Below are 68,124 nucleotides of genomic sequence, written 5' to 3' on the forward strand. Positions count from 1 at the left end.
TAAATCCCACGTACCTACCTCTAAAGTATCCCAATTCTGCATTTCTCCGACTACCGCATGACCTCACGCTTATTCTCCAGACGTCCCAAATTCATTATGAAACCAATGTTCTACAGAAATTAAGAGACGCAGAAAGGACAATCTTCAAATCTACAAATGCTTACAGAATTATTCTAACAATTCCACTAGTCAAATAATTTATTAGAAAATCCGCCCTCTTTCGACACCCTGTAATTTTTCTATATGTAATGAATCGGTTTCTTGCATGTGGGTTCCTCGTATAACTACAGGTATTTGGCACATAAGTTAACTAATTTTTTTATGATATTTAATAGAATAAATCTTCAAAGTCATGTATAATTGGTTAAGGGCTTTATTAGATTGTGGGGAAATTTAAGAAGTAGGGCCTCAAGGATTTCATTACTTTTCCATTATTATGGCGATTAAAACAAGACGACGAAATTAAAGAAAACTGGTGAAGGAAAAGTAATACAAAATATTCTTGTAATAGCAATAGTAATACAATAGGAGGGGGGTGTACGAATAAGCGCAGATTTGGTTGATTTTATTTGAATTTGAATTTCCGTATTTGTTGTTGCTTTTAGAATTGTTTGTAATTTATTCAATTTAGATAAGATACTAATGTAAGGCATTTGTGGTCGAATTTGCGAATTTATAAAATGTGTTTACGATAAGAACTTTGAGACGAAAGTTAATTAATTTTAAAGAAAATGCACTTTTGGCGCTGACAACAAGGTCGCAGGTGATTTGAAGTTTTTTTAAAGCTGGTGTTATCAAGTGTAATTGAGATTAGGAGCTTTATTTGAAAATCCTGAAGGAGATCTTTTTATTGTGAAAGTGGTGTTTCGTTAAAAACTATAATCAACGAGAAAACGACGGTTGGCAAGCGTGTACATTGCTCTACGCTATCTTTATTTGCGCAGTCCGTCCGATTTGATTATTTGAAGACATAGTTGGTCATTATTAAAATAATTTTGTGCAGAAGCAAGTTAACTAAAACTGTGTGAGAAGTTTAATGCAGTTTATCCGCTTTATAGAAACAGTCTGTTAGTTGTTAAGGTTCTCTTCTTTGTACGAACAGATTATTAGTTACTAAAAGAGAAAAAATCTGTAAGTAATTTTAAGGTTTCTTGTTTTCACTATCGACTGTCTGCGTGCGGGGTAATTTTTCCAAACAAGCTTTGTAAACTTGCTCAAAAGCGGGATCGATTCAAATTTAAAATTGCCAGATGCTGTACCATCACAAGTCATTCTATTACTTACATAATTATTTCTAAAGCAGGAATTTTATCGTATTATTAAATTACCTGTACTCAAAAGCAAGGCTTGAGACATTCAGAAAACTTTATGTTTGCTAAGGTTGCAAATTTGTGTCTGCAGGTTGCTCCCATGGACCTTTATAGGGAAGGTACCCAGTCAAATTGCACTGAACGTGTAGATAGATAGAGGTCAACTGTTACGACGGGCACAGCGTCCTCGTGATTTTCCCTTTATTGCCGTTCATTTGAAAGAGGTCAAAACTAATAATCCTAATTTCCAGCCGATTCCCATTGTCACATCCAAAAGCAGATCTGAAGTCAATTATACAACGAAAGTCTTTCACCTATATCAATAGGCATTCCGCGCAAACTAGAATTGTAACATTTGAAAAGTTAATGATGTCAATTTACGTAAAAAAAAATGGTGCACATATTGGTCCATGGGCTATAGGGTATCAAGCCTTCCTCCATCGGTACTCTAAGTTCTATAATTTGAATCAGTAGTAGGTACTTAATCGTGATATGAATTGAGTAGGAGAGGTGATGGGTTAAGGTAACAAAACATGGCACAGTAAATCTCCCTCGACAAAGTTTAGTTCGATGGTAAGATTAACACTAGCAGGTAACATCCACGGCGTAAAGAAGAAAGTGTCTGTCTGTCACCACGTAACAACTTACTCTAAGTACATTTTTCAGAGAACGTTGAATGCAATAAGGTATGTCGAAACAAACCAGAAAGCGCAGAAATAGTAAACATTGTGACACATAGCAACATACGTAAGTATACAAAAAAAATGCATGGTACTCCGTTGGTACTGTTTTACTTCTCATAAAATGTTAGGGAGTTATTGAAACTTCGACACACACATCTTAATATGGAGATGAAATCGAAAAAGAAACAGCAGTACTAAGTTAGCGTCTAGCTAAACATTTTTTTCATTGATGGTGTAACCTTCCCACACTTGCGATTACCATACGAGATCTATGTATACGACTAAAACCACGGAAAGTGTTAAGTCCATGTAACCTTATTCAAGGTATGGACATTTAAAGTGTCAGATTGTGCGATTATAATACGTACTACATGTGTTCTAACGACGTAAAATATTACAAGTTCAGTTTTACATTTCATTCCAAAGTTATAAATGTATAAATAAATAGCCGATGTGTTAATTAAGCCATGTTAAACGATAATTTATGGAAGCTTCTTATTTACAACCGATATCCTTAGAATGCGACCGGTAAAATTACTCAGAAGCGCCACATCGTCCAGTAACATGCAAAATTAGAATAGTTTCTTCCAATATTTTATCCCATTTTTTAGTACAAACGCGTATAACATTGCAACATCGCAAATTTTTAAATGTAAGGTTTGCTAATATGCCGCTTACTACAAAATTTAAAAATAACCCAGGTCACTGGGAAACGTAAGTGACCCTAGGAAGCAGAAAGTATCCGTATTTCAGGTCTACGAACGACTTCGCCTACTGTCAATGATAAGGCCATAAAACAACCACCAAGCACCCAAAATGGATTCCACACCCTTGAACCTAGTCCCCATACAGTACTCCCTATCAATTTGTACTAATAAACTCAGATAAATTACACCACGAGTCGAGCCACTCGTCTTCGACTCGTGGTGCAAATCTTATCCTCGTGAATAATTGCCCACTTTCTCACTCGTTGAATAATATACTATTTGTAATTACTCGAACCCCAGGTATATTTTCCTAATCAAAAACAAATTTACACGCCTCTGGATGCGACATAAAATTCTAACACACACAAAAGAATTGTATCACTTAACTTATCAACTTCACAATATTTAATGAGAAAAATCACCCAATCACAAAATCCTATTTAACAGCTATCAAAAGCCCGAATTAATTGTCTTTAAACTTGTTTACCGGTTGTCGTTTAATACAAAATCTATGAACACCATGTATACACAAGAGACGTACACGGTTTTGATAAACCGACTCGTCTATTCTCTCCAAATATAGACACAATGAACGTTCTGCATCTTGGACCACAACGCTTTCATGGTAAAGGCGAGTACACTAATCCAATAATGCAATAACACGCAGATATTCACGCACGGATTAAGCAAGTAACATTCGCAATGTATTTACGGTTGACCGTTTTTCCCATACAATTTCAGTAAATAACTTCCATTTAATTTAATAAAATATCTAAACGCCTTCGCGGCTCACAAATCTTACTTAAACTTCAAAAATACGGCCCCGGTTCGAACACAGCTTCGCCTTGATGGCCTGGCAAAGAATTCTATACGCGATCGAAAAATGCCGCGCTAAAGTTACGTAGTTTTGCATCGATAGTTTGACTAAGAATCAATCTCTCCCACCCGATTTTTACTTTTGCACTCGCCGAATCCTACATTTGAAACGGACCCAACGCATAAACGACTTCAGCTATGTTTTTAGGCGTGTGAAGGTATATCAGAAACGCCGTCCTTCGTTCTCCGCTACGACCGTTTTTAGAACCGGGAAAACCGTAGCGTTTCGTTGCACACTCGATTCTTATCTTAAGGAGCTTGATTTTCTCGCGTATTGGTTCTGTTCTCTTACCTTATGAAGCGCTGTACGTATAAAACTTCCTATACCGGCAATTTTGTAAAATCAAAACCATGTTCTATACTCAGTTGTTAAAATAAAACTGTTTATACTATTTTTTTGTAAATATGAATAAACTATGTGCACTAGCAGTTTATTTATCTGCGTTTTCGAACTGTTCAAATTATGGGCAATGGAAACAATTGATAGATGCACATAAAACTTCGAACGGACGGATGGAATTTATTCAGGTGTTAGCATTACCTTTTATCTGCTAAAAATACGCATTTGCCAATATTGGATTTGCAAATGGAAAAGTAGGTAGCGGTTATTTTGAATGTGATTTTTTGAAATTCCCGCAGTAGGTAATACGTAAAATGGGTATTTTATTGCGCGTGATTTATCAATGCGTCTTTGTTTTTTACATGGTCAGAGTGTTAGGTCAAATTACATCCGTTTTAATAGGGATATAGTATTACAGTTCTTAGCTGATTATGAGCCAAAGCTTTCGTTTATCGCTTTGTTTCTTAACATGCGTATGGGATCGGTGGTGCAAGGAACGTGCTAGGCAATACAAAATCTAGAAATCACCAGTTTTAAGTTAATTGCGGATGTGAACAATTTACTCTGTGATTAAAAGAGGGGATCTTTCAGAGTTGAATTAATAGATACATGAAGTTGATGCTCAGCCATAAAGCAGATATCGCAAGTACTTCATTTAAAAAAAAAGGGGGGGGGCTAATCAAAATTTTCGGTGTAAAGAATTGTGATGTTGAATTATATTTTTCGAACAAAAAACAAAGGCAGCTTAAGAAAAGAAAAGTTGTCGTATAAAATCTTCCACCTTTTTATTAACCGGAAAATGGTACAATTGCAAACGTAAATAAAGCCTTGTTTTGAAGGCGAAAATAAATGTACTGGCTGGAAAAAATACCTCATTACGCGTTAACGAAAAAACTTCGTGGCGAATTAAGTAAGTCGCGGGATACATATATTTAAATCGTCTAAAGTGGCGAAATTGTAACTAAAACTTTCAATTTTTTAAGTTTCGACAATAAACCCATAATAAAATGGTCTCACTGTGGTAGACGTCCTGAAATCATCTTTTTGTGTAGGTATGTTCATTAGACGGAATATACGCAGATAAACGCCTCTAGGGCCTTGAACTATACTTGGAAGGTCTTTAATACATTTAAAGGTTCTCGATTCTTCATGCTAAGTTCTAATTTAAAAGTGTTTATTGATCTCTAAAGACTTCTCGGATCTAGTTGACTACTCCGGTACGGCCAGTTTCTTTTCAGATACTTCCGGAGGGGAAGGGGGTTTAGTATTGGGAAGTTTTACTGAATTAATTTAACATTCATGATCGTAATTCGTACCAACAATGTTATAGCCCTGTTGTCGCACTAATAGTGAATACGTGAAGCGCAGCGCAGTGGTAAAATATCAAGTTCTTGCACTAGAAGGTCTCAAAAAACTATAGTCAAGGGAAATACAAGTTTATTTCGAAGCAAATAACGATTTTTCGAAATTTTCTCATGAAGCTGTAGTAGTAGTCGTAGTAGTAGTAGACGTCTGAAGTGACTCGCAACATACGGACTCGGCACAAATGTATCCAGTTGGACACTTACGGGTACCATCGCATACTGCGGTTAACTGCCACCCCTCGTCTAACAAAGGAGTTTCCATACAGGGATTCCACCGACCTAAAAAAACGCAAGTTAATCACTATAACACAACCCCATCTAAGCTCACATTCCCCCATGACTGCATATTGATCCATCGGAAAGCTTTCATTATAAAGAAAGCAGAAAGATTGCGGATCATCACATCCGAGCGAGTGACAAGTGTCATAGATTACACATGACCAGCACGGATCACCCATATCAACCCATATTCCGCCCGAACAATCTTGTCCCGGACAAGGTCCCGTACTTGTCGTAATTGGCCAAACGGTAGTCCTGATGGAATAGTTTATACCCATGAAACCCATTTGGTGTGATAGAGATACTTACATTTCGCTGGAGTACTTAGCACAAATGATCACCTAGAGAAAAAATAGTCATTTGTTAAAAAAAAGATCTAACTCACGATCAGTAAAAACTTCATGATGCTCGACGCTCCTAGTTCTGGTGTCGTGGTATCGAGTTTTTCACTTTTATCTTCTTTATATTAGCGTAGTAAACAGTAGCAAAATAAAAAGATAAACGCTCCATGTCAACCTCTTAAACTTACGGATATTATTTTTTACGTATTTATTCTATCACTGAGCACGCTTGGTAACCACATAAAAAATGCACAACAAGTTTATATTTACCACCAGACACTATTGCCACAGACTGTAATTCTAAAATACAGCGACACCAAACCATCGCCTTCTTGACGGACATGTTTGCTTGGGTTGACTGATATATTATTCCTACATCGCATAGTGTGAAAACTGAAGGTCCTTTCAGTATCATTCAAAGGTCGCCTTTTATATGTACATATATCGACCTGTATCTCGACAACGGAACGTTATAGTTCATTGCAGTGTAGGGTTTTCAGCAATAGATTCGTACTATCAAGTTATTCTTGCATTCCTCATTCTGAAAGCTATTTAAAAAAAGATCTAATTCGCGATCAGTAAAAACTTCATGATGCTCGACGGTCCTAGTTCTGCTGTCGTGGTACCGTGTTTTCCACTTCTATTTACTTTATATTAGCGTAGTGTAGTAAACAGTTGCAAAATAAAGATATAATTGCGCCATGTCAACCTCTTAAAATTACCGTGTTATTTATTTAGGTATTTATTCCTGCATCGCTTCTTGTCTAAACTGAAGATCATTTCAGTATCGTTCAAAGGTCGCCTTTTATATATCGACCTGTATCTCGACAAAGGCACGTTGTAGTACATTGCAGTGTAGGGTTTTCAGCAATAGATTCGTACGTACTATCAACTTATTCCTGCATTACTCATTCTAAAGCAATTAGTCTGTTAGATACACACTGATGTAGTGGAGGTGAGAATAATAATGCTCTTAGGCCTTTATAGTACCTACTCTAGTAATGAAAGTTAGCGACGAAAACAGCTTCCATCCCCCCTCAGGCCTTTGTAAGCGACAGCCATGCGACCATTCGCTGGGAAGCTCTCGATGCTGCATCGAATTGCGTCGTCCCGATCCCCTTCGGTCCCCTTTGTTTCATAGAATAACTGAGATTTTTTGACGGATTTGGTTTTTCGTTATGAAATTGTTGTAGAGACGCTTGTGCCTCTAGGACCTTGAACTATAGTTGAAAGCTCTTTAAAACATTTAAAGGTTCTTGATTCTTCATGCTAGATTATAAATTAAAAGTGTTTATTGATTTCTAAAGTCTTCTACACTCTTCTCGAATATAGTTAAAACTACTCGGGGACGACCAGTTTTTTTTTAGATGATTCTGAGGGGGGGGGGGCTTAGTATTGGGAAGTTTTAGTGAATTAATTAAACATTCATGATAGTGATTCGTACCAACAATGTCATAACCCTGTCGCAATAGCAATGGATACGTAAAGAGCAGCACAGTTGTAAAATACGAAGTTGTTATAAAACTTGCACTAGGAGGTCTTCAAAAACCATAGTCAAGGGAGATACAACTTTATTTCAAAGCAAACAACGATTTTTCGAAATTTCTCATGAAGCTGTAGTAGTAGTAGTACTAGTAGACGTCTGAAGTGACTCGCAACATACGGACTCGGCACAAATGTATCCAGTTGGACACTTACGGATACCATCGCATACTGCGGTTAACTGCCACCCCTTGTCTAACAAAGGTTTTTCCACACAGGGATTCCACCGGCCTAAAAAAACGCAAGTTAATCTCTATAACACAACCCCATCTAATCTCACATTCCCCCTGGACTGCATATTGATCCATCGGGAAGCTTTCATTGTAAAGAAAGCAGAAAGATTGCGGATCGTCACATCCGAGCGAATGACAAGTGTCAGGGTATACACATGACCAGCAAGGTTCATCATTATACGTATCATCAATCCATATTCCGCCGTCACAATATTGACCCGGACAAGGGCCCATACTTGTCGTCATTGGCAAGTAGGTAGTCCTGAAATAGTTTAAACCCATGAAACCCATTTGGTGCGATCGAGATACTTACATTTCGCTGGAGTACTTAGCCCAAATAATCACCTAGAAAAAAATTATGATTTCTTAAAAAAAAAATACCTAACTCACGATCAGTAAAGACTTCATGATGCTGGACGCTTCTGGTTCTGCTGTGTTTTTCGCTTCTATCTTCTTTATATTAACGTAGTAAACAGTTGCAAAATAAAAAGATAAACACGCCATTTCAATCTCTTAAAATCACGAGGATTATTTATTTAGGTATTTATTATATTATATATTATTCCTGCATCGCTTAATATGAAAACTGAAGGTCATTTCAGTATCATTCAAAGGTCGCCTTTTATATATCGACCTGTATCTCGACAACGGAACGTTGTAGTTCATTGCAGTGTAGGGTTTTCAGCAATAGATTCATACTATTAAGTTATTCTTGCATTCCTCATTCTGAAAACTATTTAAAAAAAGATCTAATTCGCGATCAGTAAAAACTTCATGATGCTCGACGCTCCTAGTTCTGCTGTCGTGGTACCGTGTTTTCCACTTTAATCTTCTTTATATTAACGTAGTAAACAGTTGCAAAATAAAAAGATAAACGCTCCATGTCAATCTCTTAAAATTACGGATATTATTTTTTACGTATTTATTCTATTACTGAAACCGCTTGGTAACCACCTAGGGAGCGTTCCCAACGTAGGTAAATAAGGCATTATTAGGTAAATCGATATGTTCCAAAATATGCAACAAACAAGTAAAGTAAACACTATGTACATTTCACCTGTAATATAAATTAATTTTCCTTCATAGTTTTGGTTTTAAGCGTTCCGCTTCTAGAATTACGTATAGGGGCAAGTAATTGAATTGATAACCTTAGATTAATTGAATTTTTTACCTCTACCACTTTCTCCGTCCCTTAAGGGTTGGTGTGGGACTTAAAAACCTTAAACCTTCACGTTAGTAAACTACGTTCGAGGATGACGCCCAAATGTCGCCAACCCCACATCATGTAGCCCTGTCCCTAAAGTTGACAAATTACACGACCTTGTAGATACACGTACACCTGTTGCCTTTCTACAAGAGTTCTTATACGCACCCACATTTGCTGGCATCCAGCCAGCCATCCAGACAGTCAGCCAGCCGGGCAGCCAACCAGCCAGCCAGCCAAAGTGAGATTAAAAGCTACTTTCTCCAAATAAATTTGCAAAAATGCGCTAAAAAGATCTAACTCACGATAAGTAAAAGCTTCATGATGCTCGACGGTCCTAGTTCTGCTGTCGTGGTACCGTGTTTTCCACTTTTATTTACTTTATATTAGCGTAGTAATCAGTTGCAAAATAAAGAGATCATGTCAACCTCTTAAAATTACCGTGTTATTTATTTATGTATTTATTATATTATTATTCCTGCATCGGAGTAGTATAGAACAACTGAAGATCATTTCAGTATCATTCAAAGGTCGCCTTTTATATATCGACCTGTATCTCGACAAAGGAACGTTGTAGTACATTGGGGTGTAGGGTTTTCAGCAATAGATTCGTAAGTACTATCAACCGGCTTTATGGCTCAATGGTAGAGCGTTGGGGTATAAATCCGGAGGTCGGGTGTTCGAACCTGGGTTGAGGCGAATTTTTCATCTGTGGCAGAGATGGAAATTACCTTAGACCAGTTTCGAGCATTCTGCCGGCTATTCCGAATTAGGTTTTCCTGTAGTTTTCCTAATTCGTAAGGTAAATACCGGAGTAGTATAGAACAACTAAAGACCTTCTGCAGAGGCACCTCTAAATAGCATTATGCGGGTCACTCTGTAATTGGGCGCAAGCCTGTTGAGAGCCCAGCGCAAGAGAGAGATGTTAACTTATTCCTGCATTACTCATTCTAAAGCAATTAGTCTGTTAAGTCACGCACCGATGTGGTGGAGGTGAGAATAATAATGCTCTTAGGCCTTTATAGTACCTACTCTAGTAATGAAAGTTAGCGACGAATACAGCTCCCATCCCCCCTCGAGTCTCTGTAAGCGACATGCCATGCGACCATTCGCTGGAAAGCTCTCAATGCTGCATCGAATTGCGTCGTCCCGATCCCCTTCGGTCCCCTTTGTTTGCTAGAATAACTGAAAGATTTTTTGACGGATTTAATTAAACATTCATGCTCGTAATTCGTACCAACAATGTCATAACCCGGTCGCAATAACTATGGATACCTACGTAAAGAGCAGCACAGTTGTAAAATACGAAGTTGTTATAAAACTTGCACTAAGAGGTCTTCAAAAACCATAGTCAAGGGAGACACAACTTTATTTCAAAGCAAACAATGATTTTTCGAAATTTCTCATGAAGCTGTAGTAGTAGTAGTACTAGTACTAGTAGACGTCTGAAGTGACTCGCAACATACGGACTCGGCACAAATGTATCCAGTTGGACACTTACGGGTACCATCGCATACTGCGGTTAACTGCCACCCCTCGTCTAACAAAGGTGTTTCCCCACAGGGATTCCACCGACCTAAAAAAACGCAAGTTAATCTCTATAACACAATCACATCTAAGCTCACATTCCCCTATGACTGCATATTGATCCATCGGAAAACTTTCATTGTAAAGAAAGCAGAAAGATCGCGGATCATCACATCCGAACGAAAGACAAGTGTCATAGTATACACATGACCAGCAAGGTTCATCATTATACGTATCATCAATCCATATTCCGCCGTCACAATATTGACCCGGACAAGGACCCATACTTGTCGTCATTGGCAAGTAGGTAGTCCTGAAATAGTTTAAACCCATGAAACCCATTTGGTGCGATCGAGATACTTACATTTCGCTGGAGTACTTAGCCCAAATAATCACCTAGAAAAAAATTATCATTTCTTTAAAAAAAATAAAAAAAACTCACGATCAGTAAAGACTTCATGACGCTCGACGCTTGTGGTTCTGCTGTGTTTGTCGCTTTTATCTTCTTTATATTGGCGTAGTAAACAGTCAGTTGCAAAATAAAGAGATAAACACACCATTTTAATCCCTTAAAATCACGAGTATTATTTATTTAGGTATTTATTATATTATCCCTGCATCGCTTAACGTGAAAGCTGAAGGTCATTTCAGTATCATTCAAAGCTCGGCTTTTATATATCGACCTGTATCTCGACAACGGAACGTTGTAATTCATTGCAGTGTAGGGTTTTCAGCAATAGACTCGTATTGTCACGTTATTCCTGCATTCCTCATTCTGAAAGCTATTTAAAAGAAGATCTAACTCGCGATCAGTAAAAACTTCATGATGCTGGACGCTCCTAGTTCTGCTGTCGTGGTATTATACCGTGTTTTCCACTTTAATCTTCTTTATATTAACGTAGTAAACAGTTGCAAAATAAAAAGATAAACGCTCCATGTCAATCTCTTAAAATTACGGATATTATTTTTGACTATTTATTCTATTACTGAAACCGCTTGGTAACCACCTAGGGAGCGTTCCCAACGTAGGTAAATAAGAGATTATTAGGTCAATCGATATGTTCCAAAATATGCAACAAACAAGATGTACATTTCGCCTGTATTATAAGTTAATTTTCCCTCATAATTTTGGTTTTATGCGTTGCGCCTCTAGAATTACTTATAGGGGCGAGTAATTGAATCGATAACCTTAGATGAATTGAATTTTTCACCCTTACCACTTTCTCCGCCCCTTAAGGTTTGGTGTGGGACTTAAAAATTGAGAGGAGAAGGTTCAAATGCTGACATCATAAGCTTTCGTTTGGTACCTATAGAACCTATATATTGTTGTGTGGAAAGAGACGTTTTTAGTTTCGACACTTTCCGTGAGATAATTTCAAGAAGGTTAGTTACGAATCAGCACAGGTTTGGTTCGTTTTGCTTGAATTTGTGTTTTTTTTCAAAATCTGTGTAGTTGTGTAAGTTTTGTTAAAATTGTATCGCTTATGTAAATTGTTTAATTTTAGATATGATTCTAGAAGTAAGGTTTGTGATAAGAAATATTTTTATCATGCCAAATTTAATTACTTATTTATTATCCCTGCCTTGTTCTGGGTCCTCAATAGGCTTGCGCCCAATTACAGAGTGACCCGCATATGCTTTTTAGAGGTGACTCTGCAGAAAGTCTTAAGTTGTTCTATACTACTCCAATATTTACCTTACGAATTAGGAAAACTGCAGGAAAACCTAACTCGGAGTAGCCGGCAGAATGCTCGAAACTGGTCTAAGGTAATTTCCATCTCAGCCACAGATGAAAAATTCACCTCAACCCAGGTTCGAACACCCGATTTATAGCCCAACGCTCTACCATTGAACCATAGAATCGCTTGACTGGGCACGTGTTGATTCGAGTTTTATTTGAAAATTCATGAGGAAGGAGTATATTTAATCGTGGAAGTGGTATTTCGTTTAATACTGAAAATAACCACAAGACGGGATTTTTTTGCGAGCATGAGAGCATGTAGTTGGCAAAATTGTTACGACCAGGTTAATGGATTATAAAAAAAACTGTGTCGTTAAGATTTCTTTTTTAATTGTCCATCGAACGCTTGGATGTGTGGTATGTGTAAAAACGAGCTCTGAATGCGTCTTTTTTTCCAGCGTCATTATTTAAGTTTCTGGTTGCCAAATAAATTAACTGTGTGTTTAATCGAACCCTAAGTGCGACCCAGATAAAATTTTCATATCAGATGTTTTTATTCGAGCCCAAGAATAATATCTTGTGTCTTTCAATTTAACAATATTCAAGTCAGTAGTGGGACTTTTCATTGTAGTGAATGCCGGGCGTGTACAAGGTTTCAACTTGAGCTAGCTGTACGAGGTACTTTTCAAATGTATTGCGCACTATTATTTTTACGACTGCCATGTGATGACATTCTAATTTGTAGGGGAAGCTTAAAAGAAACTTGTCAAGTACTAGAGGGGATCTTTGAGAAATTGATTGGGAATTTGGGTGAGGCTAGAGAAAAGAATTCGATCCAAATTATTCTCAATTACCCGCGACCACTTTTGTACCTACTTTTCTTCGTTACTTACATTTTCTAAATGAAGAACGTGTTCCGGTCTTCATTGGGGGTAACTAAAACCGCAATTTCTTGCATCATGTGCGTATGTTATGTGCATAATGAACGATTTAATTATGATTAATGACGAAGGATATAATTATTATAAAATATTGTGTCAAAATAACATATTATATAAACCTACCCATGTGTACCTATGCTGTATACACTTTACGCTAATGACAATTTACAACGATATAAAAATATTTACTTGTAAAATGCATGACACTTATAAATGCATCAAAAAGGCCGCTTTATGTAGTACACCACAAGCGTTTGAAATGTGACAATGAATTATATTACTATTCACAAGTACGGTGTAATTACCTCGGGCACATCACATTACGTCAAAATAATTTTATGCGTTCATGATTTATTGAATTTATTTGGGTTTTTCTTATCTTTGATAATTTATCGTTGAGTATCTGCACACTGACATAACCATTGCATGATTAATTACTTTTAAATCAAATTGAATTAATTTAATTTACTGTTAACTGTTCATTATGGCATACTACTACTACAATACTTTAAAGCGAATATTTCACAAGTATTTTCATGAAATCTACATCTAAGGCCTACCTAAATTTCATCCACCCGCCCATCTGGGTTCACGAAATCACAATCGGTAGCAAGTAAATGTGATCTTAAATGATTGACAAAATTAATTGTTTATTGTCGGAAAGCAGGCCAGACGAAGATGTCAGACCCAGTAAGAATCATTACGAGGAACGGATGGAAGAGGTATCCAAAATATCTGCCTGACTGGCGTATTCAAATTTAATAAGTTGAATAAGTCCAACGCTGGGCATTCGGTTTTGAACCACGAGACCGTCATGTAAGCGGAACAACCTAAATGAGTGAGTGAGCTATTAATGGATTGCATGCCGAAAGAGAGTTACTTGACGCCATGAAGTAAATGTAAACGGTTCAATGTCCGATAAGTTACACCAGTTGCGGCAATCCCCAAAAGAATATTGAAAACGTACCAATACACCCGGACATCCAGGTTACGTTATCTATTGTCCATTTTGAAGGTCTTTCCGAAAAGAGCCGTACCGGTTTGTACTATAGGAAAACTATCGGTTACAACCAAATGTTATATAGGGTACTGTAATTTTTTTTATTTGTATAAAAATAACGATCGGTCCTCTTTAAGGAAGGGTACAACAGAAATATTTTATTGAAAAGCGGTTGATTAAATTACCTACGTGTGAACCGTTTGACTTTCTTTTCAGGTTAAAGTTGCTTTAGTCAGATTAAACAAGAGCAGTTGAAAGTTCGTTTTAATTAGCACGATTAAGATTGTGCCAAGCGCGTCAAAGAAAAATACAGTCTTCCGTATTCAAATTTAATGAAATTTCGTGCGCATATAGAGTTTGTACAGTGTAAAATATATGCTCTTGTAGAGGAGTTCATATTTCTCTAAACGAAAGGTACTTTCGAACTATAATTCTATTAAAAAAAATTACTTCTACTCCTTTCAAACCCAAACTTAATCAACAGGTCGGTCACTAACGCACACAAGCCTTGTAGGAAAAGGATCAAAATTGACACTGTTCTATACCCAAACTCATATTTCTACCAAAAAAATGTCTTCTGAAGTTTAATTTAGAAGACTTATACAGAGCAGGTAAAATTGACACTTTTTTATGTAAGTTATGGTGACAGTGCATGAAGAAGCCCTAACTGACGAAAGTATCAAGAAAGTTATCTTAATTAGGTTTACATAACAAAAACTGCTGACTGGGAATTGCGGGACAAGGTTTCACTGAAGGTTTTGAGAAAAGCAAGATTACACATTTAAACTAGCGCGTGATTTAATTAAAAATAACAGCTTTATTTAATAAAAAAAATATAGGTAGGGATTAATCCGGAGGAGATTTTTAAAATCATTTCGTTTTGAGCAAGTATATCGCTCAGTGAGAATAATCAAGCGTAATGCATTCGGGTTTTTGCTGTGGTAGAACTCAAGTCTAATTGGGTTTTTCTTGCCCCTAGCGCATTTGGTAAGAGAAGTAAAGTTGGGAAGCATGGGGATGTTATTAGACAACGTAAGCAAAGTCAAAGAAACAAATTTGTTGCGTTAGAAGGATAATAGGCGGTTTACCTTTTTATTCAGTGATATGGTATAGATCTGTATAAATTTGTATCTACTTATTAGATTTGGGTTTCTTTTTGACTTGTGCTGCCGGTGGTATATCGTCTTCCATTGTAGCTATTTCGACAATTTGCTTACTTTTCGCCTTAATATCATTGTAAGTTGGAACCGACGCGTCTTCAATTACGATGTCGGAGAGAAGCGCTGCAAAATAAAGTTAATTAAACTGTTGTTAACATCGCAAAGACCCACATTCTTCAACTTCCTCATCTTCAAGCGTGACAGACGTACAGGTCGATGATTGCAGTGCCTGGAAGAACTTGTAGGCTTGATCCTTCTTTTCTCCTTCGAGCGGACCCATGGCGTTATTTACCAGGATAGTTAATTTTGGTATGAGTTGGTCGATAATTTTGATGCCTAGAGAGAGGATTTACGAAAGGTTTAAGTAAGAGACTTTGACTTGCCGTCTTCTTCAAAGTAGGGCGGAGGAAGGACGGCTCCGGCACTCGTCGGCGCTTTTCTAGGAGATTTAGCTCCTTTCGTGTCGGCTTTTGTGTCTTTTCCCTTAATAATCGCGCACTTTTGATTAAGCTGTTGTAACGCAGCACGCACTCTTGCCAATAACGCGCCCTGCTGCAACATCAGTTCTTTCAAATCGTCCTTTCTATTTATCTGTGCTTGAATGTCATTGAGTAACTTTTGCTTCTCAGCTTTGTACCTGGAAAATCGCGTTCATTGTGAAGTCTAACTTAGTCAACTTACTCAAAAGTAGTACTGTTCATCGTATACAACAACGTCGTGTACATTTTATCCGCGTGGTCCTTTTTCTTCAACAGTATATCTCGATCGTTTTTGCTCTTTTTCAGTAGTTCTTGTAACCTTTTAGACTGCTTTTGCTGTTCCTGCAAGCTATACATAAATAATAATATAATAAAGTACATGTGCTGTAGACCGTTGCACCCTACCATGGACATATATCTTCGAAACTTGATACGTAAGTAGTTTCCTGTAGAGTTTTCAATATCTTTTGGATGTTTTCCAATTCTTGCTCTAACGCCACGTCATCACTAGACCGCGGAACCACAACTTTTCCCAAATTTATGTCGCTCTACAATTAGAAACGCTGAAATCCCACAGCCGCCAATAAAACCTACATACATCCCTTCGAATCAACGTCCCCATATTAGTCGTCAAATCTGCCACCTCCTTGCGTACTATTTTCAGAGATTGTTCTCTGGCTTTCATGTCTCGTTTAACAATTCGCTCCAGCTCCTTAAACTCCTGTTTCCGATCGTCGAGGTATTCCGTCGCCAACTGCCCTAACTCGGTTGTGCGAATCATACATTTACTTTGAACAAAGCTATCATATTTTAATGTCCCCAGTACCACATCAAAGTAAATGGAGTCCTAAGGTATAGATACAATATTGTCGCATTTCTAAGGTATCATGCGAACCTTTTTCAGGATGTTTAGTATATTTTTGTAAGTTGCTCGCACTGCAATTGCAGCCTCCTTCTTCAGAATGGCGTCCTGTACCTTTCCCGTTACTGTTTGTGCCTGCTCTTCTATCGGTAGAGGCTCCACGCCTTCATAAATCAATCTGTCCTCTAACTCTGCTAACTCAAGCTGAAATGTTGCTGAGTAGCACGTATAACTAATGGTTAACAAGCTACCTTCAAAGAGATGAGCGTTTGAGTCTTCTGTTTCATACGGTAATTCATTCGGTCAAGAAGTTTCCTTTGATTAAAATTTCCTTGGTGAAGATGATCAATGACTCTCTGCAATGACATGGAGAATTGGAATTAGCTTCTTGTTAAACGTACGATAGGAGGGAGGTTCTGGAATCCCAACTGCAAGTCTCGGTGTTCCGCAAGTGCATTTCGCAGTTTTTGGCGATCACCCTGAATCGCATTGTCCAACTCGGCGCGATTATCTTTAATATCTTTCCGTAACTGCTTGATCTCCTTCAGTTGCTTCTTTCTCGCTATAGCCGAATCGCACGACAATATCTTTCTATCTCTGGCTGAAACAACCTTTTATCGCATTTGGTACCGGAAAATTTCATTTACTGTAGAGGTTTATTAAGCCTTTGTATTGCGTTAATTTATCTTTTGTGGTCCATCGGGTGCTTTGCATCCCGTGCAGTCGTATTTTTTTTGCTGATAACATATTCATCTTGGAAGATGTTTTCAATAGCAATTAAATGTATAGGAACTGCATAAATATTGACACTGATGACAGGAGGTTCGACAGTCTTTTTAAATAAATTTGACAATTTTACACACAATAATCAATCGTTGGAATATTTGGTCTTCTGCCCGTCTGTCCTAAAAACCACAACGCCTTTGGGTAGAGATGCCAATGTGGAGTGCTTTGTCGTGCTTGTAGGTTGTTCGCGAGTTCTCATATAGGTACACAGGCAGACGGACAAAAAGTACAAATTTTAATCAGCTATGACCGTTTGCACCGACAAATTTAAGTGGAGCTTAGCTTAAGCGTATATACTTAGCTTAAAATCCATGGCAACGATTATTGAGACAATGGTTGCCATAGATTTTACGCTACGCTTAAACTAAGCTCCGCTTAAATTTGTCGGTGCAAACGGCCATTAGGCCCTTGACCATTAAGCTGGATTCACATGCATACGAAATCCAACGATACGATCATCCGAAATGCTTATGATTGGTCAATAATTTGAAATGTGCTTGACATTTCAAACTATTGACCAATCATAAGCTTTTCGGATGACCGTATCGTCGGATTTCGTATTCATGTGAATGTTTGGGAAAAACTGACGAAGGCAGTAATTAATTTCCATTGGTTAAGGTTTTTAGATCTACCAATTCATTAAAAAAAACGCGGTCAGCCTTTTCCATGGTTGCTTTTAGTGAATGCAATACCGTGATCGCGGAATCCCGAAATACCGGGATCCTGCAGCCTTTTTGCGGGATTAATCCCGTACGTAAATGGAGCGGGATTGCAGAATTTATCGACCACGATTACCACCATACATTAGCAACTCTGCGAATTTGATTATTTCGCATATTTTTATTGTTGCAATTCATGCAATAATTACGCGCAAACCTGTATCTGTTATTAACTTTGTTAAACAGCGAGTGAGTGCAAATCAAACTTATTTTGCTACTGTTTTAAAAAGCAGGAACCGTTATTCTTGTAGAAAAGTCGTCACGTCGATTGTTTATAAAAGACTATAGTAGTAAAGTGGCTGTATGGAAATATTTCAGCGAATATATTCTAGAAATTCAGATAAACATGAAGGGGCCATAAAAGATTGCTCACCGACGACAAGAAAAGACGACGGATGTGATTAGTGAATGCAATACCGGGATCGCGGAATCCCGAAATACCGGGATCCCGCAGCATTTTTGCGGGATGAATCCCGCACATAAATGGAGCGGGATCCCGCGGGATTTGCGGGACTGAGGAATTTGGCGACCAAGGAGACGACTCTGTGTACTTTGTTAATGAAACGCATAACTGAGATGTTAATGTTTAAATAATTGTTAAACTTTTTTCGTTAAAAATGTACTATGATTTTTGAGGCACTTTAGAAGTTCACCTTTTTTTTGAGTTCTAAGTTAGGCTGAAGGTACTTTTTTGTTAAATATTGTGATAATTAGCGATTTATTTTAATACAGAAGTTATAACCGCACAGAATTGCTTAGGTACCTATTTGCAAATTTATTTAAACTTTTGCGGGATCCCGCAAATACCGGGATCCCACGGGATTAACATCTAACAATCCTCAAAATACCGGGATTGAGATTTTGCTGCGGGATTGCATTCCCTAGATGTGATGCATTCTTTCCGCGAAATACAATGTGTTTTCTTGAGAATATTTTGTTAACTGAACAACATTGCTTATTTTAGAATGTTTTTAAAATTTTGCGGGATCCCGCAAATACCGGGATCCCGCGGGATTAGGTACTATCTAATGATCCCGCAAATACCGGGATCGAAATTTTGCTGCGGGATTGCATTCCCTAGTTGCTTTGCATTACGCTGATCTAAACAATGTAAGTAAGGTTATACCCATATATTAAAAAGAAGACTGGATCCTATCCTTACGTCCCATCGGAAGGCGACATAGAACAACAAAATTTCGTTGATTCCAATCATCCCGATCAAATTTCTTTATTTTTCATTTGCCCATTATATGTACCTACCTATCAATTATATCTGTCATATGAGATATATAAAGCAGTCTATGACGCCCGAGGGCATAATGGATTGTCATTTCATTATGCCGTCAAACCAAGGATGATATATAGTTATAAGGATTGCTCGATCCCTATACTTGTAATGTTGCCCGCGTTTAAGTCATAGGTAACGTCACCAACGGACCTGGCTGTCAGAATTGACAGTTATAATCCCAGAACAGATGGATAAAGTTTAAATAAACTGATTTAGCTGAAATTTCCATGGATGATGAAGAGCAAAAAAACCAAAAACGCAAGATGAAATGGGTTCACGACATTTTGAGTATGCGAAAAACCGAAAATTGGTGATTGGTGATTGTTGATTGTGTAGCGAACTTTCCAGATATCTCGATATATATATCGAGTTGCTTGGTATCAGCTATAGTTAAAGCACAGATTACCCTCCACTTTAATCTGTGGTTAAAGATAAAACCTTTGACAAAACGTTGCCTAAAATGCTCATAAAAAAATCGTTAAAAGATGCGCACAATAATTGCATTGTAACACAAACTGATCAATTATAAACAGGTATAAGTCGATTAATAAAAATCATATTTATTCATTACTCATTCAGTAGGTAATTCTAATTCGTTCAATTTCCTTCGGTCAGGTACAAGGGAAACGTACCGTGCGAGTTTAGTTGCCTATACATCCCCAGTTTAAAACTACCCAAGATTAATAAACATTCCTCTTCACATTTCCTTTTACCTCAGTGCTTGATTATTTATATCTTATATATCTGAAATAAAAGTGTATTTTCACGCATTATTGTTTACAGCACATTTTTAATGTAGATCAATTTTTTTATCCTAGTACTATTTAGAGACAAGTGATAGGGATTTTGTAAAACTATTCATACAATTAAAAAGAGCATAAGTAGACCTATGTGAAGCCCTTAGTTTCACCTGTAAACAATTAGGACTACCATGAATAAACAAAACGCAGATAATGTCCATAATAATGGTTTATTTGGAAAAAAAAGTGTTTTGGTCTCTTCTGCAGCCCTTTTCTTTACTTATCTATGTGTTAGCTCTTGCATGAAAGGACTAACCAACTTCTGGGATTTTAAGAACTTGTGGAAATACAAGGTCATAAACTGGAAACTTATTAACTTATTTTGTAATGTAATACTAGAAATATGAAAAATTACAGATTCAATTATGGACAAAGCACTTTAAATAGTATATACAATCTTACTATACAAGTTAAGCAAACAGACAAGAAACAAATCACAGCAATTTCTTGCAAGATGCACCCGCCTCGTCATCACAATCAGCTTTGTTCTCCATTTCTATTTGGCTCATTTCCATTTCAGTCTTTTGAATTCGTTGTAATTTCTTCTTCTTGATGAAATCTCCTCCTAAATAACCCAAAATTCCACAACCAAGCGCAGTAACTGCTCCAATTTTAAATCCTGCAACCGATCCAATGGGGCCGCCAACCATTGTCCCTATACAAGTACCTGCAACAACATACGAAGCGCCCTTTAATCTAAAAGAATAAATTGTAAAATAATATCGCACAATATCACAATATAGTACTTTGCCGCTTTGATTAGGTTTACCAAGCCCTCTTTTACATTCACCCCAGCAGACTCTATATTCCTTTCCACCTCCGTGACGGACTCCTTCTGCTCTACAACGAGTTCTTGAAGGTTTTCAAAAATGGTGTGAACATCTTGAATATCTCTATTCAAATCTTCAATTCTCCGTAACTGCCTTTCTTCGTCATTTAAATCGATAAAGTCGTCTTCTAACTCTAGCTGACAATTTTGTAAAGTCAGATTTTCAGTGTCATCCTCTAAGCTATGATCGGTGTAATACTTTAACTTACTTCTAGCTACAAGTTCCAGATCTGAAAGCGCCCCAATGATTACTTCAACCACCTGCACCTACTACTTGCCTAAGTAATCTTTAAGTAAGTTTTCAATTTGATTTCTTAATGGTGTGGCATGTTTGTTAAATTGGTCAATTTGGGAATCTTGCACTTGATTTTTTAAAGCATCCAACTCGTAAATTAGACCTTTTAGTTGATTGTTTACGTTACTTTTTTGCCGTAGCTCTTTTTGAATCTCCGCAGAATTTTGCTCGCTGATATACTAAAAAGCGCGAACATTAAAATTGTTAGAGGTAATTAAATCGAATTACCTTTTCAATAGAAGCCTTATAGTTATGGAAAGTCTGTCTGTGATGAGGTATAACTTCGTCTTTAAATTTGGTTAAAGGTATTTCGATTATTTTAAATGGCTGCTTCTCAACATTACTAGCTGATGATATCATTTTGTTATCTGTTACTTTTGCAACATTTTTTAATAATATAAAAATAAACAAGAATTTTGACAAAAACACAAAGGAAAACAAATCCTTTGATCTTTTGAACTATCCTGTGTAAAATTAAACTACGTAGTGACTCACTGGAACTACCTTTAAGCAATATACAGGGTGGCACACTCGTAAGTTGGTGTACGGACGTATAATGGGATGATGATTCTGTTCATCCACACTACACCCTGAAATTCGCGTTGTCGGTCAGGCTCTTCTTTAGCCATGGACTTCTACTGCTGGAGGGTTGTGGCTGTATTTTGATTTCGCTACACTGATGATGGTCGCGAGTTCAAGCACATTTTCTTTCTTCCGTGCACGCAGTGCGGTTGCAACGGACACACCTCGGAACATATCTGAATTTGAGGCTAGGGTGCTCCAATCGCTGGCAGATGAAACACTGAGGCACCGGTCGGTTAATTTAGAGCAAAGATACCTTCCACTTTGATATTGTGTCATTGCATCTGCTCATGGTGGTGGCTCCAGCTTCAGCCGGTCCAGGAAAGTATGGTTTTGTCATAGGTTATACCTTATATTTAGGTAACTTAGGTGGCTGTAACCGAGGTCTTACAGCTCTTTTTGAAGTTCTTCGGGCGTCGTTCTCTCTCTGAAGTAATTAGGTGTAAGTGAGAAAGCTTCTGATTCTGTAAGCACTCGCTTGGATGAATTTGCATCTATTCGCCGTTTGTGCTAATGACGCGTGCGTCAGTGCCGATGGCCCTGGAAGCCGGTTGAGAGTTGCAAGAAGTTGCGTTATACTGGGACGATTGCTAATGACACGGTCACCATCTTGAGGCACCTCCAGAGGCAAAATCGTGGTTTCAGTACGAGCCTATGGAGGACGTTCTTCTGCAGGGAGGAGCCTGGTAGGGCCTTCCTCGCTTTTTGGTGTCTATGAGGTATCCTATCAGGCACTCCAGCGGCAGTACTTTCAAGCGCACGTCACATTTGTGACAAAACCGAATTCTCCGATTGGGCCAGGTAAGGGAGAGCACCGAAGCAGAGGGACCCAGTTCCGTTGAGACGGAGGGGGCTCAATCCCTCGCTATTGACCTCCAGGGGGCGTCGAGATTATTTTACTGATGCCCTTCGAGCCTTAGAAGTCGAGGAAGTTGTGGACAAGCTTTTGGCTCGTGTGGCGGTTCTTTGTTCTGATCAGGAGGTCGGTACAGTCGTCACCAGGGGATGGGGGAACTTAGTATATCAGTCATGGACGAGCTAACCTTCTTATAAAGCAATTTGCTGCACATTAAGGGGACGACCTGTTTAATAGGCCGGCAATTTACTGTACAGAAGACAAGCGTACCTATGCTTCATACAAGAACTTTGGGTTTACAGAAGACGCGTAAGTGGTCCAGCAAGTAGAGAAGTCTCTTTGGACAGCCGGCTGAACCCTAGGACTTGCATTTATGTCGATAGACAGATCGAGTGAAGCAACTGAGACTATAGCAGGGTGTCCTATCCTTTATTGAGAAGAACAGGCTCTGAACCATATTGGAACGCTTGCATTTTGAAGGCGGGAATACGTCTTCCAGACGACACATTTAAAATTGATCATAGGTTACGTATATGCTAATAATAGTTATTTACATAAAAATCAGGAAAATGACACATTACTGGCAAGGACATATTAAATTAGAGTACTGTAATTTCCGAGTCAAGTAATGTCATTTTACTGACGAATTTTGTATTAAATTTTACCAGAAATCGTATTTTAATCATAGACATATGAGAATAAGTTTTAATATAAAATTTTAATTTTCATATAGAACACCCCGTGTGGCGCAGTTCAGTTAAAGCTGATGAACTGTGGTGCTAAGGGTCCCTGGTTCGGACATGGATATCTGTAAATGTATAGTGGGTTGGGTTGGTAGAGCAGCGTTGACTGTAACCCCGCCCACTCAAAAATAAAGAAAATAAAATAAAATAAAAAATAAACATTTGTTTAATGGCAATCTATCAATGATGGCAGGAGTGATTATAAGCATTTAACAATGTGACAGGTGCGGCAGTCATAGCAGGTTCGGTCGGTTAAAGTGACAGGCGGCAGCAAAAGTAGACTCCTCTGCCTCCGTCATGGAAACATTTTCCTGACATAAAGTAGGCATGAAAATGAAGGTTTTATGACGATTTTGGGTAAAAAGGGTAAAAATTTAGTTTTTGCAGTAGATTTTTGGATTTTTTTTAGTATGTATGCATACGTATATTAAGGGTGGTTCTTATATTGGAAATCTTGGAAGTTTATCGATCTACACCTTTGAAATCAATCAGCAGTGTATTGAAAAAATGAGTGTGGGGCGTAAGCCATTTTACATTACGTGAAGACTTCGCGATGTGAATCACGCCCAATGTATAAACACCTAGGGTTTAGGAATTCAAACGCTAGACACTAGTTATAGCGAGCGACGTTAAATAAAATGCTGCTGCGTTTTATGGAATATATTTACAATATGTACAACAGTACAAAATGGTAGCCGAATTACACGCGGCGAGCGCTGCCGTCGAAGTGAGCGTGTGGATGCTGGCAAGGCGAACTGTTTTAGATGATAATTCAGTAAACTGGCTTGCAGTTCATGTTCATAATCAGATATTCGCTTATTTTTTAGGCGTCCGCTTATCCTTACCGCAACACTTCTTACCCATTCCTTAACAAAGGGCCTTTGTGAAACGTAAAAAACGAGATTCTGTTTACACCCGGACCAGGAATTTTGGAGATGCTTTTACATGTAGCTATACTACAAATGTTATCGCCACTCATCTAAAAAATACTTAATTATAACATACAAAAATGCATATAATTGGCAAACTTACCTCTTAAATCACAGCTATGAAAACACACAATTCACAAACTAAATGTCCTTCTATTGCACCAAACAAGCATCTCTAGCTAATAATGTCCTCACACAGTCACCAAATAAACTATAACCCAAGGAAATTTCACAAAACACCCATGCAACTACAAACAACAGTGAATGTCAATGTCTGTCCTCCCGGTGATGTACACATCCCGTTCCTCCCGCTTCCGCCCACATAGTTACCAGGCAACCTATACACTTTACCGATCTTGGCCACAATGAACAGAACACAATTGCTTCAAGGATGGAGTGAGCTTGCGAAGAGCCAAGGACTGCTCTAGCAAAGGAAAACAAAGGGAATTGAGGCAAGTTTCTAAGAATCTACTTCTTTATCGCTTTCAGTTGAAGGTGAGTGCTCGGTACAACACAAAGTTAATCTGGGAGCGACTTCATTGAACAATACGAAGACCCATTTTAAAACAAGCAAACAAAACCACCCAATTTATAAATCAAAGACAAGCTTAGTAATGTATTCAGTTTTTCATTTCACATACGTGAAGTTAATACATTCATAATTTCACAAAATATTTTTTACATCAACTACTGCAGTATTTAATATCGAATCGTGTGGCGGTCTTGAAAATCTGCAACTTGAAATTCCCCTAACTTCTTCTATTTATAAATATATATTATATAAATGAACTTTGCATACAGAAGGAATGTGAAACTTAAAACTAACCACATGAAGAATGGTACTTTGAAGAATATAATACAGATACACACAACCAGTCTCACAAATCCTCCAAAAGGAGGTAAGATCAAAAATTTCCTCTTAGCAGAGGTCGGAAGCATAATGCACATGTATATTAAAAAAAATTAATTCCAAAAAAAATCACTTGAGTTATGAAAATATATGTAAATTTTAAAAAAACCAAAAAAAAACAGATCTACAACTATAAAAATTACAACTCGTCTTTCTTTGGACTATCATCATCTTCACTATCCTCTTCAAATGGTTCCTCAACGTTTGCTCCATCCAAGCCACCACTTTCGACAAATTTGGTAATTCCCTCGAATGTCCTGGGACCGCTGTATTCGATCACTTTGTTTTCTCCTTTAGCATACAGCTTAATGGTAGGGAAGCTAGTGACACGAGTGTGCTCCAATTCGTTAGCAGTCGAATCCATCTTGGCGATGACAATGTCATCGTTGTCCTTGAAGTGTTCGCCGATCTTTTCATAAATTGGCGCCAATTGTTTGCAGTGGGTGCACCAGGGGGCGTAAAATTCGACCAGGACGTCCTTTGTGGGATCGAGCGCGATGCTATCGAAGTTACTGGCGACGAGCGTATAAACGCCACTCTTGTTCCAATCGTCGGGAAGGTCTTGGCTGAGCAAGTGTGGTTTGATTTTGCCGTCCAAGAAGTCTTGCACGAATTTCTTAATACTGTCCGCAGTGAGTTCATTAGTTTCGGGCTTGAATTTCGACATGTCCTCTTCGAGTTTGATCAAACGCGCGGCGGCGGCTTCCTTCTTCATTCCAAAGAATTCCAAGATTCTCTGGTGGTCTTCTTCGTCGGTGTCGATGGTGACGAAGAGTACCTTTTCCCTGAAGGGTTTCGCGACCGATCGCGCTGCTTCCTCGATCTTGGCAGTTTCTTCATTGGATTTGCTTAAGAAGAGTAGGAGATGGCTCTTAATTTCGCCTCCGAAGATCTTCTGGGCGGTTTCGTGGTTAAATTCAACAAGTAAAGGCAACGATTCGGTAGACAAAAATTTCTTGAGATTCTTTACGTTAAGTTCACCTTCGTATTGTACCTTGCCATCGTCAAACTGCAATTGACCCTAGTGAGTATAAACAGGAAAATGTAAGTGAGCACACTTACCTTCTTAAATAATACAATATCACCACACTTGCAAGAGTGTTCTTGGAAAATGCTTTCATCTGACGTAATTCCGAATGGAAAATCATCAAAAGAGCTTGCAACATCCAAGAACACCTTGGCTGCTTCGGAAGATTGGTCTTTGAAGAAACCGATCACGACCACATTATTATCATCAATCAGAGATTTGGCTTCCTTGACATCCTTAAGTTCCTTCGCCGGAGGGCCAGTCTTTTTGTTCAACCAGTTGACAATTTCATCGGCGGATCGACCACCTAAACATACAAGTGGAGATTAACTATTACGTCCGAATTATTTGCACTCGCAAATTACCGCTATATTCTACTGGGGTTCCCTTTTTGAAGAACTTCAGTGTCGGGTAGCCCCTCACTTCGTGATCCTCTGCCAGCGATGTTTCTTCGGTCGCATCTACTTTGGCTAGTTTGATTTGTGATCCCGAATCGGCTAGAGACTTAGCTGCCTTGGCGTATTCGGGTGCTAGGGCTTTACAGTGGCCGCACCATGGCGCATCTAGAATTAAATGATGCTGTTGTTAGTACTAGAAAAACACAATCTTGTGAAGATTGATGATTCTCTCCGAAGATTCTGTTTAAAAAAAAATTACTTTAAATATTGAAAACACCATGTATATTTTTATTATGTTTGCTCTTCTATTGTTAGTACTACAGAATTTTCCACAGTTTTCAAACTTTACAAACAACCTTTTATTACAATAAGTGTAATTCCCACAGATGTACATTAAGGAAAATTTGCATTGGAGATGAGCAATAATTTTTTTTTCCCATTGGACTTTTAAATAACATGATAAAAAAATTAAAATGCCTTTTTTAATATTAAAATGACAATTTTTTAAAATTGTAGAAGTACAGAATGACAAATTCCCGCCAACAAAATTTTAAGATTTTTGATTTATAAACTGCTTCAAATATTTATGGAATGTTGAGTATGACCCTTTGGAGCTATTTAAAATTCAATTTCTATAAGTACATATACTTAAATGCCTTCTTGGAATATTGTTCATTTAGTGCTCAATTGTATCAACACGTTCCAATCTCTTTGGACAAGCACATCAAATTTTTAGGGCATTTTTTAATTAAAAAAAGTTCGTCTGTCCATTTGGATCTACTTCCTCCCTTTTGGGCTACTTTTAGGAGAACAATGACACACGGAGGGTGTTAAAAAATATGATTTCAATAAAATTTTGAATACAAATTTCATGTTCAATTATTCCTGCTTCTACAAGGTAGGTAGGAAAGGTAGAATTCTAAACAGACGTTGTTAGGTGATAAACCCTTTTTAAATATTACCAAAAAACAGTTGGCACAAAGTAAAAGTATTGAATTTCATAATTACGGATGTTAGAGTGTTTCTTGGAAGTGATAAATATAAATAAATATACTGGATAGAAATTTTCCTAAAAATCACTTTAAAGTGGAAAAAGACAATTTTCTCCTTCCATGCTTTTTCAGGAAACGTAAAAAATTTGCCGCTAAATATACAGGGTGTCCCAGGACGAATGCAGACTATCTACATCTCGAAAAGAAGATTTTGACAGTATACTAATGTCAATAAGAATTTGTCAAAAAAATCGTCTGGTTATACTGGGAGTTGCTGTCATCTTTCTTATTTTAAATGGAATACCCTATATATTATTTCATTTTTAGATTCTACATAAAATTATATAAGTACATATACACTTCATGTATAATGTACTTAGCAGTTTTTGACATTTTTTAATTTTTATGTCAAAGATGAAATTTGCAGCACAAATCATAGTCGCCAGTTTGTTCCTTATCAGACTTGTTATTATTTAACTTCTCTTGAATTTTCTAGGATTTTTCCCAACGCACATGCACACACTATTATTTTATACAATTTTTAGAAATTTCTAAAATTTTTTTGAGTTTTAGTATACACAAAATTTGAAATGATTTAGCCCTAGGTAAAAGTGGTACATTTCTCTGGTGCTCGATTGTTTTTTTGTTGCCAAATAGCCAACTAACAAAAATTCTTAAAACCATACTTAATAAGCATTTTTACAATAGAAAAAATATTAAATAGCCAATAATTCGAAATTTTACAATTTTTAGAATAGACCACCTTTATTTTTGTACTTTCCATTAAAAAAATTAGTTTTAACGATGTTTTCAATTCGATTTTTAATGTTAGTTTTTAAACTCGCTGTATTTATTTATAATGAAAATATCAACAAAGTGCACTAAACAGAACCCTTTTTTAAAATGAAACCGGCCTCCATTAAATAAAAAAAAGGTCTCATATAGACATATTGGCAAATTTGAGCTGCGACCGTCTTTTTCACATAAAAATATAATATGTGAGAAACGACTAAATTTAGGTATAGAATGTTATTAAAAGAATATGCTTCATGTAGAATCCAAAAATCAAGTAATATGCAGGGTGTTCCTAAATATGATGTAAATATGGAAGGGGCTAATTCATTGGCTTATTTGTATAAACATTTATTTATTTTGCCTTTATTTGGGAACACCCTCTATACCTATACCGTGGTCCAAATAAGGATGTTTATCATGGGAATCTCCCTACCCATAGAAGAAATGACGATGGTCAAATTAGAGAAAAGATGCGCAATTAATGTGAAGATATGCCAGAAAAAGCGAAATTTGCAGATTTCGATTTTTTTATTTATTATGTTTTTTAAACAGATACAAAAAAAATTAAAAAACTATGATCATCAACTTTATTTTTTTATATGGGCGGTGAAATAAGTACACACTGTATTGAGTAGCATTTTTTTTATTAAGAATACAGTGCTATACAGCGCACAAAGAAAAAACAAAAGTTGGAAACTGTTGGTTTCAACAGGATGATCCACCCAGCCCAACGCCCTAATCGTACCAGAATATCTATTCGCCCAGTTTTCTATTTTCTATGAAATGTTTCGGCATATCTTCTATGGAGATCCTCATGATAGAGAACATTATCTTGGACAGTGTGTATTTAGTTCCTAGTACGAGTTAGGTGGCTATTGCAATTACCGTTTTTTAGACAGTCAAAATTGTATTACATGTCGACATTTTAGATCATTTTAAGAAACTTTTAAAAAACAACATTTTTTTCTGTCTGTATCAATGCTGTGCGATACTTGAGTACAAGTACAATAGCTTGTACTCAAGTACTCAGTCCACAAATACTTTTTTTATAATGTACTTTTACTCGTACCCAACACTGTATTCATGTACAGGGTGGTCCAAAATCAACACTTCCTTATGGAAACACTTTATTTTAAGAGAGAAAAAAATTAACCTAGGTGTCTGGAGCTCAATTTTACAGAGAAAATCACAGACACAAACGGAATTCAGCTATACCTAATCGTTTGGCCTCTAGGGGGCGTTTCCCGAATTTAGTCGATTTCTTTAATGCCGCATAACTTTCTTATTATTAAAAATGTATATTTTGGCAAAATCTTTCTTAGACCACTTTTTTATGTAGAATCCATCGCGATAAACATTTTTTATACAGGGTGTTTGGTTTTTCTTATACGACCCTAAACTAATTTTTTTCATACGTTTTTGTTTTTGAAGGCGGGTAAAATTTCCTAAATTTTGATATACCAAGTATCACTTGTTAATTATTTTATGCATTTTATACATTAAAATATTTCACTGGCGAACAATAGTGGTAGGATTTTTTAAAATGACAATTTCTTGGTTATCTGTATTGCTTATTTATATATTGTATGATATTTGTTTTATTCAGATGAGTTTTTACATTCTTTGTGTTGTGTGTGTTATTTGAAATGAAAAATATTTGGAACTAATAAATATTTCCAGATAACCAAGAAATTGTCATTTTAAACAATCCTGCTATCTCTTGTTCGCCATGAAAATATTTTGATGTATATAAAATGCAATATTGCAAATAATATTTAATATTATTAATATAATAAGTGTACCATCAAAATTTAGGAAATTTTCTCTTTTCAAAAACTTCATACTATATAGGGTGGTTCGTATGAAAAAATGTAGCTTAGGATCGTACAAGAAAAACCAAACACCCTGTATAAAAGCTGTATCGTGATGGATTCTACAGAAAAAAAATGCTCTAAGATTTTGCCTAAACCCTTTAATAATAAGAAAATTATGGGGTATTAAAAAACTCGACTAAAATCGAGAAACGCCCCCTAGCGGCCAAACTGAAATCTGTTTGCGCCAGTGATTTTGTGCAGTTCTGAAAAAAAAGTTGAATATAGAATAGAATAATCTAGTCTAGCATGGATATCTACACATAGTAATATTTTTCAGTTGATTTATAGTGTTTTTTCCCTGCTTTTTTCATTACAAAAAAAAGCGATGAAAAAAATGTCAAAGTTAAAAAACGAATTTTTTTCCGCCAAAACGGTTATTTTAATTTCGTTAAAATGTCGGGCGTGTCCATGAAGCATAAAGAATGTAAGAGATAAGTTTTTTAAAACCCGGTTTGAGCTAAAAAGCTGTTTTGGTAAAAATTTTGCACCCGATTTTTTATATTTTGTCTTTATTTTTGAGTGGGCGGGATTTCAGACTGCTCTACCACTATACATTTACAAATATCCATGTCCAAACCCGGATTCGAAGTCAAGTCAAGTCCACCGTAGGCGGGCATTCGTCGTGAGACACCCTGTATACTTAAAAACAAATGAATCTATTTTATAATACTTCTAATTCTCACACATTATTTGTTTAAATAGGTATACAAACATTCCACAAACACCGTTAAATCTACGCCCGATGAAGTTTTTCAGTATGTGCCACATCTACAAATTCTGAAAAAAAATTCAATATTTTTAACCTTACAACTGCCATACTGGCACTATGCTCAGGTGCTCTATTCTATGGTATAGGACAGAAGAGATTACAGTCGATAAGTTGACTGCAATGCAACACGATAAAATTCGAAACGAATGAACATATAAGTACCTCTTTATTGTTTTGGGAAATGGTTCAATGAACACTCGGTATATATGCATTTTACAAAATTATGCCGATCCGGTAACCTTCCGAATTTGTACATCAACCCACAATCATGTTCTCACGGCTGTGGCCACAACGTACGGTTTGATATCGTTCAATTTTCTGACAATTAAACGTAGACATTGATTCCTTATCAAGTATTACATCCGTAGTGATAAGTGGTAGGTTTCGTGCGCTTTGAAAATCGTACAGAAGTGATAAGAAGGTCGAAACACAACGGGGATTCAATTAAAATAATAGACCTTTGCAAGTAAAAGATAAATCAATCGTAATGGCTTTATCGAGGCAATTTCGACATGCCTTAATCAAGCTGTGGGTTGATAGGTTTTATTACATCATTTCTTCAAGGATTTCCCTGTCTGAGGTCTGAGGATGTGTGATTGACTACTGGGAGCTGGAGACTGGAGAGGCATGTCTGGTGAATTGACACGCGGCATTATGAGGTTATCGACCTTAAAAATTAAAGTAAGAAGGAATTAACACGTTGGAAAATGCCGCATATGCAATTTTTACTCAAAGACACCCTTTCAAATTTTCGGTGCCGACCCTGGCGCCTAATTACCACGCTCGCCCTGTGTCTTGCCAAATTTGTTAGAAATAGTAAAAGGGTAATACTTACAAAATTCTACAAGAACGAAGTCGTTACTGCTAATTACACTCTTGAAATTCTTCTGAGTTAATACTAACACGCCGTCATCAACTTTAACCTCTTCGTCGTTACTAAACGCGGGTATAATTGAGACAAAAATTAAACAAAATGTAAAAATTAAATTCATTTTGTCTAAAGTTCAGCAACCGCCACTAAAACCCGCAAAGATCACAATTAAAGTGATTTAATTCGAGTGACAACCAACAAAGTGACCAAACGAAGGCGAATCTTACCACAACGTGGCAGAAAATCGTGTGGCGCTTTGATTGGTTCGCGCATCTGACATAAATGACGTATGAAATTTAAAAATAAACCTTATTCTCGTGCATTTAACTTTCCAAAAATAAATTACACACGCCGTCTTTTCTTCTCAGGAAGGAAGTCCGACGAGATGAGCTTTAAGGTTGACTAACCAAGAAGTTAACCTAAATTCGATGGAGGTGTCATCGGAGTTGTACTCAGAATTTGAGTACGAAACCGATTCAAAGCCGACAGTGGATCCTTGCAGTAAGACGTCGTGTGTTCTTCTCAATTGACTCTAATTATTTCGTTTAGATGTCGTTTCCAAATTTTCTTTCATCTATCCCATATCACCCACCGTAACCGATTCCGATGGTGATTTAGTTGTTAGAAGGAAATCTGAAGAGAAGAGAGGAATAATCGAAATCGGTAGGTGTGCCCAATGGTCAAAGTTTTCAAATTAAGCCCCCACAATTATTGGTGCTCCATTCTATTTTCAGTGCGAGTACAAATATGAGTGTAAACATCGAGGTAAACATACACCCAGCTCTGTATCTGTATCCATCTTGAGGGAGTGTACATATTTCTACATGATGTTATACTGATGTATTCAACAAAATCTCTTGTGCCTCGCAGTACTCTAAAGATTTCTAGGCCCTTTTCAATGGTGGGAGAACCTATATATCCTGTGCCATATGAGCTGCAAGCTCAGGAAAGAATCCCGAATGCTTTGGAAAAGGCCTAAAACTCTGCAAACAGCATAGTCCAGGGAATAGAGGGTTTTAACTTGCAAAATGAGAAAGTAGTTCCAATTTCTTTTGCATGTCATAGACAGTCATCTGGTGGTTAAGAATCTAAGTTTTCGACCTCCCAACTCTTGTGCTTCCCCCGTACCACCCCCAAAACCCCTGAAATTTATTGGTTTCTTAGTTTTTCAATCACGTCTTTTTAATGGTTCACTTTAGAAAAAAATATTGTTATCAGAAATTGTAGACCATAAAATTCTAGAGAACTTTGATATACACTACTTTTTTGTGAAATGTTTATTATAAAAGATATGGAGCTTGAGAGTTGGTTATATTTTGAAGAATTCTGAAATTTCTATGTAGGTAGATGTTTTAACCAAATTTCTTACTTTATAATTCAGAGTTTTATGAGATATCTTGAACTTATCCTGGTATAAACCCCCCTACTCTGCCCCCTACAGCAGCGCTACAATCTCAGTGATTCAAATATCCTTTGGTAAGGGTGCAGCGTAGGGGATTTATACCACGATAAGTTCAAGATATTTTCTCATAAAACTCTTAATTTTAGAGATAAAGTATAAAATTTGGTTAAAACATCTACATAGAAATTTCAGAATTCTTCAAAATATAAGCAACTCTGAAGCTCTATACCGTTTTTAATAAACATTTCAAAAAAAACTAGTGTATATCAAAGTTGTGTAGAATTTTATAGTCTACAATTTCTGATAACAATATTTTTTTGTAAAATGAATCTATAAAAAGATATGATTGAAAAACTAAAAAACCAACCAAATTTCTTTGGTGCTACGGGGGAAGCACAGGGGGTGGGAGGTCGAAAACTTGGATTCTTAACCACCAGATATTCTTTCATGACATGCAAAAAAAAGTGGAACTACTTCTCGTTTTGCAGGAAATGGTCCACTTTCAGTCTCTATTTCCTGGACTAGCAACTGTCCAAAGGAAAATACCCCTGCGCCCCACCACTTTAAAATTACAATATCCCCCCCCCCCTCCTGCCTTGAGAGAGAGAGAGAGAGATCATTTTAAAAACCATAAAATTCTGTTTACCTGCCAAGCTACCCTCAAAATTAAGTTAGGATGGTCTGGTACTGACTTAATTTTGCAAAACTAAATGAATTTTACACGTTTCAGTTTTGATTTTATTAAATTGGTCATAATGGTCTCCACTATAGCGCGTTATTCGCACCTCCAGATGCAGCGCTGCTTTATGGACATGCAATATACATGTTTGCCAATCTTATTCACAAATGTGACAATAACAGCACAGGGAGATTATGTTGTTTTAGGTACATCAATTCAATCATAATGTCAGTTTGGCATCATATGACGCGAGTTATGATAGGTATTTATTAGTCCATAAGACCCCATACCTGCATCTGGAGGTTTTTTACAATTTGTGGCCTGATAACTATTCGTTCCTTCGCATGGTTTACTCAGATTTTCAAAAAAATGAAAAGTTTATTGCTGAAAAACAATTTGTTTAGTCTTATTTGTTTAATAAAAAATTTTCCGCAACTTTTACAACATTGAACTTTTAGGCGTTTCTTTTAAGAAGCTTCTAGAAGTTCAATAAAAAAGTCCACTCAAATGGGAATTTTGCCCTAATCAATTCCTAACCATGCCTGCTATAATACTTACCATTTCCGACATATTTTTTGAAGAATTTTCAATGCCATGAAAACATAGGTATATTAGTATAGTCCATTAAAGTCTCCTGTTTAGATAACTTAATTACCTATTTAGATATTTGTAATGTATTAACCTAAACAAGTGTTTAATTGTTGATAAAACTGGAGATAAGTTGGTTAAAAATTGTTCACCTTGAACAATGTATGAGAATCGTGCCTCGCATTTAGATTTCCCGCTCGGAAACCGGTATTAAAATTAACAGTAAATGACCAAGTGTTACACCTTGGGCCACCCCATAAAACAAATGGTTACAATTACGATATACAGTATCGATATTATTACTTAGCATTGGAGTGCTATCCTGTTTCCCTCATTTAATTCTCTTTACTATAATAACAACTCGATCAGCTATATGGAATTACCTACCACCACATTTCCACCAATTCATCACATATGCAGTAAATAGGTCCCAATTAAAATCAGCAGTTAAGCTTATGGTTATCGAGATATTTTTAATGGACCGTCCTATTATTTTTACAAACTAAAAAAAAAATGAAATTCTATACAGGGTGGTGACTTCCGTAACGCATCATAGGGATTTCAATGTAAAATTCATAACATGCGGTTATTGGCTCCCCAAATTATTTTAGAGCAAAAATGTATTAAGGTTTTTGTAGAAAAATTTTTTTTACGTCAATCAACCGTATTAGTCTTCAATTTTTTGCATAATAAAGACGGAAAATTGGAAAAATAAAACCCGCATCTTTTTCAGTAATCTGGGATGCCATGGAATTTTCTAAAACAAAAATATATCCAGTTATCAATTAGCCAGCAGTTCGAAATGGATTTTATGATCGACTTGGTTATTGCAGTTAATGGTGACTTATTCGAACATTTATTGTAAATTGTTATATTAGGAAACCGTTTTTAGTAATTTGGTCTTTCTTTATGTTAAATTCGCTGTTTTAAATATAATACTTTTTGATAGAATTTGATTTGTTTTATAGCAAACATTCCATGGCACGATGGATATTGGCGTAGTTTTTGCATATTATAAAATTCCATAGCAACACAGATTATTGAAAAAGATGGGGGTTTTATTTTTCCAATTTTCCGTCTTTATTATGCAAAAAATTGAAAACTAATACGGTTGATTGACGTAAAAAAATTTTTCTACAAAAACCTTAATACATTTTTGCTCTAAAATAATTTGGGGAGCCAATAATCGCATGTTATGAATTTTACATTGAAATCGCTATGATGCGTTACGCAAGTCACCACCCTATATATAAGTATAATTGATTTTAAACAATCATACAATCTTGATAATCCAACATAGTTGCGGACCACGCAACCGCCAGATTATCGCAAAGAATCCGAATGATCGAGAGTAATAAATTGGCACACCCCCAATAATTTTACTCTTTCTTTTTATGTAACCACAGTCGACAATTTATTTTTTGTTTTAGAACATAGTAAACGAACAGAGTTATCATTGGTGGGTCTTCAGGTATGGCGAGGCGCTTTACTATTGGCCGATTGGATACTTTACATCAGAGAGGAGTTGATAAAACGAAATTTGAAAATTTTGGAACTCGGTTCTGGCACCGGATTGACTAGTATTGTAGCTTCTATGTTTTCCGATGTGATTTGTACAGGTGCGTATATGGTTTCAGTATGATGGTCGCCATTTTAATACTGATGTCAGTTTACATATATGAGCAAAACCGCAACTTGAGCTTTCAATTTTAAAATTGTTTATGTGGAAATAAACTTTTTCCACTCAGGAATGACGTGGTGGCAAACATATATCTGTTTAGAGGAACTGGTACAAATATACAGCTCTTTTACATTGTTACTTTTTACAGCAACGACAGCATGGGTGTCCAATTATAACTTACCCTGACTCTTTTAGCTTAGGTACATTCGTTAAGGGTGAAAAATTGTACGAGGAGATCATTTTAAAATGATAAAAATTCCCAGCATGTTTTCCGAATGCATTCAAGAGCAAATTCAAAATTTACAAGGTTTTTAATATCATCACAGTATATACTTTACTTTTAACCTTGTTCGTTCGTCTGTCTTGCAAGATTACGTATTCAAATTTGCAATGTTTAAAAAGTCATGTAGACCGGCCGATGACCAAAAATTATTTCTTTAACGGCTACGAACTATTTCCCATATTTACAATATCCATTCATAGGAAAAAACAGTACAATAGAAAGTTTGTCCTTCCACTAAACCATATTGAAATGATGTTTGGTTGTAAATTGTGACAAGAACAAGTTCGATATTTGCGACCAGTTCCTCCATGAGATGTTCTAATTTTTAGCATAGACTTAATAATTTAATTTGTAGATGTTAATAAAGGTAATATATTAAAATTACTTGAATCGAATATTAATCGCAATAATCTAAGTAATAGATACACGGCTCTTGTAACAGAAATTGACTTCACACAGCGAGACCTTAACAATGAAGTCATCTCCGCACTACCACATGTTAAAACAATTATTGCAGCTGATGGTAAGTCAATCCCATCCACTTGCATATAATTTGTATAATTGTTGCAGTGATCTATGACGACCAGCTAACTCAAGACTTTGTAAAAATGCTGGACGTACTTCTTGCATACAAGCACATTGAAACGGTATACATCGCTTTAGAAAAGAGATATGTCTTTACAATAGCAGACTGTGACGTTTGTGCACCATGCTACGACTTTTTCATGGACTGCTTAGGGAAGCTAAAGGGAATATCAGTTGAAGAATTACCGATAAACTTTCCACAATATTTTCAATACGAGCGTGTTAAGGAATTGGTACTTTTGAAAATAAAAAATACAAAATAATGGTCGATTTATTTTTTCGTGATCACTTTCGGAACCAAGCCGACATATAATTTTCGCTCGCCGACTGTCTCTTTCCGAATAAAGTGCAAGGAACGTGACCTTTTCTCATTTCTTTATTACGAATTTGTTGGTCCGATTCTTTTTTCAGCGGCTCGGACACTTTCCTTAAAATTTCGTCGTTCGCAAAATAGATTACGTCGACATGGTTTACGAAAGTCACGCATTTTGGAGGATTATTGTGGGGATGGTACACGTAAGTGTCTTCGCACGCTCTGCCATCAATTCTTTTCATATCAAAGCTGGGTATGTGCAATTCGTCACCGGCTATGCATCCTTTGGGTTTCTTTATTTTCAAGTTGTCCACCGTCCTTTCTCGCGATGTGTGTGGCGATTTTTCTTTGCGTCTCTAAAATGAACGTAAAATCAGACATTCATAGGTGAAGGGAACGAATTAATATTTAAGTAGCTACAGACCATTTCTTCCTCTGAACACAGGCAGTAGTTGATAGTGAACACTATACGAATCTGACAGGTCTTAAGCGATCAGTAACGCATTATTACATACTCAGATATGGTAGAAAATATTGTCGTGGCCCCACGTTAGGCGCCAAAATAAATAACGCTGTGCGCAATGGGGTGTGGTCAACCACTAGTAGGTAATAGTAAATTCAAGAACATGCTAATTAAATTGACAGAAAAGTAGGTAAGTACTTACTTACTGTACACATGTATACGTATGCTCGAGCGGTACTTTATCTGTCTGCCAGATTGTTATAACCGATGAAAATGTCTGCCATGATAAATGTAAGCTAGAAATACTGTTAAGAATAACATATTTCAATTTCAGATTTACTGAAATATTTTTTAAATTAATTTTTTTTTCAACTTTGAGTCTGCCGTGACTTCACAACCGCCATAACTATCTGCCATCGTGATTTTCCAATAAAAGAAATGATATAATTTAAAATATGTCAATGGCAGCTTTACTGAAATACTTTCGAATATGGTGTAATTTTTATAGCTGTTTCACCCGAGCGCCACTCAACCTACTTCGATCTGGCTAAGCTAGTCCCCCACTCATGAACAGTAAGTATAAGAGAGTCTTTGGACAAAATTGAGGGTTTACTGAAATATGTTGGGTCTGTTTTTCACTGGCTCTTAGACAGCAATACTAACAAAATATGTAGCATGCAGGTTTCCATCAGGGGTGACATATAGGTTAAAAACAAGTTTTGTTTTTACTAAGATTCTGAGAAAGAGTGAAATACACACGATGTGACTCATCTTTGGTACAATAACAGCCTTCTGTTCAGAGCAAGATGGAAAATTAAATGGCCTTGTAGATCAAATTCAACATTACAGCAAAATATGTGGAAATTTGTGAATCGCAACTCATATAACACACTTACATTCTAAACCGAAGAGTTTTTATTAGCACAATCTCGTCCCCGAGATAGATAGCTCGCCCCTCGTCAGCGTTTCGAACCTACCAGTTGATTGTCGAGATCAGTCCAGGTATTGAGTGTCGTAACTCATTGACAAAAAAGAAAGCTAAATATGCTAACATTACAAATTTCGATTAAATAAATCAATTCCATGCTTATTCGTCATAAAATCCTCCAGATTTAAACTAAATTGCAACGTCCACACGTACAGGATGGCCCGTCCTTATCTTCGACATTATTCCAAACTAAAGAACGTCCATCTGACGTTGATTAACAACAATAGTAAGCATGACACCTTGACGAATATACTATCAACGCAAAGAAACAACAGAAGTCTCAGCTGAAAACCAAAGTCACCTCTATTGGTGATGCTGTAGTCGATGCAACAAGAGCTTTTTTTTTGAAAGGAACAAATTGTTTCATCACATCAGTTCTGACTGGGCTTGCAGAATTTAATGCTTTTTAATTTGTCTCTTGGTAAGGTTTTCGTTACTATGCTTTGTTTAGGAGTAAAAGCAAAAGTCATGCCACTGGAGGAGTACACACTCAGATAACTCGTTTGCAAGGTTTTAGAATTATTTGCCAGCTTTCCCCAGGTGACTGAGGAACTCCCCCCCCCCCTTCAAATCTAATTTTACTGGACTATTTTTGGTAATTCATATTGTAAAGTTTTGAAGGCATTTCCACAGACATGTCATTATTCCGTGTCTTGCTTTTGAGTATTACAAGATTACACTTAGATACAAAGACCAAATAGTTAGGGACGTAGGCAAGGGTAGTTATGTAGATTAGCGCAGGATAGGGAAGGGTGGAGAACTGCGTCCCACTAATCCTAGGACTCCAAGAAGAGAAAATACTTTGATATACATAGTAGGAAGAGAAATGTGTACCTACCTTATTTTCTCGTCCTCTCTTATTCCAGGGATCCCAAGTGAGCTTAGCTGAATCTGTTTTCGTCTTACTAGTATTGAAAGTACATTCTGAAAGCGCCACGTCTATCTCCTTTGTTAAAGATAATTTCGAGTCATCATTTACACTAAACTACACAGAATTTTAACATATCCGACGTGGTACATACAAACCTTTGATTTACTTATCGATATACTCTCCAAACTGTCCCTAGCGTGGAATATTTTTGTTTGAAACATTTTCTCCTCCGAGTTGTTACGACTTAACTGTAAATTTTCGAGCCTAGACGATAGCGTTGTTACATCCGGATCGGCCTGAAATTGATCTTGTTAGTACAAACGGATAGTGTGGCACCGCAAACCTTCAAGGAGCTTGTTGCGCTTTCATTTCGGATCAATTTATCTTTACTACTCCAAGATTTGACTTTATTGACAAATTTTTGTTTTAAACCGAGTTCTTGATGCTTTATGTTACCATCCGATTTTGCTGCCGATATCGACGCTTCATTATTCAAAACTGCCGGTGTGCAACAGAATGCGCCTTCTAATGCTTTCGCTAGAACCCTATTATAAAATTGTGGCAAGTACACTAGAAGACGGTTTTACATACCCGAGGGTTTACAGCATTTACGTTTGCTCTTCTTATTCTGATTACTAGACATTTTTAATTTGCTTATCAAAGTTGTAAGATTAAAATTAATATTTAATTTCGTATTGAAAAGAGTGTCATATGAAAGAGAACTGTTCGACACATGTCATTGCAAAAGGGAACAGCATACTAGTTTTTCAATAAATATAAAAATGTTTATTTACACACAATAGTCGGTGTATCAATACATTTCAGAAAAATGAACACAAATTACATAGTCGCTAATTAATGACATCTATACAGTATAAATAAAAAATTATAAAATCAAAAACCAGAGAATAAAATTGGACATTATACTATGCCTCTCCCGTTTTTCTAATAAAATTAGAGTTCGCAATATCCTTTCTTATCAGTTCTTCATTTGCCGTGTTAGTGTTACCACCACAACTTCACATGATACCTACATTCAGGCAGTACAACTTTTCAAAAATGACAAAAATGAAAATGAGACTAGTAAGGCACGAACACTAACTGAAGCAAAATATGTAATTATCGATTTCACACATGATCCGCCATTTAATCATGACTAGACTAACGTGTATCAATTTTTATGCTAATCATTCATACAAAAAGTTTGGCAGTGATGTATAATAGGTAGGTAGTAAAATTACGCTATCGGGACCCACCTAAACCTACTTGTCACAATGTTTCACCTAATTATCGGCAGTCAATAAATATCATTAACATACTTTAAGATTGGCTTTCCTATAATCACAATTCACATTACATTTCAATGTGTCAATGTATGGAATGTCTAGGTATAGATAAACCATAACATAAAAGATCTCTTTGGAGCCTTTATACTAGTGTTAACTTGATCCTGCTCTGGTAGCTGTTGGCATATTTTTCCGTGAATCACTAAATAAGGGATCGGCTCTTAGCGTCCGAGTGGTTATCTGTACAAACTAAAATTGCTAAAACAAACATGTCAAATATAAATGAATTATATACAAGTAAAATGAGCTAACCCCCTCCCCCCCCCCCCCTCCCATGACACAATAGTGTTTTCAAACTACTCTAAAGAATCAAGGAAAATAAATGCAATAAACAAAGCAATCACATTTAATATCATGCAAAGTTTTTTTTCTTTCCCGGTCGTAGTATCGAGATGAAAACTTCCACAAACACACACATGTGTATATGCAAACGATTTTTCAGATGAAAATACTTTTTCATTCTTAGTTGATTGTCTGTTTTGGCTCATAAAAAGTTTAATTTTGACTGGTTCGTGTATCCAGAACTATTGTGTATTCTTCAAAGCATTGCATTTTTGCATTCTTTAAAACATCCATGGATTTCGAAAACTGTAGAACAGATAAATCTCATTTAAGATTGACAACTTCAATATAATAATATTCAAATTTGCCAACACCAAACAATTCTCCATTTCAGCAGATTCAAAAATTTAAAAAAATTAACTTCAGGTGAAATTTCAAAAAAGAGAGGTAAAGAGAGTTAAAGTTTCAAAAATTGTACTCGCGATTTGCACCTTACAATTATTTAGATTTCAATTTCACAAGATTCTCAAATGTAAGTATTGCATAATTTGCTTATTCCAAAATTAAAAAATTGCAATTTTTGAGACTTCTACATCCAAGATATCTCGGTCACATTTTAGTTGTGTAAGAGATTGAAGTTTTGTTGAATAAAGTATTGAATTTTTCATTTTTGCTGTTAAGCTAGTATGTTTTTTCGATAATGTGTGTACTTTTTTGACACTATTCCTGTTGAAATTTAGATATTTCATTCGACCAAAAGGACTTTCAACCTCGAAAGATGTGAGAAATACAAGTTCTCAACTGCTTTGAGAATGTGTATCCAGCAATTAGTATGTGGCAATACTAACATTTCAAAAATATACAGGATGTTCAATTGATAAATTGAAAGTAATTTGGATGAACTAAAATCATAAGGCTGCATTCTGAAAATTAAATGGAATTACGTAACATTGTGGGGCTACAGTTAAATTAGCATTTTTTAAAATTCATTTTGAATACAAGTCTTTGAACTACATACCAAAAGTATTAACAGCTGCATTTCTTTAGAGGAATCTACAAAAAATTTTGAGACCCTCGAAAATGTTGCCGCACGAAGCGCCATTTGAACTAAAAACTTATACACATTTTTTAATATTCTATTTTGGACTTTATTTTTTAAGCGGGCGGGGTTTCAGCCATGGGCTGCTCTACCAACCCAACCCACTATATATGTATGGAGAAAAATACTACCTACTATGGAAATTTTGGAAATACCAATGCTATATAGAATGTTGATTTGTGTAAGGAAATTTTCATCACAATACCACAAAAAAACAATATCTCCAACTACAAAGCACTAACTTCACTGTTGTAAGAAACAGTCAGTAGATTGTGTTCGGGTCAAATGTACGCTGGCGTTTTTCAAAGCTAATAAATACAAAAGGTAAAGGTTCACTTTTGTTACTTTAATACTCACATCACCGTGTGTATCTGAAGAATATGAATGAAGCAACTGCTTTGTCTATAGCTCTTCCAGCAGGAAAATTGAGCCGTAAGTCACCCTACCTTTCGCCCCCTAAATAGGTTTAGCATACTTCAGACAAATTTTGGAGTGAGTTGGCAAGGTAAGGTAACTGACGAGAAAATTTTTGTACCGTCCAAGCTCCACAACCCAACCCAGGCAGACTTAACCTCACATGATATTACGAATAATTAAAACTAGCTAACAGATTTATGCTCGGATTTATTTAAAGATAACGAGAGCCGTTTCCTACTGCTTTCACCGCCAGTCGACTTGCGGCGAAGCGGTCCCTCGGCCGGCGTCGGCGTGCCCTTCCTTCGTATTCCAACCGCGGTCGTTTTACGCAATCCGATCGGCGTCTTGTTGACGTTCTCCAACTTTTCCGCCGGTGGATTCGCCAAGTTCTTCGTCCAATTGTCTATCTGCGCCTCCCGCGATTCCCTCAGCACGTTTCGTATTGCACAAGTTTTGCTGACCATCTCCTGCAACTTCTGGATCGTCTGGTACAGACATACGGCGCTGACTAGACCGAAATCGAACAGGCTGCACATGTGCACGACGAAATTCCGATACAGATTTTTCAGCAGCAGCTCTTTGCCCTTGTGCTGCACGAACATGGCGCACGCGAGCGGAATTTGGCAATCGCCGACGAATCCGTATTTCATCACGTGCAGATTCCACATCTTCATCAGCTCCTTTTCTCCCTTAGTATGGTAACTTTATGTAAAAATTTGTGAGTTGAAGGAAAAAACTGATAGTAAACTAATTTCTTTTTTGAAAATGTTTCCTTTTTAAAATCGCGTGGGGTCCCAATGAAAACTTACGTGGCAGATGTGACAAATGGTTTTTCACTTTTTTTGTCTTATCATCATTTCAAAATACAGTTGTGAAGAATAGAATAGCGACCTTTCTTATATCCTTAAGAACATGTGTACCATTTTTCAAAGCGATCGGACGTTTCTACACAAAGTTATCGTGCACACGGACAGACAAACAGAAAAACAAAATTATAAATAACGATCTCGAGGAGTATTAATAATTTCAAGATGGCGCTGATTCCGTAAATACCGGAAGTTGGTGCCATTTTGCTTTTTTTAAATAGCAACACACAATTTTCTACTTTTTCTAAATGCGCCATTTTATTCTGAATATATAACGCATTTGTGTACCTATCTGTCATAGTTTTGACATATGTCAATTTTTCTCAAAAAATTTGAAGATGAACGGGTCCATTCAATAGTTATTTGTTTCATTAGTACAAAAAATGTCAGTTTTCGGGACGAGGAAGATAGTTGCTGGACGACGCGTCAGCGGAGTCCAGCAACCTTCCGAGTCCCGAAAACGCATTTTTTGTACGAATAAAACATAAAATTTTTTCTCCAACCGCCTTTACTTCAAATTATATTCGAATTTAGATTCAGTCACAGTTTCACTACTAGTATAAGAACATCTGCTTTCTTGTTCTCACGTGTCATGCCACTCTAGTTTTTAGGTTAACTTATAACCTATTCGTTCTTACTTCTTACTTCTCACCTCTCGTGACTTTGTAGGGAGCAAATCTTGAGGTAGCATGTTCTGCCGTTTCTATAATCTCTGGCGGAGTGCAATCCATGTCGCTATCAGTTTCAGTCATTTCTAATGCATACACAATTAATATTGTTATATTTTGTATTGAAATAAAAAACTTACCATACAGTTTTTTAATTAAAATTAATTGCAATTAACTTTTTCAAATTTTGAATTCAAAATGACAGATAATAGTGCAATGTGTCTTAAGTAGATGGCGTTACGCGCGACGGCGGGTTGTATACGTATTAAAATTACGTTCACCGAATATGTAAATTACGTTACACATGATTTAAATAAAAATAGCGAGCGTAAATCATTTTCAATACATGTACATACGTATAATAGGTAACAGCATTATTTGCATTGAATATGCAAAAATATTTGATTTGTATGTATAGAAATATCTTACAACCTGCAATGTAAACCGATGTCAATGTGACATATCTCCGTGATTGTAATTTTTTAATTGGTCAACTTTCAAGGTCAATTTCTTTTTGGTACTAGGACCAAAAGTATCCACTTTTTGTACAGTTGCCATGGTGAAAGCGATTAATCCGCAAAACGTCAATTTTACGTACCGAACACCGTCACAAAATAGCGTCTTATTCAGGTGGTTGGAGAAAAAATTCATATCTATTAAACCGTTCAGAATGTTAATCACAGAATTCGGAATGGGCCCTAACAATCAAATCTATATTCATTTCTGGCATCAGAAATCTAAAGTTTTTTACATTTTTTATTGCTAATTTTGAAAAATAGCAGCAGCCCTGGAAACTTTTTCGAGACTTTCAATGGTTACTCAAAAAATTCCTTAGACTTTAAGGATATATGATATAGTTGTGATATTCAACTTCAATTCTCTGGCGTACATTTTACGTTTAGTACAAACACATTGTAATGAATAGTATTATTTAGTAACCTAGGAGTAACGGTATACTAATTTTGTTTATCGCTAGGTTTGTTTTTTTGTCATATTATATTTATATGTTAGGAATTAACTTGTAGTCTTAGTTGCTTCACTTCTCACTTATCACGTTTAAAACAAGTATTACTTTTTTTTATTATAGTCATTATTCTGTTTTTGTCAGTGTATTTATTTCTTAGATTAACAAATGTAGCTTAACCACTAAGTGAATTTGTAATTGAATATTGTTCAATTATGGACCCGAGTGTCTGTTGAACAATAAATTCCATTATTATTATTATTCGACTATAAAAATCTGCACTCGATTATCTTGAACGGTTTCAGAAATATGAATTTTTGAATGGGCCCTTTCATCTCCAAATTTTACTATCGATTTTTCCGCTCATGAGCGTTTTTATCCGTTCGCGAGCGCTTTTTCCGCTCCTGAGCACTGTTAACCGCCCTCAAGTGCTGAAGGGTTAAGCACCGCTCGCGAGCGTTTTTTTCCGCTCACGAGTTCTTTTCCCGAGCGCTCGCAATAAACCGCTCGAGCACTTTTGGGAGTGCTCAGAAAAACAACTCGATGATCGCGAGCATTTTTGAGAAAATTTGAGCGCTCCTCGCTCGAGCAGTTTTTTAGAACGCTCGACCCAGCTCTGGGGGCAACGCACCGCTTGGGCACCCACGAAAAATTTCATGTCTTGGTCATGCGAGGGTTAACACTCAGGTTAACAGCAATCCTTCCATTAGAGTCTTTAGAACCAGTTAAAGAATAACATGCAGTCTCCAGAAACGTCAAATTGTGACCAGGATTAGGGTGAGATCCCATTTCTGAAGCTTGCTAAAGAAGAAATAAAGGATTTAGAAAGTTCTGTCAAGGCAATGTTCATGGTTTCTATTTGCGATTTTCCAAAACACATTCACATACCTTCAACTATTTTCTTTACGTATTTCTGGCCATAAAAACAAAGGTGTATAGGGTGGACACTCTCTTATAGAAACACCCTTTATTTTATTTTTAAACTTTATTTTTAAGTGGGCGGGGTTTCAGCCAAGTCCGCTTTACCTACCCAAACCACTATACATTTACAAACAGCCAGGCCTGAACTCGGATTGGAACCAGGGACCCTTAGTACCGCAGAAGCGCTTCCACGCCACTGTGCCACACAGACCGACATCCGTTATTTTAAGAGAAGAGAGAAAAAAATGGAGTGTCGAGTTCAATTTTTGAAGAGAATATCACTGGCGCAAACAGAATTCAGATGCATATCTCTAATAATTTGGCCGCTAGGGGGAATTTCTCTAATGTAGTCGATTTCTGCCCCATAACTTTCTTATTATTAAATATAATTGATTTTGCCAAAATCATTCAAGGGCTGTATGATACTATGCAGTGGCGTATACAAGGGAGGGGTTTGGGGGTTCAACCCCCCCCCCCCCTTTGGGGGGTGCGCTCTCGCCTCGGCCCTTGCATATTGCGGGGCACCCACAAAAACAGCAATGATACTACGCGAAAAGTCGGGGATATCTTGGATATCGATGAGGTAGCAGCAGTTGGTGAAATGTAACCAGGAATGAAACTTTGGTGGCAATATATTTCTTCTTCGCACAGTTCTCCAAAAAATGCTCTGGACGCACTGAAAATGTGCAATCCAGAAATATTCCCAACAGTGAATTTCTTATTAAGAATATTAGTTACCTTACCTGTGACAACTGCCACCAGTGAAAGATAATTTTCTACCCTGAGACGGCTCAAAACTTATTTGAGAAATACCATCAGCGAAAATCGCCTCAATGGTCTAGCTTTGTTGAATATTCACAGGCATATTGCTGTAATCATTGAGGAAGTGCTGGATGAACTTGCTCTCAAAAAAAGGAAACTTCCACTCCGTCTGTCTAACTCATATTTACTTCTTTATACATTTATTACTTTATTATTACTTCATATCTAATATGAATCGAAAATGTTTTGTTTGAGTTTGAAATTATATTTATACTTATTCTATTCAAAATAAATTCTTTGATAATACTTCTGAAAATAATCGTTTGTTTAACATTCATTCACAAACTGGAGATATCCTTTCGTTCTAAACTGAGTTCCTATGCATATTCCTCCTTCCAGATTAGTTTAGAACATGAAATCGTAAGACAAATCAAGCAAATTCCCAGAAGCACTAAAATTGATGATTCAAATAACCTGCTCGGCGCGAATATCTTACCCCCCCCCCCCCCTCGACAACATTCTGGATACGCTAATGATACTATGCATTTTCTTACATCATTTCTAATATATGAAATGACTTCTATTTTCTTGCATGCACATTTGGAACCTGTATGAACACTATGCAAGTGTTTGTCCAAGAAACTGTATCAAACTCGGCATGTGCAGGGCCGTAACTAAATATGACCACGCCCTTGGCGGCACTTCAAGTTTGCGCCCCCCCCCCACCTGCGCGTGGGGGTATGAAATATCCCCCAACAAAAACCTCCGAAAATTTTCTCAAGTTCAAGGTTTCGAATCTTTTTGATCCGAGAATTTCGCTTCTTTAAAACATGGAGAAAAGATTACAAAATACAGTGTGTCCAAGATAAGAATGAACATCATGGACACATCGGAAACCATAAGAAGTACACAGTCGGTTAAATTGGAAAGAGTTGCGCATTTTAGGACTTAATAAAACGATGTTTTAAAAATGCGGAAATTCCGATCAGTTTCGAAGATATAAAAAAAAACCTCGAAAAAAACCGAAAGTAACTTTTTAAGCTCACCATTTTAATAGATTTTCGCTGCGACGTTTCGTCTTTGAGAAACCATCATCAACTTCATATTTTTATATGGACCGGAAAAAAGTACATAATGTATTGAGTAGCATTTTTGATTACGGATACAATTATGTATGGTACAATATGTCATTTAGAAGAACAAATCATTTTGACATTTTGTCAACGTCTATTAAACCAAAAATGTTAAAAATTTAGTAACAAGCCATTTTTCTGAGCTAAATAATTAATAATTTTTAACATTTTACTGTAGTAGGCGTTGACAAAATATCAAAATAATTCATTGATTGTTCCTTTTAATGATATAGGTGATAAAGAATCTTATTGTGGCATACATCGTTGTTGATGGTTTCTCAAAGACGCCAATTGTACAGCTTAAAAAGTTCCTATGAGGAAGTGCTATTTGTTTTTTGATATCTTTTCAAACAGGGCCGGCAAAAAATAAAACCGAATATGATTAATTTCGTTTCTTTTCGGAACTGATCGGAATTTACAAATTATTAAAATATCATTTGACTTGCTTGTTCTTCTTAAATTGGACACACTGTATATATTACATTGCCATAAGGAGGCAAAAGGGGGGAAGGGCAGAGATGAAGGTAATATCACTTTGTAACGACCCAGCTATTCACAGTCACAGCACGTACAGTATTAACAATCTGAAATAACATTTATTTAATAAACTGATTTTTTTTCCTAATAGGTACACTAATGTTAAAAGAAATTTTTTCATGACCAATTTTGCGCCACCGCCTAGATACGGCCCTGGGCATGTGATTGGAGATTGTATGCAGTGTTGTGGCAGATACGTTTATTTGAGTTTCTAGAACCAGATACAGATACATTTGTTTCAGTGTATCTAGATACGAATTTGTCAAAATCAACTATCTTTAATAATGAGAAAGTTATGGGGCATTAAAGAAAATGACTAAAAAAAAAAGAAATGCCTGCTAGTGGCCTAGACATAGTTCTGTTTCTGTTTGCACAAGTGATTCTCTCTTTAAAATTGAGCTCCAGACATCTAGGTCAATTTTTTTCTATCTCTTAAAAAATAAAGGGTGTTTCCATAAGGAAGGCACCACCCTGTATAGGGTGTCCCAAATTCGAGAGTGACCCTTGGGATCTTAGAAACCGTTAGACGCACGAAGTTGATTAAATAGAGACAAAGTGCATTTTGAGGCTGAATCTAACGCGGCTTAGGCAGTCGCACGAAATGTGTGAGTAATGTAGAATGATGGTTATAGTGCGTGCCCTATGGTGAGGGAGGCGCGAAAATTACAACAACAATTTTAGATCATTAAATCTAACAAATCAAAATAAACAATGTCAACCATGTCAAAAATACCACCTTTTTTGACAATTTAAATGCAAAAAAACAATGTAAAATATCACCGCCTACTTCCACGCCGGTTTTAGTAATAGATCGACTGCACTTTTATACGTTAATAATTAGGCTAGATTATTTCCTATTTTACAGAACCACAGAGAATTTTGTATTTTGGATGTCTTTTTCCCAAGTTGACTCATGTTCCCCAAACCTTTTGGGATTGATAAAGCAAAACTACTAATTCAACATTTCCAAAAAAAAATTAGCTTTCTAGTTTTTTCCTTTTAGTGACACTATACTACCTCGTTTACGTCCGTAAATTCGTCTATCATCATCATTGTCTTAGCCTGCAGCCACTCGGGATCGTTTTCCCCCTCCGAATCGACATCCATCTCCTTGGGATAAATAGGCAAACAAGTCGTGGTGTGGTGGTACAGTCGATTATGTCCGGTTATGAAGGGTCTTTGTCCGTCGTAGTCGCAATCATCCAGCTCCAGAAACTCAGAGAGGCTCGGCTTGGGTCGCTTCGGGTGACAAACGAGAATGTGCGTGACCGTAGCTCGTCGTACTGGGCCGTTTCTCGAAAATGCGCACATGGTCGGTTGAGATATGAGATCGTGAGGTGAGCCGGTGTAAGAGCCATCGTACAGCTCGTTAATTGCCACATCAATGCGAGCCCCGAACGAAATTGGTACGTAGGTGAAGGTAAAACGCGAATGGCACAATTTCAAGTGCTTTAAAAGTGTATATAGGGTGGAACAGTTTAAGCTGCACCAAGGGCAGTGTAAATCCTCACAGGCTTCCGTTTGTTGACGCGAATTATTGTTATAAACAAATTGATAAACAATCTGCAGCTTCTCCTGAGCGTTACTGTTAACAACGGGTACATTCTCCTTATTTTCCCCAATCGGATACGGCCGAGGACAATCAACAAACCGACTGCACGCCTCCTCGGACCAATTCAATTTAAATTTCACACTTGGGCCTTTAATTTGGGAATCGAAATTGGTACAATTGTCACCAAAATCAGAAACATTCTCCCAACTAGAATGTTTCTTAGGTGAATTTTTGGTCGCTGTAGTCACTTCTTGCAAGAAAACCTCGTAATCACCATCGGTCAGCAGGCACCGATTATGCTTATCATAAACGACCAGCTCAGAACCATACAATTTGGACTCCTCGAAGACGCGCAAATTCAAATTGGCACCAATCGACTTGCGCCTTTTTATAGGCGACTCCTCGTCGTTCTCCGCGTTTGTGGGAAAACAGCGTACCCGTAATAAAATGTAAGATCTCGCTAGTGGCCCCCCCGGCAAGCTGAAAGATTCCGTTGAAACGCTTATCGAAGGTGCAAGTGGCGGTAGGTTGTTATCAGCCGGATTAATAACAACCTCCGCCGTACCCACCGACACCTGCATCGTAGGCGCCGAGCTGTCCTTGCGTTTCTTATGACTAATTTTGACTAAAAATGTTTCTACTTGAGCTACGCACGCGTTCGAGTCTAAAGCTTTATCGTAAAATCCCAAGAATGTGATATTCATGAAGCCGGGTGTGTTCAATGAGGGCGAATCTTTTTGACGTTGCGTAATTCGCTCCAAAAGACTGTCAATTTTGAAATTTACGCGCGACTTGTTCGATCTGGACATGCGATCTTTCATGTAAGATAGTGAACGATTGAGGAAGATCGGCTGTTACAACAAAACCTCACTAAATTACACAAAACTGTAAAGCTTAGGCTAGCACTTACCGAGCACATATTTCTTGTTCGGAGATATCTGTAAATTTGTGTTGGCTCTGAAAATACATAAAAACAATGCAATGTTTCATTTAGGAAAAAATTAATCTGATAAACAACTGACATAAGTAAACAAAACACAAAAGCTTACTTTCAAATGCTTGTAAGAATAATTCGTGATCGGCTTGTATATGGTCCATTCTTGGATTTTTAGATGAATCAACATCCTTTTCACGCTTTTTAGGGGGCATATTATTTATTGCTTAGGAGGGGGGGTCCTAAAAACCACTAGCAAAATCAATTTAATGTTTAAATGATTCTTGATATGTTATGGTTTACGTTGCTAGCTTCATGGTTTTTGCCTTAGCAAGAAGAAAAGTTACAACTTCATATCATTCACCAATCATAACATACAGTGCAGTGCAGTTATTTTATTTCAAGTGGGGATCATCTTCAAAACTTTGAAGCACTGTATATATACACTGCCTGGATTATGTGAGAAATACTTAGCTCTCGAGCGTTACATAGTGCTTTTAAGTAAAAATAACTTTGCTCAGTTAATTTTGTATCTTCTATAATACATTTTTAGATGTATTTCCCTTGTACATACATTTCAACGTTGCGCGAGTTAGATGACCTCTAAGTCTCGTGTGGCAGTTTGTCAAAATAAAAGCGACAACAGCGCTTACAATGTGCAATAAAAGAAAGTGATTGGTTCCTGAATTAATTATTCAAGATGGAGTGTTTAGGTATGTTGGTGTTTAAAGTAATTTAAAAATTTTATTAAATATCTTACATAAACGAACCCAATTAACGCTTCAACACATTCCTTAGAGTGTCTTTTTCCAAGCATTTAACGGTTTTCGCACTGACTCTGTTATGTTAATTAATGCAAGTCATTTCTCTTCATATGCACTGTCACCTTGTTCATTGAACATTTTTACCAACAAACGTGTCACGAATTTGTTGGAAAAATACAATAGGTTAATTACAATTTACACGTAAATTTTAGGTACAGAAAATGATAGTAAATTATCAAACGTTTCGGTCGATAGTCACACAGATATTTCGGAAAATACGGAACCTTCTGAATGTAAAATACCCAAAACAGAATCTATAACTAGCAATTCGACAAATAATGAAGATATAGAAGATGTATTAATCGACGTAAAGGTTATTTATAATAAAAATAAATACGACGTCAGTACGTCTGCGAATGGTACTGTGTCCGAGTTTAAGAAACAATTACAGGGTCTCTTGGGTAAGATTGGCTGGTTAATGGGACATTTTGTAAACCTTTTGTTTACAGGAGTGCCAGATTCGATGCAGAAACTTATGTATAAAGGTCTACTGCAGGATAATAAAACCTTATCTAGTTTAGGTATAAGCAAAGGTGCTAAAATTATGTTAGTGGGGTCTACGTTGAATGACGTATTAGCTGTGTCATCAGTTACAAAGCAGGTTAAAATCTCATTCCTTTATTTTTTCTTCAAAACTACTTTTAGGATGTTGCCGAGCAAGAAAAGGCATCAAGTGCAAAGGAACCTCTTTGTAAGCAAAAGATTCACAGAAAAGTATTAGATAAGGGTCTACCAGAGGATGTAATGCCTGGTATTAAGGACTTAAAGGTAAACCTTAAACTATCGTAACTGTTCTAAATATGCACTTTAGGAGAGTTTGCCACCTATTCCTCTGTCAGGAATGTTGAATAAGCATGGTGGAAAAGTAAGATTAACATTTAAATTGGAAGCTGATCAGTTATGGTTAAGTACAAAGGAACGCACAGAGAAGTTGCCTATGCAGTCTATTAAAAATGTAGTTTCAGAGCCTATTGAAGGACACGAAGAATATCATGTTATGGTAAATTGCAACTGTTTGTACTAACTCTGAGTTTTTTTCATTTTAGGGATTACAATTAGGACCAACGGAAGCTTCAAGGTACTGGGTCTATTGGGTACCGGCCCAATATATAGATGCGATAAAAGATGTGGTACTTGGGAAATGGCAACAATACTTTTGACTCAGACTAATACTGCGTTTGAGGCTGCGACAAACTGTTGTTGTCAATTATGCAAATCGATTGATTTGATTGCCTGAATTGTTTCGATCCAAAGTAAATCGCAGTTCTGATGGGTCCTTTTTGTTCAATCTTGTTACTCAATTTAACTATAAGTTATTGTTTTTTACTTTGTGATACATATTAGCATTTGATACTTCTAATGATATAAAATTAATGAAAATTCAAAAAGCAATTTTCTTTATACAAAACTGAAGTACTTATTTTGTTGCGTGGGGTACCTACAGGTTCACAAATCGGACTGGGAATTATGTTGAATTTGCAAGCACATACGTCACTAAAATTTGATATCGCATTAAATTATTGATTGAACCTTTGTTTCATTTGTCTACTCTGTGACTGCACAACTAATTTATACCAAATGTTTCACATCTTTCCCTACTGTGATTGTGAATAGTTATGTGCAGTTATACATATATAGAGTGTCAGTGGCATAGCTGAATTACAATGCACGCGTAGCAAAAAAAACTAAGGTGTTATTTCACATAATTAAACGATTTTTGCAATTTATTACGATAAGTATAGACCAAACTAACTTCTATATAATATTTAATTGACTTACTTGGCACTGTGCGTCGGTACCTACGCCACCAAATGTGTGTTGAAATATGTGATGGTTTCTATTCTATTGCACTATAATATTTTAAACGGGATGATCTACAAAATACAGAAATCGAACTGTTTTTCAATTGATTCAGTTTTTCCTAATGATTTGGAAAATGTACCCTTATGAAATAAATTGACCAGGTGAACAAAACGCCCATTATTTTCAGCACTTGCTTAAATAAGACTTTGGCCTTGGTGAGTAAATTTTAACTCTTGAGGCACAGATAAATTGAGGATACAACTCTCATAATATGTTCAATTGGTTCAAATGTCTATGAATTGATATGCCTGACAGTTATGCAACCCACAAGTTTGGCAGTAGAAGAACCTAAAATTTTTCACATGACCATGGATGACCTAAGAGACTGGATGTTCTTCCAAAGGTTTGAAAATTTGGAATATTTAATAGTGATTTATCCAGGTTTGAGCAAATATTTTTGTTTGCATCCACCCTGATGGGGACGTGGTACACAATTTCTGTTTCTGGCGAAAATCGTATTTCCAGCACGGGATTTCTTCGTACTGAATTTTAATTGGACAGACTGTTAATATTATACAATTCAATGATTATACTAATCATTCTTACGCTTTCGCATGATATTGTAAATAGCTATCGTCTTAAATAAATTTGACATTTCTTCTTGTCAGAAATTTATCAGTTGCTACGCAACACTTTCCGCCCTTATGATGTAATAGGTCACTTTCTGGACTCAAACCTTAGACCATATACCTAGTACAACATGGACTGCTATTAGCCCTATGCTTTCAATACAAAATGGGCGGTCACGGATAGAGGGCACTGTAGTCGTGGGTATGTGATTCTCAGGGTAAACTAAAGTCGTATGAACACCACTCGGATCGCGTAAAGAGTAGCTTTTATGGTAACCGTGTAGTATGGGAAGCTTTAAATACTCTTGCTTATCTTCTATACGTCCACAAATAAGAACAGTTTTGGTTTTTTTGCCATATCTGAGCAATTAATTAATTGACGTTTGTTAATTTATAGGTTGACAGCCTCAGTGTCTCATCGGACAATTTCGAACAGACTCGTTTACCCTGAAACACACATACCCCGGCAACGTCCTTGATGAACATATTATGAGTTACAATTAGCAGTCCATGTACTATATGGTCTAGACTCAAAATGAGGTATACTGTATTCATTTTAAGAAGGTAGCGGTAAAAAACATAAGGAAGATTTGACCTTCAGTGTGATTGGTTAAAACACAAGTCAGTACTACGCTGAAACATAAAACGAGTGGCGAATTTTGCAAGCTGGTAGTTTCTGTTGGCATCTAAACTATTGAAGTGTCATTAACTGTTAATGTCAAAGATTGATTTGTGTTTGCAGTGCTAGATATTTCTACTTTACAATAATTTGGTGCAGTTTTATATTTTTCCTGTGTGTGCTTATCTTCAAACCCAGCGCCATCTACTACCTTCTTATAATGAATGTGAATAAAGTATAGTGTACTATACAGCGGACAGTATGAAATAAAAATAAAGATGCATTGTACCATATAAACCAAATTGGTCTATATAGTACGTACTTTGGGAAACCAGTATTTCTTACCGTTGCATATTACACTGGATGTCTGTCTGAGTCACAAAGGCTCCGGAACTACACCACTTTACAGACTTGGTATTGGTGTCATTCGATCAGAAATTAAAACTTATTTCATGTTTGTAATTTTCGAAATGTCCATAAGGGCAAGCATTATGCGAGTGACTCTGTCATTGGGCGCAAGCCTGTTATGAGGGCCCAGAACAAGAGAAAATAAATAAAAAATTAAAACCGAAAAAACAAATTATTATTTTTAGCATTGGAAATCCTTATATGTTTTGTATATGGGGTATGAACTTAACCACAGTTTCGTCAAGCAGAAAAGAAGACAGTGGTGTCGCGTGAAGTGTTGATTGTCCCGTACTCGGGCGCAATCGGTAGATTAAAGAAAAGTTGCGGATACTGCCGAGACGGTACTTAAGGCTGGACAGTACCATTGAAATACAGAACGGAGTATGTAAAGTTGCCTATTGTCAATCGCCAAATTACCAAGATAACTTATCTATAAATGAAGTTGGCATAATTTCCAAAATTGAGATAAGTTTGTAAACTTAATATCTAGGCAATAACGTCAAGAAAATTTATTTCCTTTTTTCTTTTCCAAAATATGGCACCCTAACACCCCTCGACGTTACCTTAAAAAAAAGATTATTTTAAAACATTTTAGTAAACCCCGGCGTTATTGTACGTATAACTAAAGCATTCACCTTTCACAGGAATATTCGACCACTTTTTCATATTCACTAAGAATTCAGATATCGTGGAACGAAATCAAGCGTACGGGCAACGCAACAGATGTACTGTCCAGCCTTATGTACTCAATAGTGCGCAATTCCAATCTATAAAATTCTCGCACATTACGAGCATGTTATGATGAGGCTTATTATTCAGAAAGTGATTCCGGGTGAGTAAGGTTTATTTTGTGTACTTATATGGCGTTATACGCCGGTTGTCATTTCCATGTTTCCGACGGTTGCATGGATTGCGAAATCTGTAAATTTTTTTTAGCAGGAAACGTGAGACTCTAGAAAACTCATATGGAACACGAACGATTCTTGTAAACAAGTGCAAATTTAATTTTTCACTTTGCCTCTCCATTTCTCTTTACCCGACTTCTCCTAAATAATTGTTGCCACAACCTTTTACCGCCATTACCAGCGTTATAACTTATTATAACCATCGTTTCTCATGTGTTTGTTGGGCACCAACAGATGCTTGACCACCACTCTATATGCACATCTGCAATTTATTGAGATTTGACCAATCCTGCTCCTATACTGTACTGTGTAGAAACCTGGACCATTGTTTAAACACTTTATTTAAACAATGCCTGGACTCTATAACAACAGTCACTAGTCGCACTACAAAAAAGCTACCATCAGGGCCAGGCCTTCGAAATGTGGTCCTATCGAAAAATGCAGAAAATATTGTGGATGAGCAAGATAACGTACAGGTCCTACAGGATATGCACAAGGACATGTGGGACCTGGTCAAATTCATCAGGAAATGCAAATATCGCCAACCAAAAGTACCAAACTAGTCACTCATCCAGGAGAGCAAGATCGATCAAGGCAAGATAAACGTCCGTCGTCCAGGGTTCACGTTCAAGTACAAATTTTACACACAGTGCTACACAGAGAAAAATATCAAAACGAAGTCGCAAGAAAACGCTCTTCAGTGTACATCAGTTAATAAAAGGGGCGAAGGAAGATAAGATATGGCCAGGCGAGGCGATTAGGCGAAGCCGAGGCTGGCCACTTCGTGAGGCCTGGAAAACAACTTTCGTGCCATGGTGCACACAAGAAATTATTAATAAAGATTCGCCTTAGAATATAATGGCAACTGGGGCAGCAAAAGATTTCCATTTTTAAACTATAGCCTTGCGAAAATGCAGCTTGTTGTTCTTTTAAAATTACAGATAAGTACGGCCTATTATTACCCTGCTGAATGGCATACCTACTCATTAATTAAGGGTAGGGGGATGGATTCTTCGAATAAATACATAATTAATTGTTAATTTTATGAGAAGCAAGTTTGGAATGGAATGACGAAGTAGGCATTAAATTTCAAGGCCATAGGAAAGTTCTATTTTTCCGCATTAAAAAAAAAATAAAATAAAGGTCAACGCAACGCAAACGCATTGAATGTTATTGAGAAATGGAATTGTATACGTTTTCCTTCCTGCGCCTAGCTTACTCAACAGGCGACTCCGTCTATTCCATAATATTTGTTCTACACAATCGTCATGAGTCATTCCATCACTTTCCGACATCCACCGAACGCCACATAACGTAAATTCAGCTGTATTCGAATTCATTCAATTCAAAGACCTCGCACCTCGCAATATGACTAATAGCGATGTATAAACATCAACGTATCATTTTATTGTGTGGTGTTGATGTGATGTGTTACAAAATATGATTCATAATAACGAGCTGATAATTTCCTGCTTGTGTTTTCCTTTTCCCATAATAAAATTAAAATAAATAAACGATGAGTGCTCCAGTGCCAGCTCCTCGTACTGTAAACAATGAACAGAAAAAACCTGTCCCTACACCTCGAAGACTAATTCCAATTATAAACGAAAACCAGCCAACTTTCAATGAAAGTCTACCAGAAAAAGATCTCACCAGCAAGGAGTGCGAGTCAAACTTCAACTCGTTCTCTCGTCGGGTACGTACCTTTAGTAACACATCAAAGCAAATTACGGAAGAGCTTGCCGGAAAAGTTCACGAGAAAAAGAAGGCGGTAATCGAAGGTACAAGGCAAAGTGTACGTAAAATCACAAGACGATTTACTACCGCCGGAACAGAACAAAGCCCGCCGCCTCAGCCGAATGAAGACGACCGCCGTTCCGAATCCGACGCCGATATTTTTAATTCCATCAGTTTTCGGTCGCCGATCAAACCGTCGCTAAGTGAAAATACCTCACTTTATACGAATGTAACCATCGAGACTCAACTGCATAGTTCTTCGGAGGACTCCGTAAGCCTCCCGCCGCCTCTACATCCGCCTCCTCCATTGAGGGAGGAATCCATTTACGACGCCCCCCAATCCCTCACTTCGGGAAGCACAAACAGTAATAACTCGGAAAGCACTTCGCTTACGCAACCGGGCAACTACGAGAGTGTCTTTCCCAGTTATCCCTACTCGGACGCCGACAATGTAATCGTAGCCACCTTGGAATCGACGAGCTTGTCTCGATCCAGTTCGTTTAATTATTATGATCCCGTGGCAAAATCGGAGAGTATCTATACCAATGTCGACAACACTCCAATTTTAGAAGTGATGCCAGCGGAAGACGGCAAGTCGGAAGACAGCTTTGACACGACGTCTCACATGGACATGAGGAACAGCCTCTACGAACAACACGTAATTCGACCACCACCACGGACAAAAAAGCTCAGTCGACGTCCGACTGACAGTGTCATTCTCCAGTTCGATCCGCTAACCAACACTAGCGCTAACTTGTATTCCAACGTGAACGATTTGAAAGCATTGGAAGAGCTCTTACAGGGAGAGTTGTACGGTACGATTTCGAATGTGGGCACCTTCGACAATTGGAGCGTGTCGACCGAGTCGGAAGCTGAAGAGTATTTAAATCCTCCGACGCCACCTACAAGGTCCGATTCGTTACCCGAAGAGGTGCCCGTTGTTCAGGAGAAGTCGAAGACGAGTTGGTTCGTGGCAGATGCACCCGCCACAAAAAATGCGTCGAGTAACGGCAATAATTTAGAGTCGAAGGCAATGAACTGGTTTAAGCAGGTGAATGTCGTGCTGAAAAAGGCACCGGATATTGTGAGGGGTAATAAGCAAAAGGACAACATGGTAATGCGACCCATGTTGTCGACTAAGGCGCTCGTACAACAAAAGGGGATGTTATATAAGGTGACGAGTGGACCTGTTGAGGACCTTTTCGGAGAGTTTAGTTCGAGGTGGTGCATACTTGAGAAGGGCTGTTTGACGTGTTACTCTGATGGTTCCTCGGATAATGTTAAAGAATATTTTTCCATGAGTTCCATCCTTAGTGTTCAAGCACTCGTGGATCAAAAGTACAAGTATGTATAATTCTTTTTTTGTTTTTATGACAATATATAAGCAACACTTGCTGTGAAGTCTCAATATTTAACTATGATAGTCCACCTAGGAGAATGAAAACCACCAAAAAAATTGGGGTACCTACCAGTCACTTCCACTACACTGATCAATCCTATACAAAATTCCAACTACTTATGTACGGTCATTGACAAAAGTAATGGTTGCATCTGCAACATAAGCAACCAACATCACATTGGACTCCCATCTGTTTCTTCAAGGGCGAGATATCTTCATTTTTTGATTCGCATTTCCAAGTTGCACAATATATTCAAATGTTGGTTGCGTATGCTGCAGGATTTACCTATTCGGTGATCATTACTTTTGTCAATGACTGTACATCTACTACCATCATCTAAATCAGTGGTTCCCAAACTTCTTCCCATGGCGCCCCCTTTCTGAAAACTAAACGTGCTGACGCCCCCTTCCACGATTAAAAAAATAATACTGGTTTTACTGCAAAAAACGTAATTATAAACAAAAACTTATGTACATGTTATTATACAGGGTGTTTCTTTCTCATTTTTACTGTGGGGACTCGTAAACCCGAGGGGGTAACATCTTCCCGCAATACTGTCACAAATTGTCTGCAATCACTTGCAATCCCTGTTATTACTATGGCAATCTCCCTCACAGTCCCACATTCGCTTTTGCAATCTCACAATTGTCTAAAACCATTGAATTTGATAGTTATAAATTCAATGCTAAAACAAACCCGCAATCGTCACAATCTAACAATCACAATTGCAATTGTGCACAACCCCACTTGCTTTCAGGTACAATCACACGCCACGCGGGGTTAGGCAAAAAAGTTATTGAACCTAACCTTATTTTTTTTAATGGAACGCCCTGTATTATTTAATAATCTAAAAATGTAGCATACTAACTTTTAAAAAATATAATACACTAAGGATGATATTCAAAAAAGGCTCAAAAAAGATATAAAAATGGTCAAATGATTTTAAAAGGTACGTAGGAAAATCAACAAATTGTCAATCTCAGAATGAACCTATAAAAAGATATTTCTTATATTGCGACTGTTGAATTATTATCTGCCATTTTAAAATGAGTAATAGTATGAACAGATGCAGTATTTTTTTCTCTGAAAAAAACCTATTTAGACTTTTGCTCTAAAATAATTAGGGGAGCTAGTAATTGACTATAAAGAAATTACCATTGAAATCCCTATGCTGCGTCGCGCTAGGCACCACCCTGTATATAATGTTTTTAAATTTTGCATCAGAATCTCGATCAGAATGTACGGTCTGAATTTCTAGCGCCCTCGGATACGCCCTGTCAGGGACTTTCTGAGCGTGGTGCCACTTGTATGCACCTCGTTTCTTGAAAGATTAGTTATCGCCGATAAAGAACGAAGGCGAGTGCAATCTTTCCGAGAAATATGACGCGTACTATACTAGAAGACTCACAATCACTCGGGAATACTAGAGTATATAAGCAAATCAAATTGCGTTTCAGTACAGTTCCAATTTCAACGCCGAAGTGATAAATCAATTCATTGCAAGATGATTTAATAACTTGTTGAGAATCCCCCTTTATAAAAAAAGAACGTCGACAAAATTATGTCATTTCACCTGTAGAAAACGATATAAAAAAGTCGCATTTTTTGTTAAAAAAAATTTGTCCACTCCCCCACCCTTCATATTTCTGAAGTTGATCGTGAAGGTCGAGATCAAGGACATCCTCGAGGTCGTGACCCATGAGCCCCCTTTAGAATTGTACAACTTTTGTATGGAACTTTTTTCCAAAAAAGATGGCGCCATCAAGTTATTAAATCGTCTCAAGGTAAATGAATCACCTAGTATGTTATACAGTAGAATTCTGTATGCGACATCACACTCTATTTGATGGTATATTGAAATTGCCGGCATCCTTCCACTTAAACCGGAAATCTATGCAACGCGTTTCTGAAATACCATACATTTGTTTTTGTAAGATACTATACGACAACAGTCAACATAGAATATGCATAATATTACATATGGTGAATATACAAAAAAAATGTGCTGTGGCTAGCACAGATATTATCTGCGCATGAGCGATTCTGCCCTTTTATGCCTATGAATATGGGTACCAAATTTGGTTCCAATCGGTTCAGCCGTTTAGCTCGAAATGACAGGCTTGCGCATGCGCGATTCTGCCCAAAAGCTTTTCAGCTCTTCCTTTTATGTCTAAAAAAATGATTACCAAATTTTGTTCCAATCGGTACAGTTGTTTAGCCGGAAATGAGAATACAGACGGACAGACCGACAACATTGAGATTTTGTTTGATTCGGATTCCTGGTGCTTCAAAACGTGTATCGATATCCGTAAAAAAGTGGGGGGTCATTTTTTACCCCAATGCAGTACCTTCGAGAATACCTCTCTTACTACCATTGCCATTGCTTAGGTTCACCCTCGGGTTCACCAGACAAAGCGCTACCTAAAGGCCGGAATCCTCTAGCAAGATTTCTCGCGCGAGTTGCTGTCTGATAGCACTGTCGAGGTGTACATACCACTGTAAGTCGGACGTACGGTGGTATTTACACATTTATCTCCCAGATTTAAAGGTTGCTCGAAGGTTGACTATTTGGCGAGAAAATTTAAACCATTTTTTTAATTTTCAATTTTAATAGCGACTCAATCTGGCCAACTGCGGGCGCTATTGCCAATAATAATGTTGGCTTCAACAGGATGGGGCACCCGCGCACAACGCCCTAATCTTGCCAGAATACCTATTGGACAAATTTTTTTACATGACTCATGCAACTTGGCAGAATGCGCGCTAGATTTTTGTAGGAACTTTCTAGAGCTAGAGAATCTCCAACATTAATCATCATAACTGTGCCGTGCTTGGATTTCAATGCATCCTGGTAACAAAGACGATACTGTAGAGTCTCATTCCCCAATTTCCATCGGCATCTCCAGTTTGTTTATGACAGGACTGTTTTGATTGCTACTAAACGGAAAATTGCATTAATCTTCAAATGAAGGAAACCCAGATAGTGTACGACTTATTTAAAGCAAACTAATGATATGATGTCAATAATTATCACTCAATGAAATGATGTGTCATTGATAGTCAATGTTACGCATTTCCTGTGTCTGTATTAGCAGAGTTATTCAGACTAAGACTAGGACGCCATAGGATTTGAGTCATCCCATCTGCTCACTATAGAAAACAAAACTTGTATCTTCATAAAAATATCAATTTATTATTTTAAAAAGAGACGTTAACCGAGGCGTTAACAGCATATTCAAAATTTCACATTAAAAAATGGCCTCGATCAAGACCATATAATCAAATTCATATATGCTAAACCTTGCCTCTCTTTCTTAATGTTAATTGAACTATTTCAAATGTGTATTACTTTTATTTAGCTGTTGTGCGAAAGGATTTTGAACCTGGTACCCCATACAATGGGCGTAAATTGTTTTCACACTCCAATGATTTGTTTAATTCGCGTTTAATTATTATTGACTGTAAATAATATTAAGTTCCCGGTGGTGTTATTGTCAATGAACGCGTAGTAAACATACATAATTAGTTTTCATGGCAAAATTTAATTTATTACAATCTTCCTTGCATGAAGGGAACAAAATAATTTATAGGGTCAAGGACTTGAAATCGCTGGACGTTGACTTTTAACTAATTCGAAACGGTTTGTTGATAGGTACGACAACGAAGATTTGCATTGTTTCGAAATCAATGTCTCTGGAAAAAGTAGGGGCGGACACGTGTACGGTAGCCAGAGTATATCCGAGAGGCGCGTCTGGATGCAAAGAATAGCGGAGTGTCTGTTTAGTAAATTTCCCACCAAGGTTCTTGCGGAGTATAGCAGAATAGGATGGGCGTATATACGAGAAGGTAGGTAGACTAATCTTTGTGATAAGCGCTGTACAAACAAAGGCTTTATTAACATGTTGATAAGAACTATTGTCAGATACAGAGAAGTGTATTGATGTTTTAATTTGATTTTATCTATCGATAAATTTTTGTTATACATATTATGCAATCGATTCGCTAACATTATTCACGTACTGTATGCCATTTTGAATTTTAAAATCAGTAGATTCTGGGAAATAAAATTTTCTTGGATTTTTATAATATAATTAAATTGTTGAGTGCAGAATCCCAATAGGGAACCAAGTACCTTTTAAATGAGATTGAAATTTAGTACTGTCTACTATTAGTTGTTATAATGTTATAGGCATAAGCGGCGAATGGGTTGGCGCATGGCTCATATTGAGCCAGCGATCCTTACACTATGCAGTAGATAAGAGTGCCCCAAAAACTATCGACTTACGCAAAGCTAGGTGCATAGTGCTACAGAACTTTCAAGACAGCGAAATTGTGCCGCGAACAAATGACAAGGGACCGAATATGTTACTCGATTACCCCGGAGGTGTTCTTTACTTACGAATGTGGACCATAAGAGAAACTAAGGTAAGGCCGCACTTACATGAGGATCACCTCTAATCGAATAATTTTAGACTTGGTGCTGTATTCTGCGTTTGGCAGCGCATAACAATGGCGCCTTATTAGAACAGCAACAGTTAACAAAGAATGACATTCCAGTCATAGTGGAAAAATGCATTAATTTTATTTATGCTCACGGTGCGTATTTCAGTGGTTCTAAGTTGAGTTTCAGGCTTTAAATTGCAGGGAGTATGGTGGAAGGGATATATCGAAAAGCTGGCAGTGGAGCAACAGTTTTAGACATATTGACGCAGTTTCGACGAGACGCCTGGGCGGTTCAACTCACCTTGGACAAGTACAACGAGCACGACGTCGCCACAGCTTTAAAACGGTTCTTTCGTGAACTTCCCGAGCCTTTGTTAACCTCAAGTAATCAACAATATTTGTACCAAGTCTCACGTAAGTCACAATAATTGGTGATGGACTTTATTAAAAATGCCCTCTAGTTGTAAAAGCAACAGAAGAAAAGATAAGAATGTTCCGAGCTCTTTTTGATTCATTTTCATCAATCACCTACAAGACAATACGACGCCTACTAGGCCATCTTCATTTTATTTCCACGCAATCAAATCATAACCTAATGACTGCCGACAATCTTGCCACAGTTTGGGGCCCTACACTTATGTGTTGTGATGTAAGTATTGATTTACTACTATTGAGGTAAAAAGTACGTAGACTCGAGTTCGAGAGTTAATAAACAAATACACACTCGTCAAATTTGAATGAGCTCGTCAGATGGTACCCTGTACATAAAAATTTGCAACAGTTTAATTTAAACGAAATTAGGGGCGCAATTGGATGTTTCAGCTCAGCGTGATAGACGAGAACGTGTGTGCCCATTCGTTCGGATTCATGAGAGAGACGCGTCAAGGACGCAACGCGACATTTACATGCGCGTTTAAAAGTTTCACACAGTGGAAAAAGTGCTAAATATTGTTCCACAAGTGCTTTTCCACACACAACAATTAATCAACGTGTAGAAACAATTTTCAACGTCAATCGGCCAGTTTAGAAGAGGTAATTGCAGTTGACTACATACGTTTACACATGATTTCCGTGGAGGCAGCTATTACATGTACCTATAAAGTTTTCGTTGTTCGTGATTAGCACGTCGTATATTCATGGAGCAATTGCCATTCAAATTGACGGTTGTTGTGAAAAGGATGTAAGATTGGAAGGCCGTCATAATCCTGCCTTTGTCTTGTTCTACCTTTCCATAATTATGTTCGAAACCAGGGTCGTTTATCTGCATTTTCTTCTCTTTACATCGTTGCGCGTAAGACTTTGGGGTGAATTATAATTAAATCTATCATTGTGTATTCATTTAAGATAGATTTTTCTGTGAGGATTCAAATCTTACATAGAATTGTTTTAAATGGTACCGTATAACGTTTGCATCATAAATAAAGTAGACGTATGACGTAGGTATTTATTGATTTAAAGGTATTATTCAGGTAACCTATCGATTTTGGTTTTGGTAGGATATTTATTTACCACATAATACATAATAGGTTTTTATAATAAGCAAAGCAAAAAAGGTAAGTTTCATACAACGAACTATAACCTGAGTCAATGAGTCAATAAGAAAAATCAACATCATTGGTGTAAGCAACGTGGAGACATTTTCAAACCTATATATATTGTGAAACGAAGTGTCCTTTTTTAAAATAAGTCGCTTAAAAGAGTGAGCAGATTGTATCAAGTTTAATTATCTTGTCAATGAAATCTTTCTTAACATGCATTCACATTTTGGTTTTTGTTGCTACTATAATAGAGTCAATTTTGACGAAAATATTCACTGTGATACCAAAAAACAAGTTTTCCAATGGCACTTTGACCGATTTGCGCTGCGGCGTAGTTGGTTAGGTCGCATAAATCACAGTCACATTTTAAGCAATTTAACTATGGCACATTGGTTGCTCACTAATCAGTCAAAGCGCAGTGGTAGATACTGAGTCTTGTCTCAAACTCGATTCTACATACTTTTTGTGGCGACTTTACATTCATTAACTGTGATTTTTACCATTTAGGATAAAGACGACGCCATGACTCGCCACAACAAAGAATTGGCGGTCGTTTCTCAGCTAATCTCTTTGTATCGCAGTATCTTTCCCGAGAATCCAGAAGAAATTGAACAGGAACGTTCGATGCTTCAGGTTCTGCTAAAGTGCATGAAATCGCCACAGGGGCCTGTAAATACCAAAGCTTCTGGTGATTTGCGAATTTGGGTGTACTTATATAATAAGGAGGGGCAAACGTTTAATATTGCGGTGAGTGCGCTGGAGATCGCGATTAAGCCTGACTGAATCGATTATTCATGGAGTCTGTTAACTCATAGGCATTTGAGTACAGTTGTGTTTCAATTGGTTAACAGTGATTATCCTATTAATTGCAAGTAGCAGGTTAATCGCCATAGTCTACCGTCAGATCGATATTCGCGGTTAAGGGTAGAAGAATATAAGTAAGTAATCTTTCAGATTGGCCCTCAAAAAACCGCATATGAAGTCTTAGTGGAGCTGAGCACAAAAATAAGCTTGGGAGTGCATGAATTGCAACTGGAAGAGCATGTTTTAAATGATAATTTGGTGCGGCCCATACATCATTCAGAAAAGGTGCGTATTGTGAACCAATAGGCCGCTTGGGTTATATTTTAACCACGGAAAAAAGTTTCACAGATCTTTTTCTGCCCATGCCATGTAACTGTGAACTGTGAAAAATGTCTAAATTAATACAATAATGAATGAACAACTTTATAACCTTAGTAAAACCTTTAGTGCGAATTGGGCACTTAAATTTCAAACTGAAATCCAAAACCTGTGCTGTGCTTTTAGCTTGGTTTCTGGTAAGGAAGGGATATGGAGGGACGAGGACGAATCTTCTGGGGACGTCGTGCTTATTCTTGCTTTATTTTTCGTTCTGTTCATTAACTCTCCTCTTACCATTTGCTTTAAAAAAGGTTAGAGATGGTAAAAAACTGAGATTATAAAGTTGTTTTTTTTTACTGGAAGCTTATTTGCAGCACTTTTGTTTTGCTTTTGCAAGGTAAAAATTTAAAAAGTGAAATTAATAAATTTTTGACAGGTTCTACATGTAGTCTTAAGATGGGGCTATTGGGATGAACCCGACAGAAAAGATAACGCATTAATATTATCGCCTGTATCGAAATATTGGGAATACATTCAGGATAACCCTCTGCCGGTATCGGGGGAATTAAAATATGCCGATTCTAAAACGAAAAACTTTAAAGGGTATACGTTCGAGTTTGCCCAAGCAAAACTGAGCTATTACAAAGATAAGACGGTGAGTAGTCCTCCGCAGCACTTAAATGTACAATGTCCTTGTTTAGTGTTCGTGTAAATTGGGCTCGTGGAATATTGAGGATATGTTGTGGTACTTTGGACACGAACCTAAAAGAAACCCGCAGAGCAATTGGACGATAACCTTTATAACAAAAACGCAATCTTTGAAACGTACCCGAGCGTCGCCTTGGTTTGGTAATATAATCGGGTGGAGTAACCCAGGTGTTCGTGCGTCATGGCTTGCGGCGATGCTTAAAGCTGAACATCCCTCCGGTTTAATACCGCCACCGCAACATATTAATTTATTATCTACATGAGTTTAGATATCAATACGAAAAGGTCAGATTTCTTTTACTTGAATACTGAAAACCAAAGTGTGATAGTATTGTGCCTTTTTGTAGTCGATAAATCTTCGATTGTTCCTATACATCTTGAGTATACGCCGAGGTAAAATTGATTTTGACAGTATTGCTGTGAACATTGTGATAAAATTTGATATTTGGCAATTTGCCAATGTGTCGCTACATTGCTTAATGGCAGTTATTTCTATCACATTGCGTTTAATTTTATCGAGCATGTGGACATTTTAATTTTATTCTTGTGACTTATGGTGCTATATTACCTATTCTTTTTATTTATAGTCTTATCAAGTCTGACCAATTTTAGCTTAATTCACACCTGTAAGTGTAATTTTTCATTTGTTGGACATGTGCAAT

General features: G+C 37.0%; 11 protein-coding genes across 14 annotated transcripts in view; 3 read left to right on the forward strand and 8 right to left on the reverse strand.

The window, feature by feature from the left end:
- Positions 1-5,389: 5,389 nt before the first annotated feature.
- On the reverse strand, positions 5,390-6,024 carry LOC116174525. The gene is made up of 4 exons (XM_031492460.1): positions 5,945-6,024; positions 5,869-5,900; positions 5,609-5,814; positions 5,390-5,559 (listed from the first exon to the last, which is right to left on the reverse strand). The coding sequence occupies exons 1-4, from the start codon at positions 5,960-5,962 to the stop codon at positions 5,390-5,392; spliced, it is 426 nt and encodes a 141-aa protein (XP_031348320.1). The 5' UTR covers positions 5,963-6,024.
- Positions 6,025-7,454: 1,430 nt separating this feature from the next.
- On the reverse strand, positions 7,455-8,179 carry LOC116174527. The gene is made up of 4 exons (XM_031492461.1): positions 8,066-8,179; positions 7,989-8,020; positions 7,723-7,937; positions 7,455-7,673 (listed from the first exon to the last, which is right to left on the reverse strand). The coding sequence occupies exons 1-4, from the start codon at positions 8,177-8,179 to the stop codon at positions 7,507-7,509; spliced, it is 528 nt and encodes a 175-aa protein (XP_031348321.1). The 3' UTR covers positions 7,455-7,506.
- Positions 8,180-10,230: 2,051 nt separating this feature from the next.
- Positions 10,231-10,918, reverse strand: LOC116173141. Its single transcript, XM_031490431.1, has 4 exons — positions 10,849-10,918; positions 10,771-10,802; positions 10,505-10,719; positions 10,231-10,455 (listed from the first exon to the last, which is right to left on the reverse strand). Exons 1-4 carry the CDS (start codon positions 10,864-10,866, stop codon positions 10,283-10,285), a joined length of 438 nt encoding a protein of 145 aa, XP_031346291.1. The 5' UTR covers positions 10,867-10,918; the 3' UTR covers positions 10,231-10,282.
- Positions 10,919-15,094: 4,176 nt separating this feature from the next.
- On the reverse strand, positions 15,095-17,350 carry LOC116174676. The gene is made up of 10 exons (XM_031492622.1): positions 17,177-17,350; positions 16,931-17,130; positions 16,781-16,885; positions 16,563-16,733; positions 16,266-16,514; positions 16,073-16,215; positions 15,870-16,016; positions 15,572-15,825; positions 15,360-15,524; positions 15,095-15,311 (listed from the first exon to the last, which is right to left on the reverse strand). The coding sequence occupies exons 1-10, from the start codon at positions 17,280-17,282 to the stop codon at positions 15,160-15,162; spliced, it is 1,692 nt and encodes a 563-aa protein (XP_031348482.1). The 5' UTR covers positions 17,283-17,350; the 3' UTR covers positions 15,095-15,159.
- A 3,079-nt stretch (positions 17,351-20,429) lies between these two features.
- LOC116174528 (syntaxin-17) lies at positions 20,430-22,107 on the reverse strand. The gene is made up of 5 exons (XM_031492462.1): positions 21,922-22,107; positions 21,475-21,705; positions 21,230-21,425; positions 20,869-21,181; positions 20,430-20,818 (listed from the first exon to the last, which is right to left on the reverse strand). Exons 1-5 carry the CDS (start codon positions 22,105-22,107, stop codon positions 20,557-20,559), a joined length of 1,188 nt encoding a protein of 395 aa, XP_031348322.1. The 3' UTR covers positions 20,430-20,556.
- Positions 22,108-24,959: 2,852 nt separating this feature from the next.
- Positions 24,960-32,237, reverse strand: LOC116173723 (protein disulfide-isomerase). The gene is made up of 4 exons (XM_031491389.1): positions 31,957-32,237; positions 26,659-26,856; positions 26,329-26,600; positions 24,960-26,275 (listed from the first exon to the last, which is right to left on the reverse strand). Exons 1-4 carry the CDS (start codon positions 32,111-32,113, stop codon positions 25,406-25,408), a joined length of 1,497 nt encoding a protein of 498 aa, XP_031347249.1. The 5' UTR covers positions 32,114-32,237; the 3' UTR covers positions 24,960-25,405.
- A 44-nt stretch (positions 32,238-32,281) lies between these two features.
- On the forward strand, positions 32,282-37,488 carry LOC116173726 (methyltransferase-like protein 22). Of its 3 annotated transcripts, XM_031491394.1 has the most exons (6): positions 32,282-32,493; positions 32,542-32,655; positions 36,092-36,280; positions 36,981-36,992; positions 37,068-37,148; positions 37,196-37,488. In XM_031491394.1, exons 1-6 carry the CDS (start codon positions 32,421-32,423, stop codon positions 37,471-37,473), a joined length of 747 nt encoding a protein of 248 aa, XP_031347254.1. In that variant the 5' UTR covers positions 32,282-32,420; the 3' UTR covers positions 37,474-37,488. The 3 variants fall into 3 exon arrangements, with proteins under 3 accessions (XP_031347254.1, XP_031347253.1, XP_031347255.1); XM_031491393.1 differs by having other exon boundaries at positions 36,981-37,148; XM_031491395.1 differs by lacking the exon at positions 36,981-36,992.
- Positions 37,464-40,595, reverse strand: LOC116173724. Of its 2 annotated transcripts, XM_031491390.1 has the most exons (5): positions 40,437-40,595; positions 40,189-40,382; positions 40,001-40,141; positions 39,813-39,959; positions 37,464-37,879 (listed from the first exon to the last, which is right to left on the reverse strand). In XM_031491390.1, exons 1-5 carry the CDS (start codon positions 40,486-40,488, stop codon positions 37,496-37,498), a joined length of 918 nt encoding a protein of 305 aa, XP_031347250.1. In that variant the 5' UTR covers positions 40,489-40,595; the 3' UTR covers positions 37,464-37,495. The 2 variants fall into 2 exon arrangements, with proteins under 2 accessions (XP_031347250.1, XP_031347251.1); XM_031491391.1 differs by lacking the exon at positions 39,813-39,959.
- A 13-nt stretch (positions 40,596-40,608) lies between these two features.
- Positions 40,609-51,664, reverse strand: LOC116173722 (polycomb protein suz12). Its single transcript, XM_031491386.1, has 4 exons — positions 51,442-51,664; positions 51,303-51,349; positions 49,858-51,243; positions 40,609-43,678 (listed from the first exon to the last, which is right to left on the reverse strand). Exons 1-4 carry the CDS (start codon positions 51,539-51,541, stop codon positions 43,172-43,174), a joined length of 2,040 nt encoding a protein of 679 aa, XP_031347246.1. The 5' UTR covers positions 51,542-51,664; the 3' UTR covers positions 40,609-43,171.
- A 238-nt stretch (positions 51,665-51,902) lies between these two features.
- Positions 51,903-53,538, forward strand: LOC116173725 (ubiquitin domain-containing protein UBFD1-like). The gene is made up of 6 exons (XM_031491392.1): positions 51,903-52,039; positions 52,303-52,551; positions 52,600-52,751; positions 52,796-52,918; positions 52,962-53,150; positions 53,197-53,538. The coding sequence occupies exons 1-6, from the start codon at positions 52,027-52,029 to the stop codon at positions 53,308-53,310; spliced, it is 840 nt and encodes a 279-aa protein (XP_031347252.1). The 5' UTR covers positions 51,903-52,026; the 3' UTR covers positions 53,311-53,538.
- Positions 53,539-57,798: 4,260 nt separating this feature from the next.
- LOC116173727 (arf-GAP with Rho-GAP domain, ANK repeat and PH domain-containing protein 1) overlaps positions 57,799-68,124 on the forward strand; it is a 10,354-nt gene continuing 28 nt past the window's right edge. Inside the window, exons 1-10 of the mRNA XM_031491396.1 lie at positions 57,799-59,595; positions 63,304-63,497; positions 63,841-64,076; positions 64,124-64,247; positions 64,296-64,508; positions 64,556-64,743; positions 66,140-66,379; positions 66,587-66,721; positions 67,191-67,409; positions 67,456-68,124. The exon at positions 67,456-68,124 is cut by the window's right edge and continues 28 nt beyond it. Coding sequence (XP_031347256.1) covers positions 58,031-59,595; positions 63,304-63,497; positions 63,841-64,076; positions 64,124-64,247; positions 64,296-64,508; positions 64,556-64,743; positions 66,140-66,379; positions 66,587-66,721; positions 67,191-67,409; positions 67,456-67,725 — 3,384 coding nt within the window. The 5' untranslated portion in view covers positions 57,799-58,030 and the 3' untranslated portion in view covers positions 67,726-68,124. The remainder of the gene's footprint in view (positions 59,596-63,303; positions 63,498-63,840; positions 64,077-64,123; positions 64,248-64,295; positions 64,509-64,555; positions 64,744-66,139; positions 66,380-66,586; positions 66,722-67,190; positions 67,410-67,455) is intronic.

This window comes from Photinus pyralis, unplaced genomic scaffold (genome assembly GCF_008802855.1).
Source record: "Photinus pyralis isolate 1611_PpyrPB1 unplaced genomic scaffold, Ppyr1.3 Ppyr1.4_LG6, whole genome shotgun sequence".
NCBI classification, from domain to species: domain Eukaryota; kingdom Metazoa; phylum Arthropoda; class Insecta; order Coleoptera; family Lampyridae; genus Photinus; species Photinus pyralis.

Bases quoted from the DNA above. Each gene is read 5' to 3' on its own strand.
- LOC116174525 (XM_031492460.1), bottom strand. The intron at 5,815-5,868 runs GTAAGTATCTCT...CTATTCCATCAG, and splicing joins GCTAAGTACTCCAGCGAAAT to GACTACCGTTTGGCCAATTA. The intron at 5,560-5,608 runs GTGAGCTTAGAT...GCGTTTTTTTAG, and splicing joins ATATGCAGTCATGGGGGAAT to GTCGGTGGAATCCCTGTATG.
- LOC116174527 (XM_031492461.1), bottom strand. From the start codon at position 8,179: ATGGCGTGTTTATCTTTTTATTTTGCAACTGTTTACTACGTTAATATA. The intron at 7,938-7,988 runs GTAAGTATCTCG...AAACTATTTCAG, and splicing joins GCTAAGTACTCCAGCGAAAT to GACTACCTACTTGCCAATGA. The intron at 7,674-7,722 runs GTGAGATTAGAT...GCGTTTTTTTAG, and splicing joins ATATGCAGTCCAGGGGGAAT to GCCGGTGGAATCCCTGTGTG.
- LOC116173141 (XM_031490431.1), bottom strand. The intron at 10,720-10,770 runs GTAAGTATCTCG...AAACTATTTCAG, and splicing joins GCTAAGTACTCCAGCGAAAT to GACTACCTACTTGCCAATGA. The intron at 10,456-10,504 runs GTGAGCTTAGAT...GCGTTTTTTTAG, and splicing joins ATATGCAGTCATAGGGGAAT to GTCGGTGGAATCCCTGTGGG.
- LOC116174676 (XM_031492622.1), bottom strand. From the start codon at position 17,282: ATGAATATGTTATCAGCAAAAAAAATACGACTGCACGGGATGCAAAGC. The intron at 16,734-16,780 runs GTAGCTTGTTAA...GCAACATTTCAG, and splicing joins AAACGCTCATCTCTTTGAAG to CTTGAGTTAGCAGAGTTAGA. The intron at 15,826-15,869 runs GTAAGTTGACTA...GCGATTTTCCAG, and splicing joins ATGAACAGTACTACTTTTGA to GTACAAAGCTGAGAAGCAAA.
- LOC116174528 (XM_031492462.1), bottom strand. From the start codon at position 22,107: ATGACACAATATCAAAGTGGAAGGTATCTTTGCTCTAAATTAACCGAC. The intron at 21,426-21,474 runs GTAATTCGATTT...CGCGCTTTTTAG, and splicing joins ATAAGGCTTCTATTGAAAAG to TATATCAGCGAGCAAAATTC. The intron at 20,819-20,868 runs GTACTATATTGT...TTATTCTTTTAG, and splicing joins AACCTAATCAAAGCGGCAAA to ATTAAAGGGCGCTTCGTATG.
- LOC116173723 (XM_031491389.1), bottom strand. From the start codon at position 32,113: ATGAATTTAATTTTTACATTTTGTTTAATTTTTGTCTCAATTATACCC. The intron at 26,857-31,956 runs GTAAGTATTACC...ATTTAATTCTAG, and splicing joins CTTCGTTCTTGTAGAATTTT to ATGCGCCATGGTGCGGCCAC. The intron at 26,601-26,658 runs GTAATTTGCGAG...TTGTATGTTTAG, and splicing joins AACCCCAGTAGAATATAGCG to GTGGTCGATCCGCCGATGAA.
- LOC116173726 (XM_031491393.1), top strand. From the start codon at position 32,421: ATGGAGGTGTCATCGGAGTTGTACTCAGAATTTGAGTACGAAACCGAT. The intron at 32,494-32,541 runs GTAAGACGTCGT...TATTTCGTTTAG, and splicing joins GCCGACAGTGGATCCTTGCA to ATGTCGTTTCCAAATTTTCT. The intron at 36,281-36,980 runs GTGCGTATATGG...TTTAATTTGTAG, and splicing joins TTCCGATGTGATTTGTACAG to ATGTTAATAAAGGTAATATA.
- LOC116173724 (XM_031491390.1), bottom strand. From the start codon at position 40,488: ATGTCTAGTAATCAGAATAAGAAGAGCAAACGTAAATGCTGTAAACCC. The intron at 40,142-40,188 runs GTTTGCGGTGCC...GATCAATTTCAG, and splicing joins GCGCAACAAGCTCCTTGAAG to GCCGATCCGGATGTAACAAC. The intron at 37,880-39,812 runs GTAGGTACACAT...CGTTCATTTTAG, and splicing joins AGAGAGGACGAGAAAATAAG to AGACGCAAAGAAAAATCGCC.
- LOC116173722 (XM_031491386.1), bottom strand. From the start codon at position 51,541: ATGCCCCCTAAAAAGCGTGAAAAGGATGTTGATTCATCTAAAAATCCA. The intron at 51,350-51,441 runs GTAAGCTTTTGT...ATGTATTTTCAG, and splicing joins ATTCTTACAAGCATTTGAAA to AGCCAACACAAATTTACAGA. The intron at 43,679-49,857 runs GTAGTATAGTGT...TACCATACTAAG, and splicing joins AATTTACGGACGTAAACGAG to GGAGAAAAGGAGCTGATGAA.
- LOC116173725 (XM_031491392.1), top strand. The intron at 52,552-52,599 runs GTAAGATTGGCT...TTTTGTTTACAG, and splicing joins ACAATTACAGGGTCTCTTGG to GAGTGCCAGATTCGATGCAG. The intron at 53,151-53,196 runs GTAAATTGCAAC...TTTTCATTTTAG, and splicing joins ACGAAGAATATCATGTTATG to GGATTACAATTAGGACCAAC.